Source organism: Carassius gibelio, chromosome B10 (assembly GCF_023724105.1).
Source record: "Carassius gibelio isolate Cgi1373 ecotype wild population from Czech Republic chromosome B10, carGib1.2-hapl.c, whole genome shotgun sequence".
Taxonomy (NCBI): domain Eukaryota; kingdom Metazoa; phylum Chordata; class Actinopteri; order Cypriniformes; family Cyprinidae; genus Carassius; species Carassius gibelio.
The window spans coordinates 2,748,841-2,820,929 of NC_068405.1; positions in this window are offsets into that span (position 1 = coordinate 2,748,841).

Sequence of the window (72,089 nt, forward strand, 5' to 3'; positions counted from 1 at the left end):
CACAAGCTCCAGTCTGGATCAAAAACACCTGAGAAGAGATGATGCTGACCATCAGAGGACCTCAGATGATGCTAACCCTGAATCAACAAACAGAACTAACAATTATTGCTACATGTGTGACTGCATCATATAATAATTATTAATTAATAATATTAATAATGTTCATCGTCTAGCTGACTACCTCTTGTATTAATTTTTCAAAAAATCCTGTCAAACGTGCACAAACTGACAGTCACCACCATAAGCTACTACTAGATATTGTAGAAACATAATTTTCTGTAAAGTTGCTTTGTAACGATTTGTATTGTAAAAAGCGCTATACAAATAAACTTGAATTGAATTGAATGTAGCAAGTACATAGGGTGTAATGGGAAGTGTTTCCGCTTCCGGTTTACCTAATTAATGCAGCCTAAAAATCCTTTAATGGATTTGGATATTAAAAGCATATTAGTATGTTATGTGTAAGCCAGGTTAAAGAGATGGGTCTTTAATCTAGATTTAAACTGCAAGAGTGTGTATGCCTCCCGAACAATGTTAGGTAGGCAGTGTTGGGAAGGTTACTTTGGAAATGTAATAGGTTACAGATTTACAAGCTAACCTGTTTAAAATGTAATAGTACTGTAATTTTTTCAATTACTTTATTAAAGTAATGTAACTAATTACTTTTGTGTACTTTTTGGTTACTTTTCTAAATTTGTGAAAATTAAAGAATAATAAATAAAAGCATATACATCAACTTAAATACGGTTATCTAATAAGCATGTGTCATTCTGTATAATAAACTCCTGAAACATTGGTGTTTTTTTTAACTGCTGTCTCTCTGTATATGATGATAGTTTTCTCAAAATAAGTAAAATGCACATGAAGTGACACAGAGCAGTTCTAGAAATTATGTTTATGTGCTCATGTACACCTATATTTAGGTGGCAGAGGTTGAAAACACTGCAAGCTTCAGTAGGCCTATGTGTAGTAAATGAAACCATGTCTTTGCCATTAATTTACAGGAGGGGCGGGCTGGGAAAAAAAATTCAGACTGGAAAATTCAAACTTATACAAACAAATTCATGGACAAAACTATTTTTTGTATGGACCTGACATAAAAAAGGTTTAAATCTTTACTTTGGGGACATGCAAAATAATTAAAAGTTCTCTCCTGAACTGCACCTTCACTTCTCTTCAGTCTCTTTATTTTGCCCTGTTATCCATCTCTCTCATGACTTTAATACTCAAGATTGAACAAAACTATACTTTACAATACAATACTCTACAATACTACAATATCTTCATAGAAAAATCCTAATACTGTACACGAGTCATGTTTTTCTCTTACAAAAAATTAACCATGCTTTTATTAGCCTATATAAAAGTAAATTAACCTTTTTTTTTTATTTTATTTATTAATTTTTTTTGGAAATGGATTTGTATTTATTTTTAAATAAATACATTTGTAAAATAATGGTTTTGGTTACCACAGTTAAACAAAAGTAACCATTTTCTCTCGATTTATAGTTAAATATTAATGTTAATTTTCATAAGGGTTGTGTTGTTGTCTGTCTAGCTCCCCCTAAACCTATATTAAAAAAAATCGGAATGTTTTTCAGCTAAATTACTACTGTAACATTACAACAGATAATAATGATGTCCTTTTATAGTATTTTGAGTGATGACTGATGAGCAACATGCTGCTGCTTGATTAAATAAAAAAACAGACAAAAAGGATCTTTACAGATGAAACTGACCTGAAACCCTAAACAGTAGTTCTGCTTCTCTGCTACAGCTTTGCGTTTCCACAGTCCACTCTATTCTCTCTCTCTCTCTCGCATTGATTACTCTGAGTCTGATTCCAAACCATTTGGTGGAGAGCGCGCGAGTCATGACTAACACTTCATGATTTATTAGAGATTTAATTATCAAGTGGCGGATTCGAAAATGATCGCTTTAGTACTTTCGGCAGGCAATTATACAATAATGATATTAAATAGTGGGGCAAAATTGGCTGCCAGGCCACCGGGAATTGTCCCGGTTCTCCCGGTGTCCAGTCCGCGCCTGATTTCCAACACGCAGAATGTGCAAGTCTTATTGCATTATTGGGGCTTAATATTCACTGACACTAGTCCATGTCATGTTTTGATTTAAGTGTACTGACCTACTTTTGATTTAATCATCCAAAATGTGGCATATTCCGTCCGCGTTAGGCATTCCGTTTTTATGACTGGATTCTAAGAACCAGACTGTATTTCCACATCCCGGAAATTATTAGGGCGTTATGTCTTAGAATAGTTTGGGAAAGAAATCAGTTAAATCTGTATGTGGATGTGTGTAAATATTCAAATGTAATCCCCTTTGTAATCATAAAAAAAAATTTACTAAAAAAAAAGTTACTGTAATTTAATTAATCATTTTTTCGTAGTAACTGTAACTAATTACAGTTACAATAATTTTGTAATTAAATTACATAACACCGTTACATGTAACTAGTTACTCCCCAACACTGTAGGTAGGTTATTCCGGAGTTTAGGCGCCAAATAGGAAAAGAATCTGCCGCCCGCAGTTGATTTTGATTTTCTAGGTATTATCAAATTGCCTGAGTTTTGAGAACGTAGCGTACGTAGAGGATTATAATGTAAAATGAGCTCATTCAAATACTGAGGTACAAAACCATGCAGGGCTTTATAAGTAATAAGCAATATTTTAAAATCTATACAATGTTTGATAGGGAGCCAGTGCCGTGTTGACAGGACCGTGCTAATATGGTCATACTTCCTGGTTCTAGTAAGAACTCCTGCTGCTGCATTTTGGACTAGCTGTAGTTTGTTTACTAAGCATGCAGAACAACCACCCAATAAAGCATTACAATAATCTAACCTTGAGGTCATAAATGCATGGATTAACATTTCTGCATTTGACATTGAGAGCATAGTCCGTAATTTAGATATATTTTTGAGATGGAAAAATGAAGTTTTACAAATGCTAGAAACGTGGCTTTCTAAGGCAAGATTGCAATCAAATAGCACACCTAGGTTCCTAACTGATGACGAAGAATTGACAGAGCAACCATCAAGTCTTAGACAGTGTTCTAGGTTATTACATGCAGAGTTTTTAGTTCCTATAATTAAAACCTCTGTTTTTTTTTTCAGAATTTAGCAGTAAGAAATTACTCGGCATCCAGTTTTTTATATCGACTATGCATTCCATTAGTTTTTCAAATTGGTGTGTTTCACCGGGCCGCAAAGAAATATAGAGCTGAGTATCATCAGCATAACAGTGAAAGCTAGCATCATGTTTCCTGATGATATCTCCCAAGGGTAACATATAAAGCGTGAAGAGTAGCGACCCTAGTACTGAGCCTTGAGGTACTCCATACTGCACTTGTGATCGATATGATACATCTTCATTCACTGCTACGAACTGATGGCGGTCATATAAGTACAATTTAAACCATGCTAGTGCACTTCCATTGATGCCAACAAAGTGTTCAAGTCTGTGCAAAAGAATTTCTTGGTCAATTGTGTCAAACGCAGCACTAATTCAAAAAAGTCTCTACATTTCTCACACACAACAATCTCCTTGACAGCAACCAATCTGGCTTCAGAAGTGGACATTCAACTGAGACGGCCTTGCTCTGTTGTTGAAGCTCTAAGAGTGGCAAGAGCAGAATCCAAATCTTCAGTGCTTATCCTGCTTGACCTGTCCGCTGCTTTTGACACGGTTAACCACCAGATACTCCTACTGTATCAACCCTACTAGTAAATGGCATCTCAGGAACCACACTTCAATGGTTTGAGTCTTACCTATCAGATAGGTCCTTCAAAGTATCTTGGAGAGGTGATGTGTCCAAGTCTCAACATCTATCTACTGGGGTGCCTCAGGGCTCAGTTCTTGGACCACTTCTTTTCTGTCTACATGGCATCATTAGGTTCTGTCATTCAGAAAAATGGCTTTTCATACCACTGCTATGCTGATGACACTCAACTCTACCTCTCATTCCATCCTGATGATCCGACGGTAGCTATTGGCATCTCAGCTTGTCTAACAGACATTTCTTCCTGGATGATGGACCATCACCTTCAGCTCAACCTTCCCAAGAGAGAACTGCTTGTGATTCCAGCAAACCCATCGTTTCATCACAATTTCACCATCAAGTTAGTCACTTTAACCATAACTCCTTCAAAAACAGCTTGAAGCCTTGGAGTTAGGATTGATGATCAACTGACTTTCTCAGACCACATTGCTAAAACTGTCCGATCCTGCAGATTTGCTTTATTCAACATCAAGAAGATTAAGCCCTTTCTTTCAGAACACGCTGCACAACTCCTTGTTCAAGCTCTTGTTCTGTCCAGGTTGGACTATTGCAATGCCCTCTTGGCAGGTCTTCCAGCCAATTCTATCAAACCTTTACAATTAATTCAGAATGCGGCAGCAAGATTAATTTTTAATGAGAAGGCCAAAAGAATACATGTCACACCTCTGTTTATCAATTTGCACTGGTTTACAATAGCTGCTCGCATAAAATTCAAGGCATTGATGTTTGCCTGCAAAACTACCACTAGCTCTGTACCCATTTACCTAAATTTGTTACTTCAGACTTATGTGCCCTCTAGAAGCTTGCGTTCTGCAACTGAATATCGCTTGATTGTGCCATCCCAAAGAAGCACAAAGTCACTTTTTACGGACTTTTAAATTAAATGTTCCCTCCTGGTGGAATGACCTCCCCAACTCAATCTGAGCAGCTGAGTCCTTACCCATCTTCAAGAATCGTCTTAAAACACATCTCTTCCATCTTTATTTGACCATCTAACTTTAACACTCACTATTCTAATTATATTCTTAAAAAAACTACCTTTCTAATCTTTTTGTATTCTATTTTCTTTTCATTTATTATACAACTGTATGTGTGTGTGTGTGTGTGTGTGTGTGTGTGTGTGTGTGTGTGTAAAGACCTCTGACTAGCTTGCTCTATTCTTTTTTTTTATTATATTATTTAAAATCCCATGCTACGTGTACCGTTAACCTAACTGAGACTTGTTATAGCACTTATATATCATTGCTCTTTTTGTTGTTTTTGCTTGCTTCCATTGTCTTCATCTGTAAGTCACATTGGATAAAAGCATCTGCTAAATGAATAAATGTAAATGTAGTGTAATGTAATGTATGTGGCCATCAGCACATCAGCACTTATTTGCATCGCAATTCATTGTAAATGCTGCATTTTTAGCAATATCATGATTTTTTGTAATTGGCAAACAAAGTTAAATCTTTTTTTATTTTTCTTATTATTCTTATTTTTCTTACTCAAATTATTCTTATTATATTTTTCTAGTGCTCAAATAAATAACTTATATGATGTCTAAGTTTGATGTCTAGTGTTTTATAATTGAAAAAAAAAACTATGCAATGGTATTTTTACTGACTAAATAGTTTGTAGAAGCCTTCAATACTATTGGGAAATATATTTTTGTGTATTTGGGGGGTGGGGGTCTAGACATACAGTACAGACCAAAAGTTTGGGCACACCTTCTCATTCAAAGAGTTTTCTTTATTTTCATGACTACGAAAATTGTAGATTCACACTGAAGGCATCAAAACAATGAATTAACACATGTGGAATTATATATGGAATTATATACATAACAAAAAAGTGTGAAACAACTGAAAATATGTCATATTCTAGGTTCTTCAAAGTAGCCACCTTTTGCTTTGATTACTGCTTTGCGCACTCTTTGTACTATCTTGATGAGCTTCAAGAGGTAGTCACCTGAAATGGTCTTCCAACAGTCTTGAAGGAGTTCCCCGAGAGATGCTTAGCACTTGTTGGCCCTTTTGCCTTCTGTCTGCGGTCCAGCTCACCCCTAAACCATCTCGACTGGGTTCAGGTCCGCTGACTGTGGAGGCCAGGTCATCTGGCGCAGCACCCCATCACTCTCCTTCTTGGTCAAATAGCCCTTGAATGCCTTCATTGTGACTCTACAATTTTCATAGTCATGAAAAAAAAGAAAACTCTTTTAATGAGAAGGTGTGTCCAGACTTTTGGTCTGTACTGTAGTCTCAAAAAAATATTAGCAGGAGTCTCATTTTTGATATCTTATTCAGATTTGAAATAGAAACTCATGAGACATGTGGCTTTCAACCCATTACTTTTCTCGATTGCTCCAGGATTCATTTAATGTATTTATATATCAAATAAATAAATAAAAATTTAAGTGTGGTAAATTCAGTGCACTTCAGTGTCTATAACTTTTAATATTTTTGAGAATTATCAAATCCGGTTGATAAAAAGTAAAGCCCAAAGGGTCTTCTTTCCAAAGACACCAGATATCTGTTTGTAACACACTGAAGTAGGAAACTGCTACAAATTATAAGTTAGGTAGAGCAATTTCAGCTGTGAGTCCCATTATGGGGTGTGCTGGCTAACAGGTTCCAAGTTAGTAGTATGTATGCAAAATGGTAATTTATCTGGTAACCTAGAACACTGTCTAAGACTTGATGGCTGCTCTGTAAATTCTTCGTCATCTGTTAGGAACCTAGGTGTGGTATTTGATTGCAATCTTTCCTTAGAAAGCCACGTTTCTAGCATTTGTAAAACTGAATTCTTCCATCTAAAAAATATATCTAAATTACGGCCAATGCTCTCAATGTCAAATGCAGGAATTTTAATAATCCATGCATTTATGACCTCAAGGTTATATTATTGTAATGCTTTATTGGGTGGTTGTTCTGCATGCTTAGTAAACAAACTACTGCTAGTCCAAACTGCAGCAGCAAGAGTTCTTACTAGAACCTGGAAGTATGACCACATTAGCCCGGTCCTGTCAACACTGCACTGGCTCCCTATCAAACATCATATACATTTTAAAATATTGCTTATTACTTATAAAGCCCTGAATGGTTTAGCACCTCAGTATTTGAATGAGCTCCTTTTACATTAAAATCCTCTACGTCCGCTACGTTCTCAAAACTCAAGCAATTTGATAATACCTAGAATATCAAAATCAACTGCGGGCGGCAGATCATTTTCCTATTTGGCGCATAAACTCTGGAATAACCTACCTTAATACTGTTCGGGAGGCAGACACACTCTTGCAGTTTAAATCTAGATTAAAGACCCATCTCACACATAACATACTAATATCCTTTTAATATCCAAATCCATTAAAGGATTTTTAGTCTGCATTAATTAGGTAAACCGGAACTAGGAACACTTCCCATAACACCCGATGTACCTGCTACATCATTAGAAGAATGGCATCTACGCTAATATTAGTCTGTTTCTCTCTTATTCCGAGGTCACCGTAGCAACCAGATCCAGTCTGTAGTTAGAACAGAGGGTCACTGCAGTCACCCGGATCCAGTACGTATCCAGACCTGATGGTGGATCAGCACCTAGAAAGGACCTCTACATCCCTGAAAGACAGAGGAGACCAGAACAACTAGAGCCCCAGATACAAATCCCCTGTAAAGACCTTGTCTCATACGACCACCAGGACAAGATCACAGGAAACAGATGATTCTGCTGCACAATCTGACTTTGCTGCAGCCTGGAATTGAACTGCTGGTTTCCTCTGGTCAGAGGAGAACTGGCGGTTTCCTCTGGTCAGAGGAGAACTGGCCCCCCAACTGAGCCTGGTTTCTCCCAAGGTTTTTTTCTCCATTCTATCACCAATGGAGTTTCGGTTCCCTGCCGCTGTCGCCTCTGGCTTGCTTAGTTGGGGTCACTTCATATACAGCGATATCATTGACTTGATCATTTGCAAAAGAATGCACAGACACTATTTAAACTGAACAGAGATGACATCACTGAATTCAATGATGAACTGCCTTTAACTGTCATTTTGCATTATTGACACTGTTTTCCTAATGAATGTTGTTCAGTTGCTTTGACGCAATGTATTTTGTTTAAAGCTCTATACAAATAAAGATGACTTGACTTGACTTTTATAGCTTCCTGGTCACCGCCCATGAGGTCACGCTCTTCTATAAAACAAATTAAAGTTAAAGTAAAAAAAAGTCATTACACATGATATTCAGAGTCGCTCATGCTAAACGCGTTCCCCCGTAGCGTTTTCGACGCAGCTTGAGTTCCTGAAGAGGAAACTAATACTGCAAAGAACAATAATTATGTGTTATATTTGCGGTTGAAGCAAGAAGGGATACAGCTACAGGAAACCAACAATAAATATATCTATTTTTTTCTACCTATTAGATTAAACATTCTCTACACTCATCTTGAGGGACTCCTACAATTTCAATCTTTGAGGAGACATCAAAACATTTGGAAAATATTAGTGGTTTTGTTACCTGTTAACTGTTAAATTTTCTAATTGCGTTATACACTGAAACCAGTAATTAGCCAATGCCTAATCACAATAATATATGAATTGTAATTACAACTGCCTATTCATGTATTTACTTGTGTACTTTATAGTTAGGGTAGACTGGGTACAGCTTTTCTGGGGTACAGCTTTTCTCTTTAACACACCAAAACCAGAGACAGAAAATAAGAGATTTTTAATATGACAGGTCCTTTACTTGTCTACTAAAATCTTAATAATTATTAACATCCACAAGTAGGTCATATTTGCCATAATTAACTCATAATTAGCATATTTTTTGTTCCATCTGTAGCCATGTAGGGTACTGTTGGAACAGGATCCAAGTACAGTAGAGACACTCATCTATAATGCTTGTAAAGCTGCCTAACCAAGTCATTGCAAATGTAAAATTTCTTTAAAAAATAGATTTAGTTTTTATTTATATTCCATATTCGGTAACACTTTAGAATACTGTTTCTTACTACATAACTAATAAGAAATTATTGAAGAACTAACAGGTAATTTTTCATTTACACTTTATTCAGTCCTGTTAACTACTAAGGAAGAAATGTTAATTAATCAGTATGTAATAGAATTTTATGATTTTGTTAAGTAACAGCTTATCAATAACTAATGAATTCTATCATAGCTACTGAAGAACTACGATTAATTATATACTAGTTAGGGTTCAAAAAAATAACTATGAAGTAACTACTAATGAACAGTTACAGTAGGTGGTCAGCCTAATTGGGCTTTACCACTGCGCGTACCGCCGCACTGTAATTCAGTCACGTGTTAAAATCAATTAAATTCAATTCAAGTTTATTTGTATAGCGCTTTTTACAAAACAAATCGTTACAAAGCAACTTTACAGAAAATTATGTTTCTACAATATTTAGTAGTAGCTAGTAGTTTGTGCACATTTGACAGGATTTTAGAAAAAAAAAATAATAATAATAATAATACAAGACGTAGTCAGCTAGACGATGAACTATCAATATTATTAATTAAGTTATTATATGATTCAGTCACACATTTAGCAATAATTGTTAGTTCTGTTTGTTGATTCAGGGTCAGCATCATCTGAGGTCCTCTGAGGGTCAGCATCTTTATGTAAATCCCGTGGCGAAATATAGAAACAAAATACAGACATCATTAGCATAGCTGCTGATCCAACAAAGTAAAATTAGTTTAACCCAAGCTAAAAAGCACCTTTGATCAGATGCAACTACACTCACAATTTAAAAGATACATTATTAGAATGCTTGGCGAAAGAGATGTGTTTTTAATCTAGATTTAAACAGAGAGAGTGTGTCTGAACCCTGAACATTATCAGGAAGGCTATTCCAGAGTTTGGGAGCCAAATGTGAGAAAGCTCTACCTCCTTTAGAGGACTTCGCTATCCTAGGAACTACCAAAAGTCCAGCGTTTTGTGACCTTAGCGTGCGTGATGGGTTGTAGCGTGGTAGAAGGCTAGTTAGGTACGCTGGAGCTAAACCATTTAGTGCCTTATAGGTAAGTAATGATAATTTGTAACTGATACGGAACTTAATAGGTAGCCAGTGCAGACACTGTAAAATTGGGGTAATATGATCATATTTTCTTGACCTGGTAAGGACTCTAGCTGCTGCATTTTGGACTACCTGTAGCTTGTTTATTGACGAAGCAGGACAACCACCTAGAAGTGCATTACAATAGTCCAGTCATTCGCGAAACTACCACCAGGTGGCGCAAAGGGATGGACTGCAAACTGAATGTAATTTTAAAATGAGATAAAAGTATTTAAAACAACAATAACATTATTATATAACATTGTGACATTTAAAAAAAATAAATAAACATAATTTTTTTTACAATTTGTTAATTTCAAAATGTAGGATTGTCTTAGGCTCAATAAAAATTTAAAGAAGACCTTTACACAAAAGATAATATGCACGCTATTTTTATTAAACAGTAAATAAATATAAGGCCTATATATATATATATGTTTTCATTTCATTTTCATTTTGGTTCATTCTTGGTTTTAAAAAAAATCTCCAGGTTCCATTTGCAGAGTGAAATGGAAACAGCATTTACCAATAATTAGTATTAACTCTGTTATTATTCTTGATTTTTCAAACTACCAACACTTTGAATTTTTTTATTTTTTATTTTTATTTTTATTTATTTTTTTCTATTGCATCTGAAAATCTGAAAATCACTTCATTCATCACATTCATTTCACGCGCTCTGGCGCAGATCAGCCTCCCGGGATGCTCAACTGTGGATGATTTAAAAATGTTTGATATAAAGGTTGCTGTCCCATTTTATACAGGAATTGTTCATTTAAAAAAATTGAATTATATTGTTAGTTCTAATTATATTGTTAACACAAGTTCATTTAGGCTATTTAACATGCACTGTGACATTTTACCATTTTTTACTTATAAACTCCTTGAGAATTTAAAGTTAGTTTAATAGTATTTAAATTCAAGTAAAAAAAAAAAAAAGGTTTTAATTGCTTAAATTATTTGTATTAATTAATAATATATAATCATGTTTATTCTTGTAGAAAATACGTGTTTATTCTTTAAGAAAATAAGGGACAAAAAAAGGGGGCGATCAGAATATTTGTTTTGCTTTACCTATTTATGTAGGCCACAATTATTAAAAAAAAAAAAACCATTGGCCTGAGTAATTTTGACCATTATAGAATTGTGACTTTAAAAGGTTAGTGATTTAAGAGGTGAAAATAATGACAAAAATGTACTGTTATTTTCATCACAAGCTAACTTTTCACAGCAGAAAGCAGCAATTAAAGATTAAATGCTTACAATGTTATTAGTTTGGCATGTGATATAGGGAAAAAAGTTTACACAAAATAGCTTAAGCCACTTTGAAACTCTCCTGTTATTTTTATTATTATTATTATTATTTTATATGCTACGTTATGAACATAACATTTCCAACATCCTGAAATACTTTATTCGCGCAGTGGAGCGGACCATGTTTCTGATATTCTGGAGCTTTACTTTTGTAGGTCGCATGGCAGTAAATAATTAGATAATATGACCATGCAGTCAATACAGATATTTAATAAAACATTAAAACAAGCAGGACTGTAAAATAAAACAATAAAAAATGCAACTGCTAATAATTACCTTCGTTTTTATATTTTATATACAGTATTGTATGTGTGCCTCATCAGCATATACCACATTACCATTAATTAAATTTCTGTATGTAAGGCAAAGCCTGAGGAAAAGTGAAAATACAGGAAAACCAATTAGTAATTAATAAAGAATTATCAAATAATTCTGCAGGATTTATTTTGAACCTGAAACATAAGGCCCATTCTAAAGTGAAAATATAGGGAACCCATTGGTAATTAATAAAGAATTATCAAGTAATTCTACAGGACTTATTTTGAACCTGAAACATTAGGCCCATTCTAAAGTGAAAATATAGGGAACCCATTGGTAATTAATAAATAATTATCAAATAATTCTGCAGGACTTATTTTGAACCTGAAACATTAGGCCTATTCTAAAGTGAAAATATTGGGAACCCATTAGTAATTAAAAAATAATTATTAGATAATTCCTGAAGAAATACTTAGAACCTGAAACATTATTCTAAAATGAAACATAGGGAACCCATTAGTAATTAATAAATATTTATCAAATAATTCTGCAGGACTTATTTTGAACCTGAAACAGCAGGCCGATGTAGCAAGTACATTGGGTGTTATTGGAAGTGTTCCCAGTTCCGGTTTACCTGATTAATGCAGCCTAAAAATCCTTTAACGGATTTGGATATTAAAAGCATATTAGTATGTTATGTGTAAGCCAGGTTAAAGAGATGGGTCTTTAATCTAAATTTAAACTGCAAGAGTGTGTCTGCCTCCCCAAACAATGTTTAGGTGCCAAATAGGAAAAGGATCTGCCACCCGCAGTTGATTTTGATATTCTAGATATTATCAAATTGCCTGAGTTTTGAGAACGTAGCGGACGTACAGGATTACAGTATAAAAGGAGCTCATTCAAATACTGAGGTGCTAAACCATTCAGGGCTTTATAAGTAATAAGCAATATTTTAAAATCTATACGATGTTTGATAGGGAGCCAGTGCAGTGTGGACAGGACCGGGCTAATATGGTCATACTTCCTGGTTCTAGTAAGAACTCTTGCTGCTGCATTTTGGACTAGCTGTAATTTGTTTACTAAGCGTGCAGAACAACCACCCAATAAGGCATTACATTAATCTAACCTTGAGGTCATAAATGAATGGATAAACATTTCTGCATTTGACATTGAGAGCATAGGCCGTAATTCAGATATATTTTTTAGATGGAAAAATGCAGTTTTACAAATGCAAATGCTGGAAAGATTGCGATCAAATAGCACACCTAGGTTCCTAACAGATGATGAAGAATTGACAGAGCAACCATCATGTCTTAGACAGTGTTCTAGGTTATTACATGCAGAGTTTTTAGGTCCTATAATTAACACCTCTGTTTTTTTCAGAATTTCTCTAATAGTATCGATTTTAGAAGTAGTTTATAAAGTATAAACTGAAATTTCGATTGGCCACCCCAGGTGCCCCCCCCCATAAGATGTCTTGTGATTGGTTCATTTTATGGCCAATCATTTTATAGACTCTACTGAAGTTCGTGATTCAAAGAAGTGCAGCGTCGTCAGAGAAACAATGCTCATCGCAGACTTAATGATGATATAAATTAAAAGCAAAGTAACACTACAGTTCTATAGTCTAATCTGAAGGGTGAACTCAAAATACATAAATAATACAACAAGGTAATTTTTGAATATTAGAATCCATTGAAAAAATTAAATAAAAATCAAAGTGATGTCGCCGTCATAGAGACGACTCGTTCTTCCCTATTCACTTCCATACTTGTAACAAGAAGTAGAATTTACAAATTTGGCTATATGAAGTTTGCACAAAACTAAATAATGATCTGAGATATCATCACTTGGCTGCATAATTTCAACACTATCAACATCAATTTGATTTGACAGTATTAAATCTAGAGTATGATTTCGACAATGAGTAGGTGCTGAAACGTGTTGTCTAACCCCAATAGAGTTCAGAATGTCTATAAATGCTGATCCCAATGCATCTTTTTCATTATCAACATGGATATTAAAATCACCAACTATTAAAACTTTATCTGCAGCCAGAACTAACTCGGATGTAAAATCACCAAACTCTTTAATAAAGTCTCTATGGTGCCCTGGTGGCCTGTATACAGTAGCCAGTACAAACATAACAGGGGATTTATCATTAACATTTGATTTTCTGGATAATGTTATATGAAGCACCATTACTTCAAACTAGTTTTTTCAAATAACGTTGTTATAAATTGAAGCAACACCTCCCCCTTTGCCTTTTAGACGCGGCTCATGTTTATAACAGTAATCTTGGAGGGTGGACTCATTTAAAATAATGTAATCATCAGGTTTTAGCCAGGTTTCTGTCAAACAGAGCACATCTAGATTACGGCAGCTAGCAGATGGGCGGTTTAGCCAGTCTGTCTGTTTCCTGACCTGGGCCCCAGTTAGTCAAGTATAAACTCTAAGACTATGTGCCGTATTTCTAGAGAGAAGAGTGGGGCCAACTCAGGACTCTGTGGGGCCAACTCTGCTATGCATCTCATCACCACAGTAAGCAGGGAGGGGACCAGAGCATATTACAATGTTCACTCACCTCTTTAATGTTATTTTTAGTGATCTCCGACTGGCGAACATCATTAACACCTTGTGGGATTACAAATTTAGAAAATGTTAAATCTAGGTTCCAATATAATAGTAGACTTTTTGGGGTAATAAAGTTGACATCCAAGAAGCTCAAATCAGGAAAATCAAGTGTCTGAGACATTAACCTTTTGTCTTTGTGTTCTTCCTTGAAGCTCAAGGCACAGCTGTGCCTTTTGTCTCTATGATAATGTGAAGGCATCCGTGATACTGTCAGGCACCTCTGTATTTAAATGACACTGTTATGCTGATAAGATCAAGGCTGGGAAGATGCCAGTGTCTGGTATCTTCCTGATTGCATTTGCATGCTTTGTTAAAATGGTCTCCACCTCTACTGTATGGATCCCTCCCACTTGAATGTATAAAAACTACAATGTCTTAAGAACAAGTTAGACTATTAATGACTGCAGCGCCACGCAGAGGGTTCTCAATAAAAGAATCCTGCTGAAGATTACCCAAGAGTCTCCTGGTCTTCGTTTCTGAGTTCCCAACAGTTTTTGGTGCCGTGACCCGGATAGAGCTTCTCACCTGAATCCAGATTGAAACTGCAACCTCAACAAAGATCAGACTTCATTCCAGACTGAATCTTTCTTTAGAACCAATGTTTGGTGAGTGTACCTCTATCCAAAATAACCTTTAAGACCAGAACAAATGTGTTAGCCTCTGCACCGTCAGAGAAGAGTTAACAGACAGCTGTAGGGTTTGGTTAACTAAGTTAACCACTAAAAATTATATTTTAGAGATGAAAATAATCCTCTGTTTAGCCAGGGAAGATTAGCATCACATGCTAATATTTTGCTACCCTCTGTGTCTCGGCAGGGAAGTTTAGCGTAAAGTGCTAAAAGTTTGTGTTAAGTGACCCTCTAAAAAGGATATTTTAGAGATGAAAATAATCCTCTGTTTAGCTAGGGAAGATTAGCATCACATGCTAATATTGTGCTACCCTCTGTGTCTGACAGGGAAGTTTAGCATTAAGTGCTAATAGTTGGTGTTAGAAGTGTCCTTTTGTGTCAGAAATACATTACAAAATGTTGAGAAGAAATCCTAATCTGATTCCAACAACTAAGAAAGGTGGACTAGCTACTCCTTCATGGACAGACAGTGAGTTCAAATCATTGTTAGGACAGCACATGGACTCAATAGTGACAGAGTCAGTCAGATTGGATTTGATAAAGAAATTTGGTATTGATCCAGAAAAAGTATGGTCAATTGAAGAATGTAAAAAGGTACTAGGATCATGTATTCGCAAAAACAATGCGAAAGGCATTATCTGCTGCCACAGAGAATTTGGTTTAGCACTAGCTACGCAACATTCTCAGCGTACCTCAGAACTAGAGGAACAGATCAAAGAGCTCAGAGCCAGACTATCCTCTTTGACTAAGAAACTGAATCGCAACAAAGCTGCAGTAAAAACTGATGTGGAAGAAGTTAGTCAGACTGATAACAATTATCCTGATTTACAAGCTTTCTTTGAAACAGATGTAGCCATCCAGTCAGTAACTGATGTAACTGTAGATTCAGTAAAGGTATGTGGAGCGAGGAGAAGATCTCAGAGAATTGAAGGAACTGAAAGTGTTCCTGCCAACTCTTCTGTTGTCCAAGTACAAACTGTTGCCAAAGGGCTAAGACCTAAAGATATAGAGAGACTATCCCAGAGCTTACCCTCTGTACGCACAAATTTTACTGAATTCAGAAGAGCATTGATCAGCAAAATGCGTCTCTATGACATGTCGTTAGCAGAAGTCACACAGCTGATGTCACAAATACTTACTGAATCTGAATTCAACAGTTTTGAGTCTGCTCTTACTTCTGAACTACAACATGCCAGTAAAGATGAATTGAGAGAGGGAGTTCTGAGAGAGTTAAAGAATATTGTTGGACCAAAAGTGGATTGGTCAAAGGTCACTAGTTGTGTACAGAAGGAGGCTGAAACTGTGAGTGAATACACTGAAAGATTTTGTCAGTCAGCCTTAACTTACAGTGGAATAATTGATGATAATGAGAGTGTGTTAGAGGTCAAGGGACCATTAGTTCGCATCTGGTCAGATGGCCTTGTAGCTGAGTACAGAAAAGCTTTGCCATTCTTAAATCTAACTTGGTCTAACAAAACTCTCCGAAGTAATCTAGACAGTTTAGCTACTTGGGAAAGAAACTCTGATGTCAAAGCCAGAGTAAAGATTGCAGCAGCATCTTTTCAGGTCAAAACAGAGAACCGACCGAAACGTAGAAGTCCTAAGAAGGAGGGCAGTTGTCATTTTTGTGGTAAACCTGGACACTGGATGAAAGAGTGTAGGAAAAGCAAGAAAACATTAAGAGAAATGAACAGCTTTACTCAGCGCCTACTCAGTCTACTTACCACACTGAATCTGCCCCTCCCCACGTCACCTAACTGTTGGAGCAGCTTGCTCAGGTGTTAACTGTAAGGGCTGTGAGTGCTTAACTTCCCCAGTAATGTACAACAAAGATGAAACATCCTTTGTAAATACGTTGACTGTCACTTCCTTTCATTGAGCGAACGTTAAGTACACTCACAGCCTTCAAAGCTATACTAAAGCACACTCCAGTCACTCCTATTCTTTTTTGGGTTAGGATGTCTTGTTATGACTGATGTTTCATTAGAGGATGGAGATGTCACCCAGTAAAGTTTTCACACCAGCTACAGGGACAGACTAGGACACACACAGACCAGTGAGGAGCCCAGGGATGAACCGAAGTGCAACAGGCCTCGGGGGCCAACCCTGTGGTGAAGACTTCCTCATAGGTTTGCCCTATCCATAGTTTTATCCCCACCTCACTGGTCCATAGGTGTCAAATTACTTAAAACTAGGTTGAGAAAAACCCTATACGATCACCAGACTTTAAACCACTATACGATCAACAGAAGTCTAAAATTGTCTATGCACGAATACTGCTGGTCTGCTGTTTCTTTGTTTTCTTGTGTTGCAGGTATGTGTGCATGAGAAGTCATTTCCATATGTGACACCCTGGTGTAAAGCATCACTTCCATGAACAAACTTCATGAGGACAAAGAGTCAACTGAGTGAATCAACATGGGAAATGGATTCACTCAAACAAAAACAGCCTTCACAGCTATTCGGACGCCATGGACTTCAAGACTTCCACTCCTATGCTACATGATTTTGTCTGTGTAATCATGTAGTTTTTACAACGTGTTACCATCCATGCCATATGTGTCAACCGTTATGGTTCTAAACATACACATAAGTAAATCTAGTATAAGACACAGAATAAGTTAAACGTGCCTGTAACCTTTTCAAGTTACATGACTGAAGATGGGGCTTATGTTAACAAACATAGGCCATAGAACGGACTTATGAAATTTAAATTTTTATTATGTGAGAGTTATTAGAACTCCCAACGGGAGGACTGTGGGATTACAAATTTATAAAATGGTAAATCTAGGTTCCAATATAATAGTAGACTTTTTGGGGTAATAAAGTTGACATCCAAGAAGCTCAAATCAGGAAAATCAAGTGTCTGAGACATTAACCTTTTGTCTTTGTGTTCTTCCTTGAAGCTCAAGGCACAGCTGTGCCTTTTGTCTCTATGATAATGTGAAGGTATCCGTGATACTGTCAGGCACCTCTGTATTTAAATGACACTGTTATGCTGATAAGATCAAGGCTGGGAAGATGCCAGTGTCTGGTATCTTCCTGATTGCATTTGCATGCTTTGTTAAAATGGTCTCCACCTCTACTGTATGGATCCCTCCCACTTGAATGTATCTAATCTACAATGTCTTAAGAACAATTTAGACTATTGATGACTACAGCGCCACGCAGAGCGTTCTCAATAAAAGAATCCTGCTGAAGATTACCCAAGAGTCTCCTGGTCTTCGTTTCTGAGTTCCCAACAACCTGCATGAATAACAATATAACTGTATATACGTTTAGCATTAGCCAGCCCTTTTAAATTTGCCAAGATGTCAGGCGCACTGGCTCCCGGTAAACATTTGACTATGGTGGCTGGTGTCTCTATATTCACGTTCCGTACAATAGAATCGCCAATAACTAGAGCACTTTCATCAGGTTTCTCAGTGGGTGCATCACTGAGTGGGGAGAACCTGTTTAATTTTGATTAGTTTTGATCAGAACAGAAGAGCAGTGTTTTGACCGATCAAAATTAATCTGATAAGATTGATCACTAATATCAGAAATGATGGGAATTGATGGTGGTAATTAAGTTATATTTTATCACTTTAAACAACAGAGAGTTATAGTAAGATAAAGATTATGTTACGATCATCAGCTGGAGTGGCCATGAACTCCAGTAGATGGTAATCCACTCAGGACTCTTGTATTTCCATTCCCAACTCCATTTCCCATAATCCTGTGCTTAGGGCTAATCACTACCAGGTGTTCCCTCATTTCCGAGCGTTTCCTTAGTGTTTTTTCTTTCCGTGTCTGATTTTGGATTGTGTTACCACCTTTGATTCTCTGCCACCTGCCCCGACCTCTGCCTGGTACTGTTACTGATTCTTGATATCCCTTACATACTTGACGCTGTTGTTGGATTAATGCCTGTTTGACCATTCTATAGTAAACTACTGCAAATGGATCCTGACTCCATGTTACAGTCTTAATCTTTAGGTCACATCCCAAAACCATTCAAGCTGGCTGTTATTAATCCTCTTATTAAGAAATCACAACTAGATCCTAGTGACCTGGCAAATTATAGGCCCATTTAAAATCTTCCATTTATGTCTAAAATTTTAGAAAAGGTTGAGTCTTATCAATTGCGCTCCTTCCTGGAAAAAAAAAATAATAATCTTTATGAAGATTTTCAGTCAGGTTTTAGGCCCCACCATAAGACAGAAAGTGCACTTGTTAAAATTACAAATAACTTGCTTCTTGTGTCAGATTCAATTCAATTCACGTTTATTTGTATAGCGCTTTTTACAATACAAATCATTACAAAGCAACTTTACAGAAAATTATGTGGTGACTGTCAGTTTGTGCACGTATGTGGCAGGATTTGTAGAAACATTTATACAAGTCGTAGTCAGCCAGATGATGAACATTATTAATATTATTAATAATTAATAATTGTTTTATGATTCAGTCACACTTGTAGCAATATTTGTTAGTTCTGTTGTTGATTCAGGGTTAGCATCATCTGGGATCCTCTGAGGGTCAGCAATCATCTCTACTCAGGTGTTCTGGATCCAGACTGGAGCTTGTGTAAATCCTAGTTATCATAAAAAACATAAAAAACAAATAGAGACATCATTAGCATAGCTGCTGTTCCAACAAAGTAAAATTAATTAGTTTAACCCAAGCTAAAGAATAAGAATGCACATTTGATCAGATACAACTATACTCACAATTTAAGATACATTAAAAACACATCTCTTTCGCCAAGCATTTGAATAATCTAGATTTAAACAGAGAGAGTGTGTTTGAACCCCGAAAATTATCAGGAAGGCTATTCCAGAGTTTTGGAGCCAAATGTGAAAAAGCTCTACATCCTCTAGTGGACTTTGCTGTCCTAGGAACTACCAAAAGTCCAGCGTTTTGTGACCTTAGGGAGCGTGATGGATTGTAGCATGGTAGAAGGCTAGTTAGGTACGCAGGAGCTAAACCATTTAAGGGCCTTATAGGTAAGTAATGATAATGATTTGTAACTGATACGGAACTTAATAGGTAGCCAGTACAGAGACTGTTAAATTGGGGTAATATGATCATATTTTCTTGACCTGGTAAGGACTCTAGCCGCTGCATTTTGGACTACCTGTAGCTTGTTTATTGAAGAAGGACAACCACCGAGAAGTGCATTACAATAGTCCAGTCTAGAGGTCATAAATGCATGAACTAGCTTTTCTGCATCAGAAACAGACAACATGTTTCGTAGCTTGGCAGTGTTTCTAAGATGGAAGAATGCTGTTTTTGTAACATGGGAAATATGGTTTTCAAAAGACAAGTTGCTGTCTAATATAACACCCAGATTTTTGACTGTAGAAGTAATAGTACATCCGTCTAGTTGCAGATTGTAATCTACAAGATTCTGTGTAGTGTTTTTTGGTCCAATGATTAATATCTCTGTCTTATCCTAATTTAACTGGAGAAAATTGTTGGTCATCTAATCTTTTACATTTTTAACACACTCTGTTAGCTTAGATAATTCAGAAGTTGAATCTGATCTCGTTGAGATATATAGCTAGTACCATCTGTGACCCCTGTCAGAGACCACGTCTGTCGGAAGGCCATGTATACGGAAGACGTGGTCAATGACAGCTACCGCTGTTTCCTTGGCTGATGGCAATTTGGGCAAGGGAATGAAATGAGTCGTCTTCGAGAACCGGTCCACTACGGTTAAAATCACCGTATTGCCCTTAGAGGGCGGGAGGGCGGTAATGAAATCTAGCGAGATGTGGGACCAGGGTCTCGAAGGGACAGACAGCGGTAAGAGTAACCCCTCTGGAGGTCGATTGGAAATCTTCCCAATAGCGCAAACCGAACAAGCCAAGACGAAGTCGTGGACGTCACGAGCCATACCAGGCCACCAAAATCGTTGCATGACTAGAAACCTAGTTCTACTAACCCCTGGGTGACAAGCAACACTGGAACAATGACCCCACTGGAGAACGTCTGACCGTAACCCCTCCGGCACAAACAATCGGTTCGGTGGGCAACGAGCCGGGGGCGTAACCCCTTCTAAGGCAGTCAAAACCTTCGATTCGACCTCCCATCTGAGCGCGGAGATAATGATGGTCCCCGGTAAAATGGGCTCGGGAGTAGCAGTACGATCGGAACGCTCAAAAAGACGGGATAAAGCATCGGGTTTGATGTTTTTGGAACCCGGCCGGTAAGAAAGTGTAAAATCGAAACGACCGAAAAATAATGCCCACCGAGCCTGCCTGGAGTTAAGTCTTTTGGCGGTTCTAATGTATTCGAGATTCTTATGGTCCGTCCATACAATGAAGGGTACACCCGACCCTTCAAACCAGTGACGCCATTCTTCCAGTGCAAGTTTGACTGCCAACAACTCTCGATTACCAATGTCATAATTAACCTCCGCAGGGGTGAGAATAATACGCGCAAGGATGAACCTTTTCGTCTGAGGATGCGCGCTGGGACAACACTGCTCCTACCCCCACCTCTGACGCGTCGACCTCCACTATGAATTGACGTGAGCGATCAGGGGTGACGAGAATGGGAGCCGAAACAAAGCAGCTCTTCAGTTTGGTAAACGCAGCCTCGGCTGCGTCTGACCACCTGAACGTCAATCTAGGGGAGGTCAAAGCGAATGAAACGCCGGTAAAAATTGGCGAACCCCAGAAATCTCTGCAGGGCCTTGCGAGACTCTGGGGATGGCCAATCTGCCACAGCCTTAACCTTATCAGGGTCCATGCGAACACCCTCAGTCGAAATGATGTGTCCTAGAAAAGAAACAGACTGTGCATGAAAAACGCATTTCTCCGCCTTGACAAACAACCCATTCTCTAGCAACCGCAGAAGCACTCGTCGTACGTGTTGCACGTGTTCCTGGAGAGACGAAGAAAAAATCAATATGTCATCCAGGTAAACATATATAAATAGATCGACCATGTCTCGTAACACGTCATTAACGAGTGCTTGAAAGACTGCCGGCGAGTTGGTTAGCCCGAAGGGCATGACGCAATACTCAAAATGGCCTCTAGGGGTGTTAAAAGCAGTCTTCCACTCATCCCCCTCCCTGATGCGGACCAAATGATAAGCATTACGTAAGTCCAATTTAGTGAAAACAGACGCTCCCTGCAACCTCTCAAAAGCTGAAGACATAAGCGGTAAAGGATAGGTATTCTTTACCGTTATGTTGTTCAACCCTCGGTAGTCAATGCAAGGTCGCAAGGATCCGTCCTTCTTTCCCACAAAAAAGAACCCCGCCCCCGCTGGAGAAGAGGAAGGGCGGATGAACCCCGTTGCTAGAGAACTGGATATATATTTCTCCATGGCCGCCGTCTCTGGAATAGACAAGGAATATAACTTGCCCTTAGGCGGAGAAGTACCTGGCAATAACTCTATCGCACAGTCATAGGGACGATGAGGAGGAAGAGAATCAGCCCGAGACTTACTGAACACCTCCCTCAGGTCGTGGTACTCCGCGGGCACGTTAGCCAAATCCACTGCCTCCCCCTGAAACACAGACTCAGAAACATTAACACCAGCAGACAAAAGACAAGACAAATGACATTCCTCGCTCGCCGAGCATTGCCGAGCTCGCCCCACCTGCATGGGTTCAGAATCTCCAGGTGGGCTGACCGCAACTTCTGAGCGCTGGCGCTGAGCCTCCGGTCTGGTCGCGAGAACAACTCTCCCCCTCCGTCTGTCGGCTTGGTCGAGTCGGTTGTCTATCCTGATGGTGAAGTCAATAAGACCATTGAGAGAAGTGGGGAGTTCAGCGGCGCGGATCTCCTGTTGGATGCGGTCAGCCAACCCATGCAGGAAGTGATCCCACTGCGCCTCTTCGTTCCACTTACACTCCGCCGCCAGGGTGCGGAACTCGATGGCATAGTCGGATACGGACCTCTCTTCCTGGCGTAGATCCGTGAGAAGTCTAGCCGCCTCCCTCCCGGCGACGGAGCGGTCGAAGACTCGTCTCATCTCCACCGAAAGGGTGTGGAACGATGCACAGCAGCTGTCCTGGTTCTCCCACACCGCCGTTCCCCAGAGGGCAGCCCTCCCCGTCAGTAGGGACAAGACGAAAGCCACCTTCATCTCCTCGGTGGTGAACGTGCGGGGCTGTAAGGCGAAGTGTAGAGAACAATGTGACAGAAATGATCGACAAAAGTTTGGCTCACCCGCATATTTCTCAGGAATGGGGAGGCGTGGTTCGGGCTGGGAAATCCCTCCGGAGACGATCAGCGGTGTGGGTGGCGTGGGAGGCACAGCGGGTGGCAGTTGTTGTTGCTGTTGAGCCTGTAGAGCGAGCTCGGACACCTTCGTCACCATTGCTTGGAAGGCTCGACCCATCTCATCTATCGCCTTGTCTTGGCGCTCCATACGATCAACGACTCTCTGCAGAATGTCCTCTAGATGAGATGGGGAGCGATTGCCTGCTGCTTCCATGATGGTCAGATCCTACTGTGACGGCTCGTAAGAGAGGAGGAAGCAATTGCAGGTAATTAGAATGGTTGTTTATTGATGGTAGAAAATACAGCGAAACTGAAGGATGAAGGCACAGTCCAGGATGTGGGCAATGGTGACGGAAGGTCTACAGTGGCGTGAGAAGTGCTGGATGGTGAAGTCGGTGGTGACGGTGTGGACGGTCAATGGATGAAACCAGGAAGTGACCGGAACACTCACACGAAGACGACAACACGAACACAATCCAGAACACTGACACGGGAGACGGTAATCCAACAGGGAGACTGCAACATGAGTGAGGATCTGACAACAGACAGAGAGCGAGGTGAGAATATGTAGCTGAGGGGTGATGAGGATCAGCTGGAGCGAGACAATCAACACCCAGGTGACCACAATCAACTAAACGAGCACATGGAGACAACGTAAGTACAAAAACAACCACAAAACATGACACGGAGGAAACACTGGATTTCCTACCGTGACACCATCAGCATAACAGTGGAAGCTAATTCCGTATTTTCTAATAATATTACCAAGGGGCAACATGTATATTGAAAATAGAAGGGGACCTAGGACGGATCCTTGTGGCACTCCATATTTTACTGATGATAACTGAGTTGACTCCCCATTTAAGTAAACAAAATGGTAGCGATCGGACAGGTCGGATCTAAACCACCTTAGAGCCTGCCCTTGAATACCTGTATAGTTTTGTAATCGATCTATGAGTCATGATCTTTGGTGTCGAACGCAGCACTAAGATCAAGTAAAACTAGAAATGAGATGCATCCTTGATCTGATGCAATAAGCAGGTAATTTGTAATTTTAACAAGTGCAGTTTCTGTGCTATGGTGGGGCCTGAAAACTGTATTTCGAATGAGTTAAACCTGTATCCCGTTTTCTGGGTAACATTGAGAATATCACTATATATTTTTGCAACACCTCCAGTGTGACGGAGCTCATGCTTATAACAGTAGTTTGGTGGAGTCGACTCATTTAGACCAAAATAATCATTTGGTTTTAGCCAGGTTTCAGTCAAGCAGAGAGTACATCAAAACTATTATCTGTGATCAATTCATTTACAATAACTGCTTTGGGTGTGAGTGATCTAATATTTATAAGCCCAAACTTTAAAGATTGTTTTTGTTCATTTACTTTACATTTCTGGTTTAATCACAATAAGTTTTTTTCTAGACCTCAATCAATCAATCACCTTTATTTATGTATTGCTTTAAACAAAATACATTGCGTCAAAGCACTGAACAACATTCATTTGGAAAACAGTGTCTCAATCATGCAAAATGATAGTTAAAGGCAGTTCATCATTGAATTCAGTTATGTCATCTCCGTTCAGTTTAAATAGTGTCTGTGCATTTATTTGCAATCAAGTCAATGATATCGCTGTAGATGAAGTGACCCCAACTAAGCAAGCCAGAGGCGACAGCGGCAAGGAACCGAAACTCCATCGGTGACAGAATGGAGAAAAAAACCTTGGGAGAAACCAGGCTCAGTTGGGGGGCCAGTTCTCCTCTGACCAGACGAAACCAGTAGTTCAATTCCAGGCTGCAACAAAGTCAGTTTGTGCAGAAGAATCATCTGTTTCCTGTGGTCTTGTCCTGGTGGTCCTCTGAAACAAGGTCTTTACAGGGGATCTGTATCTGGGGCTCTAGTTGTCCTGGTCTCCGCTGTCTTTCAGGGGCAGTAGAGGTCCTTTCTAGGTGCTGATCCACCATCTGGTCTGGATACGTACTGGATCTGGGTGACTGCAGTGACCCTCTGATCTGGATACAGACTGGATCTGGTGGCCACGGTGACCTCGGAACAAGAGAGAAACAGACAATATTAGCGTAGATGCCATTCTTCTAATGATGTAGAAAGTACGGTGTTATGTGAAGTGTTTCCGGTTCCGGTTTACCTAATTAATGCAGCCTAAAAATCCTTTAACGGATTTGGATATTAAAAGCATATTAGTATGTTATGTGTATGCCAGGTTAAAGAGATGGGTCTTTAATCTAGATTTAAACTGCAAGAGTGTTTCTGCCTCCCGAACAATGTTAGGTGGGCTATTCCAGAGTTTAGGCGCCAAATAGGAAAAGGATCTGCCACCCGCAGTTAATTTTGATATTCTAGGTATTATCAAATTGCCTGAGTTTTGAGAATGTAGCGGACGTAGAGGAGTATAATGTAAAAGGAGCTCATTCAAATACTGAGGTGCTAAACCATTCAGGGCTTTATAAGTAATAAGCAATATTTTAAAATCTATACGATGTTTGATAGGGAGCCAGTGCAGTGTGGACAGGACCGGGCTAATATGGTCATACTTCCTGGTTCTAGTGAGAACTCTTGCTGCTGCATTTTGGACTAGCTGTAGTTTGTTTACCAAGCGTGCAGAACAACCACCCCATAAAGCATTACAATAATCTAACCTTGAGGTCATAAATGCATGGATTAACATTTCTGCATTTGACATTGAGAGCATAGGCCGTAATTTAGATATATTTTTGAGATGGAAAAATGCAGTTTTACAAATGCTAGAAACGTGGCTTTCTAAGGAAAGATTGTGATCAAGTAGCACACCTAGCACACCTAACTGATGACGAAGAATTGACAGAGCAACCATCAAGTCTTAGACAGTGTTCTAGGTTATTACAAGCAGAGTTTTTAGGCCCTATGATTAACACCTCTGTTTTTTTCTGAATTTAGCAGTAAGAAATTACTCGTCATCCAATTTTTTATATCGACTATGCATTCCATTAGTTTTTCAAATTGGTGTCTTTCACCGGGCTGCGAGGAAATATAGAGCTGAGTATCATCAGCATAACAGTGAAAGCTAACACTATGTTTCCTGATGATATCTCCCAAGGGTAACATATAAAGCGTGAAGAGTAGCGGCCCTAGTACTGAGCCTTGAGGTACTCCATACTGCACTTGTGATCGATATGATACATCTTCATTCACTGCTATGAACTGATGGCGGTCACATAAGTATGATTTAAACCATGCTAATGCACTTCCACTGATGCCAACAAAGTGTTCAAGTCTATGCAAAAGAATGTTGTGGTCAATTGTGTCAAACGCAGCACTAAGATCCAATAAAACTAATAGAGAGATACACCCACGATCAGATGATAAGAGCAGATCATTTGTAACTCTAAGGAGAGCAGTCTCAGTACTATGATACGGTCTAAATCCTGACTGGAAATCCTAACATATACCATTTTTCTCTAAGAAGGAATATAATTGTGAGGATACCACCTTTTCTAGTATCTTGGACAGAAAAGGGAGATTCGAGATTGGTCTATAATTAACAAGTTCTCTGGGGTCAAGTTGTGGTTTTTTTATGAGAGGCTTAATAACAGCCAGTTTGAAGGTTTTGGGGACATATCCTAATGACAGTGAGGAATTAATAATAGTCAGAAGAGGACCTATGACTTCTGGAAGCACCTCTTTTAGGAGCTTAGATGGTATAGGGTCTAACATACATGTTGTTGGTTTAGATGATTTAACAAGTTTATACAATTCTTCCTCTCCTATAGTAGAGAATGAGTGGAACTGTTCCTCAGGGGGTCTATAGTGCACTGTCTGATATGAAACTGTAGCTGACGGCTGAATGGTTGCAATTTTATCTCTAATAGTATTGATTTTAGAAGTAAAGTAGTTCATAAAGTCATTACTGTTGTGGTGTTGGGAAATGTCAACACTTGTTGAGGCTTTATTTTTCGTTAATTTAGCCACTGTATTGAATAAATACCTGGGGTTATGTTTGTTTTCTTCTAAAAGAGAAGAAAAGTAATCAGATCTAGCAGTTTTTAATGCTTTTCTATAGGATATGCTACTTTCCCGCCAAGCAATACGAAATACCTCTAGTTTTGTTTTCCTCCAGCTGCGCTCCATTTTTCGGGCTGCTCTCTTTAGGTTGCGAGTATGCTCATTATACCATGGTGTCAAACTGTTTTCCTTAACCTTCCTTAAGCGTAAAGGAGCAACTGTATTTAAAGTGCTAGAAAAGAGAGAGTCCATAGTTTCTGTTACATCATCAAGTTGTTCTGAGGTTTTGGATATGCTAAGGAATTTGGATACATCAGGAAGATAACTTAAAAAGCAGTCTTTTGTGGTAGAAGTGATGGTTCTTCGATACTTGTAACAAGAAGTAGAATTTACAATTTTGGCTATATGAAGTTTACACAGAACTAAATAATGATCTGAGATATCATCACTTGGCTGAATAATTTCAACACTATCAACATCAATTCCATGATACAATATTAAATCTAGGGTATGATTTCGACAATGAGTAGGTCCTGAAACATGTTGTCTAACACCAATAGAGTTCAGAATGTCTATAAATGCTGATCCCAATGCACCTTTTTCATTATCGACATGGATATTAAAATCACCAACTATTAAAACTTTATCTGCAGCCAGAACTAACTCGGATGTAAAATCACCAAACTCTTTAATAAAGTCTGTATGGTGCCCTGGTGGCCTGTATACAGTAGCCAGTACAAACATAACAGGGGATTTATCATAAACATTGGTTTCTCTGGATAATGTTTTATGAAGCACCATTACTTCAAACGAGTTATACTTGAAGCCTGCCCTCTGAGAAATCCTGAAAACGTTGTTATAAATTGAAGCAACTCCTCCCCCTTTGCCTTTTAGACGCGGCTCATGTTTATAACAATAATCTTGGGGGGTGGACTCATTTAAAATAATGTAATCATCAGGTTTTAGCCAAGTTTCTGTCAAACAGAGCACATCTATATTATGATCAGTTATCGTATTATTTACAAAAAGTGTTTTCGTAGAAATGGATCTGATATTCAATAAGCCAATCTTTATCATTTGTTTATCCATATTGCATTTGATTTTTATTTGTTGAACCTCAATTAAATTGTTAACTTTAACTTGGTTTGGACGTTTTTTGTATTTTCTAGTTCGGGGAACAGACACAGTCTCTATAGTGTGATATCTAGGTGAAAGAGTCTCTATGTGCTGAGAATTAACTGACCTCTGTGACGGGAGGCAGCTAGCAGACGGTCGGTTTAGCCAGTCTGTCTGCTTCCTGACCTGGGCCCCAGTTAGTCAAGTATAAACACTAAGACTATGTGCCATATTTCTAGACAGAAGAGTGGCGCCACCCCAGGAGGGATGAAGACCATCTCTTTTAAACACGTCAGGTCTGCCCCAAAAGCTTGTCCAATTGTCTATGAAACCCATGTTATTCTGTGGGCACCACTTAGACATCCAGCCATTGAGTGATGACAATCTGCTATGCATCTCGTCACCACGGTAAGCAGGGAGGCGACCAGAGCATATTACAGTGTCTGACATCGTGCTTGCAAGTTCACACACCTCTTTAATGTTATTTTTAGTGATCTCCGACTGGCGAAGTCGAACATCATTAGCGCCGGCATGAATAACAATCTTACTGTATTTACGTTTAGCATTAGCCAGCACTTTTAAATTTGCCAAGATGTCAGGCGCTCTGGCTCCCGGTAAACATATGACTATGGTGGCTGGTGTCTCTATATTCACGTTCCGTACAATAGAATCACCAATAACTAGAGCACTTTCATCAGGTTTCTCAGTGGGTGCATCACTGATTGGGGAGAACCTGTTTAATGTTTTGATCGGAACAGAAGAGCGGTGTTTTGACCCCCGACTACGCTGCCTCACCGTCACCCAGTTGCCCTGCTGCAGGGGCTCTGCTGGAACCGGACAATGTACAGGAATCCCTGAGCTAGATGCATCCAAAGCCGTATCTAGAGCCCTAACATTCTTATTGTCCTCAATTAAAGTTTGGATGCGTGTCTCTAATTCTGAAATCTTCTCTGTCAGCCTAACTATTTCCCTGCATTTATCACATGTGAATCCCTCATCAGCGACAGAGATAGATAAACTGTACATGTGGAAAGAGGTGCAAATAACGATAGTAGGCGAAGCCATTACTCACCGTGTTGATGAAATATTCTTACTGCGGTTGTTTGATGAACTTGTGAAAAACTGCAGCGTGAGAGAGGAAAGGAGAGGAGAAAAGAAAACGCTAATGACAAGCTAACGAGTGCTAACGCTTTGCAGGTGTACTGCAGTCATGGAAGAGTGAATGATCAAAGTTAATCTGATCGATAATATCAGAAATATGGTGTGAGTTAAGTTATATTTTACAACTTAAAAAACAAACAAAAGCTCTGCTCCGCCTCTGCTGGGGTGCAAGCAATCAGCGCGAAACAGCCTAGGACGCTCCCAGGAAAGATTCCAGTTATTAACAAATAGCAGTTTCTGTTCTTTACACCATGACAACAACCTTTCATTTAAAGCAAAAAGTCTACTGAACTTTTTGTGTCCTCGTCGATACGTGGGCAGTGGTCCTGACACGATGTTCGTCGCCACGGGCATCGTGCTGCGAACTGTCTCAATCAGGCTGCTGAAGTCCCTCTTCAGCATCTTCGTCTGCCGTAGCATGGTGTCGTTAGCCCCTGCGTGAAGCACGACCGCTCCGGGGCTCCCATCGGCCTTCAGGATTGTGGGTATCTGTGCAGAAACATCGAGAAAATGAGCACCAGGGAAACAATGAGTGTGCACTTTACCTTCATCTAAAGTAGCACGGACACGTCGGACGATGGAGTCTCCGATGATCACAGCGTCGCGTCCTGTCTCGCGGAGGGGAGTGAAGCGGTTCCGTGTGGAGATCTCGAAGACCGGAGTGGGAGAAGTCATTGCCCGGGGCCTGGCTCGCGTCCTCCACTGTGGATGCTCCCAGGGTCTGTGGTGTCCCAGCGCCTTCTGGGACATCTGGGAAGATCGCTTCCTGGGTGCACCGGGCCTGTGCAGAGAAACACACGGAGTAGAAGTGGTGGGACTGTTAACAGCATGCTGCATACGTACCCTGGACTTGTGAGCGTCAGCCCGGGATGATTCCAGCGCGGCTCTCCGCTCTCTCAGCTGGACCTGATCTGATCAGAGGCAGCTGCAGCTCATTCCAACAGCCTACTTAATGCTCTGTCTTTCGTCTCTTGTTTGTCAGATCGTTGTTTGAGGTCCTTGTGGTTCATGTCTGTTCATCCTTCAGCGTTCCTGCTCTTGCTCTGTTTCCTGTTCGGCCGCTTCTGGATTATCACCACCATTCACGGAGTATCACCACCATTCACGGATCTATCACCACCATCATCCCTACCTTAGTGCGAACTACGGGGGAGCTAGGGGGAGCTCGGCTCCCCTAAATAAGACATGGGCTCCCCTGAAAACGAGAAATGTGAAATTTTGGGGGGTCTCAAAAATATTGACAATGTGAATATTTTGAAGTGCAATTTCAGTTGTGTAATGTTATCATGATGGATTATTAAGTGAAAAATAGCAAAAATATTATGCATTCATGCATGACGGCGATTAAAACCTAATTTACTTCAATAAAGATTACTATACATGCTATTCTTGTAATGAGCATCAAGGTGTGGGGGCGCTGCGCTGCAAATTCTACACATGTCTTATATCCACTTCACATATTCTTAGAAAAAAAAATAAACGTTGGAGGCCATTTATCACGCGCAAAGTCATCTGCAGTTATAGCATCATAGCCATGGCAAAAAGAAAACAAGGCAGTTTAATTAAATTTGGTTTTACTAAGAAATTGTGTAGTGATGACGTTCATAGCACGACTGATTCACCTGCTGCAAGCACTGTCCCGCCGCTCCCACTGTGATAACGCAAGAAGCTGAAGAAAAGTCTCTGGCTGAAGATGGTAACAGCTCGTCAGAGGCCTGTCCGGTAAAAGGCCAAGCCTGGTAGTACGTATGAGGCTACTATCGGGTGGGATCTCCGCCGAGAAGACCTCATCATCATCTATGCTCCTTCCGGTAAGACTAAGATGGTCAGCACAGACCCACGACTGTCAAGTACTACTGGACTCAGGGGGCAGAGGGTAATTTCATGGACAGCACACTGGCACACAGACTACACATTCCCCTCAGAGCCCTTTCGCACCACATCACGGTTCACGCCCTCAATGGACAGAAACTCCCGGTCATATCTCACATCACTGAAGACATCACCCTCATCACATCAGGCGATCACTCTGAAACCATTTCCTTCCACATACTTGACTCTCCTCTGGCACCCATAGTCCTCGGTCACCCTTGGCTCCTCCTCCATAACCCCAAAATAGACTGGTCCTCTAACTCAATTCTAACCTGGTGAAAAAGATGTCATGAGTCTTGTTTAGTGTCTGCCTGTCCATCTGTGTCTTTGTCTGTGTTACAGGAGGCGGCGGTGGATTTGTCTAACGTGCCCGCGGAGTACCTCCACCTGAATGAAGTGTTCAGTAAGTCTCGTGCTGCTTCTCTTCCTCCGCATCGTCCCTACGACTGTGCCATAGAATTACTGTCAGGTAAGTCTCCGCCTAAAGGCAAATTAAATTCACTTTCTGTTCTGGAAAGGGAGGCTATGGAGAAATATATTTCTGATTCTCTAGCTTCGAAGTTCATCCGCCCTTCCTCTTCTCCAGCGGGGGCGGGGTTCTTTTTTGTGGGGAAGAAGGACGGATCACTGCGACCTTGTATTGATTACCAGGGACCAGAGATGTATAGTAACGAAGTAGAACTTCTTCACTACTGTACTTAAGTACTAAAAGGCGGTATCTGTACTTTACTAGAGTATTATTTTTTCTCCTACTTCCACTTTTACTTCAGTACATATTTTCGATGAGTTTAATACTTTTACTCCGATATTTTTTTTATGTGCTGCATTGTAGGGGTGCTCCGATCACGATCAGCTGATCGTTAATGCGCATCTCGTCAGTAAAGCCGGTTCTCTAATCAGCGTTTAATTCCATCAGGTGTTTGATTTCACATAAAGCAACTGTTACTACACAGAGCCGTTATTAACTGAGACGATGCGCCAATAAATGCTGAAAATGAAGTGGATTTGCGCATCGTCTCAGTTAACAACGACTCTGACTCGGCCGATCGTGATCGGAGCACCCCTACTGCATTGTTACTCGTTACAATTATAAAAATGTTGCAAATCATTCCATTACAAACCCACATTTCCACTGCCAGAACTGTAGATGGCAGGTTTGATGAAGCTGGCACATCATTGAGCGAATCAAGCGATTAAGAAGACTGCGCATACTGACTGAACTGCTGTGAAGAGAGATGAACACCGAGCCAAGCCAGATAATGACTCGTTCATGAGTGAAGAACCGGTTGCATCGGTTTTTTTCGGATCACCAGTAGTTCTTTCTGACAGTTCGATTCAATAAACCGGTTGAAGAAAATGGTTCACCGGTTCTTTTGCGCTCGACGTAATGGCGTCATTGGCGATGACTGCAAGCCTTCGGTTTACCTGGGCTCATAACATTAGCACAGAATCAGTTCAGAATCAATCACCAAAAGAATCAGTTCGGTTCAGACGCTCTGTTTGTCGGTTTGCTTCACGCTGAATCACACATGCGCAGTATCATCAGCTCCTCGTTTCACGAATCAGACACGTCTGACAGAAACGGTTCTTGACTCGTGAACGAGTCAGTCTGTTGTTCGTTATCTGGCCCGGCTCGGTGTTCATCTTCAGTTCTCTCTTCACATCAGTTCAGTCAGTGTACTGTTTGAGTAAATGAATTACTCCAGGATACTGGTTTGTTTTAACTCAGAGGCTGTGTCAGCCACATTAAAAAAGTTAAGTTTAAGTCATTTGTGACTTAAAAAACACAAAAACATGGGTCCATGGAGGACATTAAGTGATGCCCACCCGGGCAGAACCGAGGACCACCACACCCATGTGGTCAAGGCAGAAGCCCCCCAATGGCGGACCGGAAGACCACCATGTCCTCGCGGTCAAGGCCGGAGTCCCCCAGGGCAGAGTGGAAGACCACCACGTCCTCGCGGTCGAGGCCGGAGTCCCCCAGGGCGGAGCAGAAGACCACCACGTCTTTGTGGTCGGCCCAATGGGAGGACGAAGATCACCAGTGACTTGACTCAGTCCTCGAAGATCACCGGTGACTAGCCTCGTCTCTGGGAAGTCCATGGTACTTAGTCCAGATTCTGGAAGGTCAACAGGAACTAGCCCTGATTCTGGAGGGTCAACGGTAACTAGCCCTGATTCTGGAAGGTCGATGGTGACTAACCCTGACTCTGGAGGGTCCACGAACACCTGACTCGACTCTGGAGGGTCAACCGGAACCTGACTAGACTCCGGAAGGTCGATAGAAATCTGACTTGATTCAGGAGGAACAACTGGAACATGACTCGACTCTGGATGGTCAACAGGAACTAGCCCTGACCCTGGAGGGTCAACGGTAACTAACCCTGATTCTGGAAGGTTGACGGTGACTAACCCTAACTCTGGAGGGTCCATGAACACCTGACTCGACTCCGAAGGGTCAACCGGAAACTGACTCAACTCAGGGAAGTCAACGGGCACCTGACTCGACTCGGGAAGGTCAAGGTCTCCATACAAACAACAGAGAAGGACAGCTATATATAACGAGACTAATGACAAAGGATTGTCAGCACCTGTGCGATTTAATTGGAGTGCAATTACTGTGAAGACAGGACCAGACTAGAGGAATTAAAGTGCCTATGGTGAAGTGCCTAAGGAGAAGTGAGCTCACTAGGGAACACCCAGGAAAACAGAGACTGACAGCGTGACACTTCTACTCAAGTCACTTTTTTGATAGAGCGCTTGTACTTTTACTCAAGTCTGGGTCTCTAGTACTTTATACATCTCTGCTGGGGACTGAACATATACTGATCATATATGATCAGTTCATATATGTCTACCTGGACGACATATAGATTTTTTCTTCTTCTCTCCAGGAACATGTGCAGCACGTCAGACGAGTGTTTCAGAGGTTGCTAGAAAATGGGCTTTTTGTCAAGGCAGAGAAATGCGAGTTTCATGCACAGTCGATTCCATTTCTGGGGTATATCGTGTCGACTGAGGGAATACGCATGGATCCTGAGAAGGTTAAGGCTGTGGTAGAGTGGCCAAGTCCAGATTCCCGTAAGGCCCTACAGAGGTTTCAGGGGTTCGCCATCTTCTACAGGCGTTTTATTCACAACTTCAGCCAACTAGCCGCACCTCTGACCGCCTTGACCTCCGCCAAGACTGCTTTCAGGTGGTCAGACATAGCTAAGGCTGTGTTTGCCAAACTGGAGAGCTGCTTTGTTTCAGCCCCTATCTTGATCACCCCTGAGTACGTCAGTTTGTGGTGGAGGTCGATGCGTCGGAGGTGAGGGTAGGAGCGGTGTTATCTCAACGTTCCCCCTAGATGACAAGGTCCACCCATGCGCGTATTTTTCTTATCGTTTATCTCCTGCTGAACGAAATTATGATATTGGTAACCGAGAATTGTTGGCAGTTAAGATGGCATTAGAGGAATGGCGCCACTGGTTAGAAGGATCAGGGGTTCCTTTTATTGTATGGACAGACCACAAGAATTTAGAATATATTAGCACTGCGAAAAGGTTAAACTCCAGGCAGGCTCGGTGGGCACTTTATTTCAGACGTTTTGATTCTAGTACCGCCCGGGTTCCAAAAATATTAAACCCGACTCTGTCACGTATTTTTGACCGTTCTGAACGCCCGTCCACTCCCAAGTGTATTTTTCCTGAGACATTAGTGGTCTCCACACTCACATGGGAGATCGAATCGAAGGTCAAGACGGCCTTATAAGGGGTAACGCCTCGGCCCGGGTGCCCACCGAATCGCTTATTTGTGCCGGAGGGATTACGGTCCAATGTTATCCAGTGGGGACATTGCTATAATGTGGCTTTCCATCCAGGGGTTAACCGTACTAATTTTTTGGTCAAGCAATGATTCTGGTTGCCACTTATGGCTCGCGACATTCACAGTTTTGCTTTGGCTTGCTCGGTTTGTGCAACTGGTAAGACTTCCAATCGCCCCCCTGATTGGGTTACTTCAACCGCCGGCCGGTCCCTTCGAGACCCTGCTCCCACATCGCTCTAGATTTTATTACCGCCCTCCCGCCCTCCCAGGTCAACATGGTAGTTTTGACCATGGTAAGGTAATTTATTTATAAAGCACAATTAAAAACAACAGGTAGTTGACCAATGTGCTGTACAATTTGAAAACATACAATACTATACAAATATCTAGCTACTCTCATAAAACAAACAATAAATTTACTCAGCTATTTGATTTAGACAGGGAAGCCAGAGAAAAAAGATGAGTTTTTAAGAAAGATTTAAAAGATACCACTGTGGAGGCAGTTCTAATATGCAAAGGCAGACTATTCCAGAGTTTCGGTGCCAACACAGAAAAAGAACGATCACCCCAAAGTTTGCGTCTAGACCTTGGGACAATTAACATTTTCTGGTCAGAGGACCTAAGTGATCTTGATGGAGAATATATCTGCAATAGATCTGAGAGATAGGATGGTGCCAGACCGTTTAGAGATTTTAAAACAAACAACAAAATCTTAAAATCAATTATATATAGGCAACCAAGGTAAAGAAAATAAAATCAGAGTAATATGGCTCCGCTTCCAAGATCCTGTCAGCAATCTAGCTGCGGCATTTTGAACAATTTGCAAACGTCTCAAAGTCGACTGATTAATTCCTGCATACAAAGCATTACAGTAGTCTAAACGTGATGTCACAAAAGCGTGCATTACTCTCTCTAGATCCTCAAATGACAAAAATGACTTGACTTTTGTCAGGGTTCTTAATTGAAAGAAGCTTGATCACACAACAGCATTTACTTGTTTGTCAAATTATAGGGAGTTATCAAAAATTACCCCCAAGTTTTTCACCGTGGATTTACAATAAATAGATAAAGAACCTAGATCAACCCAGGGTGGCTCAGATACATTAGAGGGTGCAAACACAACAATCTCAGTTTTACCTTCGTTTAGATGCAGAAAATTTGCAGCCAGCCAAGTTTTCAAATCATTCAGACATGTTAAAAGAGGCCCTAATGAATGATTATCTTCCTTTTTTACAGGCACATATATCTGTGTATCATCAGCATAGAAGTGAAATGATATTTTGTGTTTTTGAAAAATAGCACCAATTGGAAGCATATATAATGAAAACAAAATGGTTCCCAAAATAACCCCTTGAGGTATCCCACATTTAAGAGGGGCAGACGAGGATGTAAATTCCCCCATGGTAACTGAGAAACTTCTGTTTGTTAAATACAATTTAAACCAATTTAAAACAACGCCCCGCATCCCTACCAACCTCTCTAGCCATGAGAGAAGAATCTCATGGTATATTGTATCAAATGCCATGCTCAAATCAAGTAACACCAAAACTGCTGCCTTTCCAGAATCTACAGTCAATAAAACATCATTAAGAATTTTTAAAAGTGCAGATTCTATACTATGAAGTTTCCTAAAGCCAGACTGAAATTCTTCAAAAAGCTAATTTTCATTTAAAAAAGATTCCAATTGAATAAGAAATGCTTTCTCTAGTATCTTTGAGAGAAATGACAATTTTGAAATAGGTCTAAAATTATTTAACTCATTTGAGTTCAGACTAGTATTTTTAATTAAAGGCTGCACCTTAGCATGTTTAATAATATGAGGCACAGATCCAAACAGCTATTTATTATATTTAAAACACTAGGACCAACTGTATCAAAAGCCTGTTTGATTATCTTTGATGAGACTATATCAAGTGGGGAGTCTGATGGCTTTAACTGATCTACAATTTTTTTCAAACTAGGATGATCAAGAGCATCAAAGTGATCAAACACCACAGGAACAGGTGGTATAGCTGTGATATCATAAGTAGCCCAAGTAGCTCTCTAAGGCCAAAGCCGATCGCCACCGGTCTAGGTCTCTAAAAAGTTTGCTTTTCTACTAAGAATATTGGCTCCCAAATTTATTGGCCCATTTACTGTCACCAAGATCATTAGCCCGGTGGCAGTCCGCCTTAAACTCCCTCCTGCGTAGAGGAGAATTTATCCCGCCTTTCATGTGTCTAAAATAAAGCCTGTATTTCATTCTCCCATTAATCCACCTACCCCGGTTCCACATCAGGAGGCGTCCTTAGGAGGGGTACTTTATTTGTTTCATGTTGGTGTTACCTGCTGCAGCTCATTCCAACAGCCTACTTAATGCCCTGTCTTTCGTCTCTTGTTTTTCAGATCATTGTTTGAGATTCACGGATCTATCACCACCGTCATATCTACCAACGCACTCAAATCACCCACTCATCTGTCTGTGCTGCCGTCGAGGTCCCTGCGTCACTCTCCAGCATCCATTCATCACAACCTCCATTCAATAAACATCATTTACTTGCATTTGCCTCCTGTCCTCCAATATTAGCGACACAGTATGGGCACCAACAACAAACAATTATAGTGTCTGACACAAAGCAATGAGATGCAGATCAAGGCTGTATCTCATTGCTGGTTTTTCTTGATCTTAGTGCTGCGTTCGACACAATAGATCATGACATATAGATCGATTATGAAACTATACAGGTATTCAAAGGCAGGCTCTAAGATAGTTTAGATCTTACCAGTCCAATCGCTACCATTTTGTTTATTTAAATGGGGAGTCATCTCATTTATCACCAGTAAAATATGAAGTGCCACAAGGACCTGTTCTAGGTCCTCTTCTATTTTCAATATACATGTTGCCCCTTGGTAATATTATTAGAAAATACAGGATTAGTTTCCACTGTTATGCTGATGATTCTCAACTATAAATATCAATGAGACCAGATGAAACTTCTAAATTATCTAAGCTAACAGAGTGTGTTAAAAATGTCAAAGAGTGTATGACCAATAATTTTCTCCTATGTGTGTACTGTGTACTGACCAAAAAACAGTACACATAATCTAGTAGACTACAGTTTGCAACTAGACGGATGTTCTGTTACCTTTACAGTCAAAAATCTGTGTTATGTTAGACAGCAACTTTTGAAAACCATATTTCCCATGTAACAAAAACAGCATTCTTCCATCTTATAAACATTGCCAAGCTACTAAATATGTTAACTGTTTCTGATGCATAAAATCTAGTTTATCATGCATTTATGACCTCTAGACTGGACTATTGTAATACACTTCTTGGTGGTTGTCCAGCATCTTCAATAAACAAGCTACAGGTAATCCAAAATGCAGCAGCTATGGTCCTTACCAGGTCAAGCAAATATGATCATATTACCCTAATTTTACAGTCTCTGCACTGCTACCTATTGAGTTCCATATCAGTTACAAATTGTTATTACATACCTATAAGGCCCTTAAAGGGTTAGTTCACCCAATAATCAAAATTATGTAATTAATAACTCACCCTCATGTCGTTCCAAACCAGTGAGACCTCCGTTTATCTTCGGAACACAGTTTAAGATATTTTAGATTTAGTCCGAGTGCTCTCATTCCCTCCATTGAAACTGTGTGTACGGTCTACTGTTGTGGAACATTTTTATTAATAAGATTTTAATCAATCAAGAATAAGCAATGTGAATCTAGCCATTTTTTTTTGCTAGTTTTTCCCTTATAATCCTACGGGTAAAGTGAAAGTGACGTGACATTCAGCCAAGTATGGTGACCCATACTCAGAATTTGTGCTCTGCATTTAACCCATCCGAAGTGCACACACACAGAGCAGTGTACACACACACACACACACACACACACACCCGTGGCAGTGGGCAGCCATTTATGCTGCGGCACCCAGGGAGCAGTTGGGGGTTCGATGCCTTGCTCAAGGGCACCTAAGTCGTGGTATTGAAGGTGGAGAGAGAACTGTACATGCACTCCCCCCACCCACAATTCCTGCCGGCCCGGGACTCGAACTCACAACCTTTCGATTGGGAGTCCGATTCTCTAACCATTAGGCCACGGCTTCCCCTAAAGGATAGAAAGGAATATGCAGACGTGCTGGAATGTTCAGAACTGATGAGAAACATATGTTCAGACATACAGAAAGGGCCTTTCTTTATACCAAAACAAGTAGGGGTCTCTTCTCCCTAGGGAGGAATCAAAATTGCAAGCATAAGGAAAAGTCTGACTACTTGGAAACACCCTGTATAGGGTATATAATGAGATGCTACCTAGCATTCGGGCGATCTTCTCACAGAGAATATCTCGGCTTTGTTTCTCTCTGAAATAAAGTCTATCTTGTGGAAACAAAACCCAGAGACTGTGTTAGTCCTCAGATCCATGGCAGACAAAAATACAGTACATTTGGCGACCACGAAGGGATAGAAATAGAAGCAGAGAGGACGACTGCTTTTGAGCTGACTAATGAGCAACACACACACAGAGGTGGCCACCATAGAATAAGGTAAGCATTTTTGCTTATATAATTAGTGTGTTGTTGTTGACCGGTCAGTTCTGAGCGGTAAGGTCACTTAAAATCTGCTCTTCCAAATTTAGAACTAATTAAATAAATAAAAATGGGGGGTTTTGTTTCCAGAAGAAAAACTGCATACACATATTTGGTTTACTGAAACGTCTTTTGGAAAAGGCCTGATTTTAATCTAGATAGTGTAAGCAGAAATGGCGGAGGATCAGCTGGCGGCGTGCTCCGGGGTCGGCGAGCCCCTCCCTGCTGTCTCTCTCTCTCTCTCTGTTTCCCCCTCCCCCCCCACTCCGACATCTCTCCCTCTCCCTAGGTCCTGTTGGGTGGGGCCACCGAGGGCTGCGCCCCGCTGGAGGATGGCGATGGAGCCTGCGGCCGGGGCCCGAGGTCCCGCACGAGGGATGGCCGCTCCCCAGCGACGGGGGAGTGAAGACACTCTGGCTGCTTCCCCACGTCAATCCCCTGAGCCACTTCCCGCCACTAGGGCAGCGGGGAGACCCGGGCCAGCCTGCTGGGGTTGCGGGGATCCGGGCCACTTTGTGGACAGGTGCCCGATGATGGAGGTGGGGACACTGGTCCGGATCCCGGACGACCTGCAGGCTGCCCCCGATCAAGCCGGGCTGTACCAAATACCCGTGAGTATTAAGGGGGGTACCTATCAGGCTCTGGTGGATTCAGGTTGTAACCAGACCTCCATCCATCAAAGCCTGATACAATCCGGGGCATTGGATACGGGCCGCATGGTTAAGGTGAGGTGTGTGCACGGGGATATAAGGGAATATCCATTAAAAGCCATAGGTATTAAATTTCGGGGCCATAAGCATAGTGTGGAGGTGGCCGTTAGTCCGCGCCTCTGGCATCCGCTAATTTTGGGGACGAATTGGCCAGCATTTCAGCATTTACTAGGGTGTTTGACAGCGGGTGCCGTCGGGGGAAAGAACCAGCCGGGGGGCGGGGCGAGCACTCAGGTGGGAGAATCTGTCCCGGGGCCTAGCGGGGCGGTCTCAGGGGAACCGAGCGGCATGGCGAGGCTAAACCTTGCCGGCCGCGATGACTTTCCCCTGGAACAATCCCAGGACGAGACGCTGAAGCATGCCTTCGAGCAGGTCCGCTCGATCGATGGGCGGGTCCTCCACCCTGAGCGTCCGCTATCCCACCCGTATTTTGCCGTTATTAAAGACAGGTTGTATCGAGTGACCCACGACGCTCAGACAAATGAAGATACAACCCAGCTGTTAGTACCGCGGAGCCGTCGGGAAATGCTTTTCCGGACGGCGCATTGTAATCCTATGGCAGGGCACTTAGGAGTAGCAGCAACACTAAATCGTCTAACGACCCGATTCTTTTGGCCGGGCATTCACGAGAACGTGCGCAGGTGGTGTGGTGTGCGTCTTGTCGGGAATGTCAGCTGGTAAACCCACCGGCCGTTCCAAAAGCGCCTTTGCGCCCTATTCCTCTAGTGCAGGTCCCCTTCGAGCGAATTGGTATGGACCTGATCGGGCCGTTAGAAGGAATCCGCACGGGGACACCGTTTCGCGTTAGTCTTAGTGGATTACACGACACGGTATCCAGAAGCAGTGGTGCTCCGCAACATCTCAGCCAAAAGTGTGGCGGATGCCTTGTTTCGTTTAATCTCCCGCGTGGGAATCCCAAAAGAGATTCTCACGGACCAGGGCACCACGTTTATGTCGCGCACGTTAAACGAATTGTACGGATTATTGGGCATTAAAGCGGTGCGTACCAGCGTCTATCACCCACAAACGGACGGTCTGGTCGAACGGTTTAATCGCACATTAAAAACCATGATCCGGAAATTCGTACATGAAGACGCGAAAAATTGGGACCGTTGGCTAGAACCCCTCTTATTTGCTGTGCGCGAAGTCCCCCAAGCCTCCACGGGGTTTTCCCCCTTCGAGCTTCTCTATGGACGTCAGCCCAGGGGGGTGCTAGACGTCCTGAGAGAAACTTGGGAGGACGGACACTCGGATAGCAAAAATGAAATTCAATATGTCCTGGACCTGCGCGCAAAACTCCATACACTGGGGCGGCTCTCTATGGAGAATTTGCTTCAGGCCCAGGGCAGACAAAGCCAGCTATATAACCGGGGAACTAAGCTACGAGAATTTGCACCGGGAGATAAAGTGCTCGTTTTACTGCCAACCTCTAGCTCCAAATTGTTAGCCAAGTGGCAAGGACCATTTGAGGTCACACGGCGGATGGGAGATCTCAATTATGAGGTAATACGGACAGATAGAGGCAACTCACGGCAAATCTACCACCTCAACCTCCTTAAAAAATGGAGCGGGGAGGAGTCAGTGTTGCTAGCGACGGTAGTGAGTGGGGAGGAGGATCTCGGGCCAGAGGCGATTATTAAAGGAAAACCCCTCGCACTGGCTCTAGGAGGGGACCACCTCTCGCCCTCGCAGCTCACTGACATCACGCAGTTGCAGGTAGAATTTGCAGACGTGTTTTCGCCCCTACCCGGCCGTACGGACCTGATTCAGCACCACATTGAGACAGAGCCGGGAGTCGTAATTCGCAGCCGGCCATATAGATTGCCTGAACACAAAAAAAAGGTAGAATTCAGACCGAATTAGAGGCTATGCTGGGGATGGGAGTAATCGAGGAGTCACACAGCGATTGGGCGAGCCCGATAGTTTTGGTGCCCAAAACGGACGGCTCGGTACGGTTCTGTGTAGACTATCGCAGGGTGAATGCAATTTCCAAATTTGATGCTTATCCAATGCCGCGGATTGACGAGTTGCTCGATCGGTTAGGCACGGCTCGTTTTTATTCGACATTGGACTTAACCAAAGGTTATTGGCAGATCCCCTTATCTCCCATGTCCAAAGAAAAGACCGCCTTCACCACGCCGTTTGGATTACACCAATTTGTTACGCTTCCGTTCGGCTTGTTCGGGGCCCCGGCTACGTTTCAGCGCCTCATGGATCGGGTGCTGCGGCCCCATGCTGCATATGCCGCCGCCTACCTGGAAGATATTATCATCTATAGTGGGGACTGGCAGCGGCATATGGAGCATGTGAGGGGGGTCCTCAGGGCGCTGAGACGGGCGGGGCTAACGGCCAACCCGAAGAAGTGCGCAGTTGGGCGGGTGGAGGTAAAGTATCTGGGCTTCCACTTGGGCCACGGGCAGGTGCGTCCCCAAATTGATAAGACGGCAGCAATTGCAACCTGTCCCAGGCCCAAGACCAAAAAGGAGGTGAGGCAGTTCTTGGGGCTGGCGGGATATTACAGGAGGTTTATTCCTCATTATTTGGACCTCACCAGCCCGTTGACTGACCTCACTAAAAAGGAGGTACCAGATACGGTCCAGTGGACGGAGCCGTGCCAACGGGCCTTTACCCGAGTTAAAGCGGCCCTGTGTGGTGGGCCGCTCCTGCACTCTCCTAACTTTGCTCTCCCCATTTTTTTTGCAGACCGACGCGTCGGACAGGGGGCTGGGCGCGGTCCTGTCCCAGGAGGTGGGGGGGGAAGACCGCCCGGTGCTGTACATTAGTCGAAAGCTCTCCAAGAGAGAGACTAAGTACAGCACCATAGAGAAGGAGTGTTTGGCCATCAGGTGGGCGGTTCTCACCCTTCGTTACTACCTCCTGGGACGGGGGTTCACCCTCTGCTCGGACCACGCACCCCTCCAGTGGCTCCACCGCATGAAGGATACCAACGCGCGAATCACCCGTTGGTATCTAGCTTTACAGCCATTTAAGTTCAAGGTGATTCACAGGCCGGGGGCGCAGATGGCTGTGGCCGATTTCCTCTCCAGGAATGGGGGGGGGGGGCTGCAGGCCGGATGGCTCCCCGGCCTGAGTCGGGCGGTGGGGGTATGTGGCGGATGCGTGGTTTAGCGATGTCTGCAACGGGAGAGCGAGTGAAGAGACGAGCGGCGATAAGTGGTTCAGGTGAGAAACAAGTAACACCTGGATCTCGTTTCAGTGATTGGCGTGGGGAACCCGCATTTAAGGAGCGCGACAGCCGGGGGAAAGGAGAGAGAGACGGGGACTCGTGAGCGCAGGAAGCTGGAGAGTGATCGAGCAAACCAGACGCAGTATCCGTGGCCGAAGTGCTGTTAGAGAGTGCGCGCACCTGCCGCGCTTGTTTGTTTGTTTATTTGTTTTGTTTTGGTTTTGGAATAAAGCCTCTCACGAGCCCCGTACACCGACTCTGGTCTCCTTCCTCTACTCTGATTGAAATTTCATTACACATATATTATTATTATTATTATTTAATAACTTGTCTTAATAGATGAATTTAAAAGATGCACGTGCTTAAAACTTTATATCTAATATGTGAAGACATCTAAAATTTGTATCTTGTTATCCCTGGGACACAGTATGAAAGTTAATCCATTACAGAGTTTCAGAGATTGGGCTTGTGTAAATGTAAAAAATAAAATAAATAACTTGTGCAATGTAGAATGAGAGCAAGATTGGGTGACCAAGTTAATAGACATTTTGATACAAAAGCCATAGGCATTTTACAATAGGAAGGGAACTAGTTGGTTAAAGAATTAAATTTAATTTACAATAATAGGAATTACTTTATGTTGACCAGAGTCATGAATGCAAATATAGAAGAAAAATTATGATTGAAGTATTTATTTTACCATACACATGTCATGCTGTTATAAAAGGAAGGTTTTTTTTCTTTTATTGCAGTATACTTAGATAATAAAGGTAGCTGATTTCTGCATCTTGCAAAAAAGAAAAAAGAAATGCTTGCTATTTTCCTACAATGAAGAACTTGCTTAACTAACAAAGAATAAGATAACTGCTGTTTTCAGCCAGATGATTTCGTTTTTATTAAGGGACCACTGAAAGAGGAGGTTGAAAAGTGAAAATTAGAAAAATAGCTGACTGCTCAGAAACAATTTGGTCAGAAGTTACATAGGTACATTTGATTAATGCAGTCTCTGAGTGTGAAAATTTCAGATGACTTCTGGAACAATGCCTTGACAAAGGGAAGCAATGAACTGGAGTCTGTAAAGTGGCAAAGCAGCAAACACAGCTGCAGAGAGAAGAAAATAGGGAGGGGCTGATTGATGCTATACCCTCCTGAAAGAGAAGAACACACTTCAGTAAGGAGAAAGACTGAATTAAAGCAGGAAAAGGTGAATCTTTCACTTGAGACTTTTCCTGAGGTTGAAAAGAACATTATGAAATGCAAAACTCTGGCAGAAAGCAACCAAAAGCCAGACTGAGAAGAAGCAGAGAAACAACGGAGACAGTACACCACAATATCAGGTCTTTGAGTGCCATCACAGACTGATGACCCAGTGTAACAGCCCAGGTGGATGATCTAACCAGAAGGACTTCCATCCCTTCAGTGCACAGGTCCTGCAGATTCAATGAACACACAGAGACTGCTTCAAATTTAAATTATTTTATTTCATTATTTTATTAACTATATCTTGATTATTCACTGGTCTCACAGCACTTCTTTAAATTCTGTGTTTTAACTAACTCTCTCAATCTGCTTTTCAATAGGTACCAGTCCAGCCTTATGTCTTAAAGAAAAAATAATTTTGACAGACAGAAGTGAGTACTTGACTCACCAATCAGATAAACACAGAGCTGGATTTGGCATAGTAAGACTGTTTCATTAACCAACTGGGGGAAAAGCACAACTGAATACTTGACAACAATGCTGAACCCTTTCTTGGGGAAAAGGAAAAATAGAAAAAAAAAAGGATATCTAAATGAACAATAGAAAAAATATATATTGTTGAGAAAATAGAAATATTGTTCACTCCATTTTGTTTAAAGGTAATTTTCTAAGGTAAAACTGAATAAAATAATAATGAATAAAAAATTATTTCCAAAATCATGAAATCACATATACTGTCATCACTGGGGATAACAAGATGTTGATGGCCACAGATCCAAGATTATGCAGAGATCTCTAATCCTCTTCTCAGAGTTGCTCGTGAGCAATAACAAAAAAGTATTTGAATAAACTTTAAATTAGAATTTTTGAAATTTGAATAAACTCAAATGCCCAATGCCTAGGCCTAATATTCTAAACAAATTAATCTATGAGATTTTGAAGAAAGAAGGAAAGAAAGAAAAAGAGGTTTATACAGCTGTGTTTCACTAAACTTTATGGCCACTGATAATGCCATAAGTTGCATGACATCTAGAAACTATGTGGAATGATAGCAGGACTACGCTAAGTAGAGTCTAACATGAAAGGTTCATGTTATCCTACACAAAATGTGCCATTCCACAGCTAAAATAATTTAGTTCACAATCAGTTGACATTTTGAGGAAAAAAAAGGGGCCAAAAAGGGGAGTGAAAGTGTGTGGAAAAAGTATGAATGATGGTGTTGTATGGCATGAAAGAGAGTTTCTGACGAGACACTGAGGCAATTCAATCAATTTGCCAAAACAGCTGTATACAAATTTAGTTCACAATCAGTTGACATTTTGAGAAAAAAAAGGGGCCAAAAAGGGGAGTGAAAGTGTGTGGAAAAAGTATGAATGATGGTGTTGTATGGCATGAAAGAGAGTGTCTGACGAGACACTGAGGCAATTCAATCAATTTGCCAAAACAGCTGTATACAAATTTGAATGTGGGCCCAAAGGGCAAACGTATGCCCAGTAAAATAATGACCATGGATGAATTTGGTTAAGTTTCCTGGTCTGTACCTAGGTCTTTGTTGTGGCAGAAAGAAAAGCAGTGCCACAGATACGCAGCGTATAACATGGGAAGGCAGAGCAGAGCAAAGCAAGCTTGCTCTGTCCACCCACATCTAACTTTCTTTTCAGCATAACATTAGGGAGCTGATTTTGTGGATAGGATAAAATAAGGATAAAACATTGTCTTTCTAAATGTTAAAATAAAGTGGGTTGAGTGTTTTCCAGGTCAAAAGGCCTATACTATGGAGCAAGATAGGCTTAGATAAATTATCCATTAATCTAGTGGAACTCAGTTTACAAAACAAAGAGATAACTGAATAAGCAAATTGTTGAGAATAAAATTGAAATGAATTTAACAATAGTAAGTATGCCGATAACGGAGTTAAACCAAATTCTTTGTTATAATATAAACAAATGGGTATTCACCCTTTTCTCATTATAAGGACAGCACTGGAATTGTTAAAGCTCAAAAAGGGGCCAAGACAGCCCTCAACCCACATTACATTTCCACAGGTCACACCAAGAAGGACGACTGGAAAGATGAACAAATTAACATGCTTGATAACACTAACAAAAAAACTCTGAAGTTTTCCATTTACAGATGACAGCAGTTCCAGTAAGGCCAAAGAATGCTTCGCTCCATCAAAGAGAACCAGTGAGGGCGCAGTTATGATCTCAAGGGAGAGCCTTGCATTAATCAGCAAAACGGTTACAGAGTGACACCGGAGTTCACATCTCTAACCTTAAAATACGCCAACCAGATTCAACAACTCCACACAGCATGAATTGAGGGATGAAGGGTGTGCTAGTAACGACCCACCCTTGCCAACGAGGGGAAAGACCATTGCAACGACTCGCAAAGAGTCTCCCTGGTGAAGATGGAATGAGAGAGTGATGGGACTGCTACTGAGAGCAAAATACTTGGGAGCAGATATGAGCCAATAAATAGAAAAGAAAAAGTGGAAAGAGAATGTCAAGTAATGGCAGATGAAGAATTTGAAGGTTATGAGAAGGGAAATATGGATGTAGGAAGATTTGAAGAGAGAATAGAGCAATTGAATGCAACAAATAGAATGAAAGGAGCAAAATAGAAAAGCTTGAGATTTGTAAACTGAAGAAGGAAAAGTATTTATGTACCAAATAATACTACTCCAGAAGGAGCATTTAATGAAGTAATGATCAAATTGAAAAGGCTAAGAGTGGTAGATAAAGAAAATGTTGGAAAAGATAATAAAATGTAATCCTTATAACATTGTGTACTATTAGAGAAGGAATTAGGGAGACTAGATCTTTTACTCCCTCCTTGTCAAAGTAAGAGAGAGATGTTTGGTCCAGTAGTCCCTCAGAGTGGAATTTCATAATCTAGTCACTGGTGATAATACAATGTGACTTATTTAGTCACTAGGTAGTGTAACTAATATGACTGGATTATGGAGTAGCACTCTGGATAAGAATAATAAAATGTGAGACTTAAGTCTCAAAGGGGAGAATATGTGGAAAGTTTTTATTAATAAGATTTTAATCAATCAAGAATAATCAATGTGAATCTAGCCATTTTTTTTGCTAGTTGTTTTTCCATTATAATCCTATAGGTAAAGGATAGAAAGGAATATGCCTACGTGCTGGAATGTTCAGAACTGATGAGAAACATATGGTCAGACATAGAGAAAGGGCCTTTCTTTATACCAAAACAAGAAGGGGTCTCTTCTCCCTAGGGAGAAATCAAAATTGCAAGCATAAGGAAAAGTCTGACTATTTGGAAACGCCCTGTATAGGGTATATAATGAGATGCTACCTAGCATTCGGGAGATCTTCTCACAGAGAACATCTCGGCTTTGTTTCTCTCTGAAATAAAGTCTATCTTCTGGAAACAAAACCCAGAGACTGTGTGATTCCTCAGATCCATGGCAGACAAAAATACACTACACTGTCCATGTCCAGAAAGGTAAGAAAAACATCATCAAAGTAGTCCATGTAAGTTAGAATTTTTTGAAGCATCGAAAATACATTTTGGTCCAAAAATAGCAGAACAGGTCTGCTACAAAAAAAGTCTTTTGTTCGTTATCTGGCTTGGCTCAGTGTTCATATTCAGTTCTCTCTTCACAATAGTTCAGTCAGTGTACTGTTTGAGTAAATGAATTACTTGGGGATATTGGTTTGTTTTAACCCAGAGGGAGTGTCAGACAAATTAAAAAAGTTAACAGCTTAAGTCATTGGTGGATTAATGCGTATTAGAGACGTGAACCATTTAAAACGATTCAGTTTGATTTGGTGAATGGGTTCAAAAAGGTCTGGTTACATCGAATGATTTATTCGCGAACCGGATATCACAAACTGCTTTGTTTTGAACTCTCTCACAACAGACACAGAAGAGAAGACAATGCTGAATAAAGTCATAGTTTTTGCTATTTTTGGACCAAAATGTATTTTCAATGCTTCGAAAAATTCTAACAGACCCTTTGATGTCAGATGGATTACTTTGATTATGTTTTTCTTACCTTTCTGGACATGGACAGTAGACCGTACACACAGTTTCAATGGAGGGACTGAGAGCTCTCGGACTAAAATATCTTAAACTGTGTTCCGAAAGTCTCACTGGTTGGGAACGACATGAGGGTGACTTATTAATTACATAATTTTGATTATTGGGTGAACTAAAGCTTTAATGGTTTAGCTCCTGTGTACCTAACTAGCCTTATACCACGTTACAACCCATCACGCTCCCGAAGGTCACAAAATGCTGGACTTTTGGTAGTTCCTAGAATAGCAAAGTCTACTGAAGGAGGTAGAGCTTTTTCATAGTTGGCTCCCAAACTCTGGAATAGCCTTCCTGATAATGTTCGGGGTTCAGACACACTCTCTCTGTTTAAATCTAGATTAAAAACACATCTCTTTAACCAAGCATTTCGAATAATGCATCTCATAATTTGTGACTGCAGTTATATCTGATCAAATGTGCATTCTTATTCTTTAGCTTGGATTAAACTAATTAATTTTACTTTGTTTGAACAGCAGATACAGTAATGATGTCTCTATTTGTTTCTCTGTTTTGCCACGGGATTTATATCCTGTGGTAAAAAGGATTTACACACACTCCAGTCTGAGTAACAGAACACAGGAGAAGAGATGATGCCAACCCCTCAGAGGACCTCAGATGATGCTAACCCTGAAACAACATACAGAACTAACAAATATTGCTGAACTATGCACTGACATTATAATTGCTATTAATAGTGTTCATCGTCTGGTTGACTCTGTCTTGTATACATTTTTCTGAAAATTCCTGTCATGTGTGCACATAAATTGATGACCACTTATAACCTACTACTAAATATTGTAGAATTTTCTGTAAAGTTGCTTTGCAATGATTTGTATTGTAAAAAGCGCTATACAAATGAACTTGAATTGAACTGAATGTTGCAGCAATTGTAGGATTAAAACTGGTGGCCGTGTTAAAGTTGTGGGCTGAGGCCTTCTTATTGTAAGGTGTCTCACTCGCCAACCAGCTCTCACTCGCCATCCCATTTGCAGCCCACGGTGCTGGAAAAGACAATCCATAAAAACTGGCTAATTCAAAGGCCAATTTGCGTACCTGAAAAACAAGTTAATAATGCAGTTGCACTAGTATAATTGAAGTGGTTTCATTTTATGATTTAATAATTTAAGATTTGACCTAAAAGATTTTAACAATGCATTTAAAAGCACAGTATGCAGAATTCTCACCGCTGGATGTTGCCTATTCAAAACAAAGGTGTTTCTTATTTCTCTGGATTTAAATATAGGATAATGTATGTACACAATTAAACAAAATATATAGCAGTGTTCTAGTGGTTTTTGGATATTCTAATGAAAAAATTCTGCATATTTTTCCTTTAAAGAACACATAAATTCTGGCGGGCTTATATGAGCATTAAAATTGTGCTTAACCAGAACTTTTACTATTGAAGCTTCAACTTTTACTTTTCATTGTATTCCTAACTCTTTTGGAAGGGGGCCAAAGAATAAAGCTGCTGCTTTCTTCACATTTAAAACAAGTTAAATCTCTTGTTCAGGAGTAAAAACTGCACTGCAGCCCTTAAAGCCTACTAAGGGGACAAAACTTGAGACCTGCTCAATGAGGTCTTTTCTCTTATTCAGGGAAGTAACAGGAATGTTTAACTCCTGTGCTGCACTCCACCTATCTTCCTCAACACTTTTTGAAGCCATCTCTAAAAGATTTGCAGCAACTCCCTTATTTGTACTCCTAACTCTGAAGCAGGGCATCCTCTAACATAAAAAAAATGTCTACAGGATATAATTAGTTATAATTCGTTTTTTTAGTCTGCCTGTCCAAACAAATACATTTCAGTTGTATTCTCTTAAATTAACTCTTTACTGCAGATCTAACCACCTTGAAAGGGTGTATCAACTGTACCCATTTACCACCTTGCATATTTAACAACATGGCCTAATATCCTTATCTCCAACATGTTATATATATCAATATATATATCAATATTGATATATTAAATATATCAATAAGAAGTAGACTGTTTAAATAACACAAACATTAAATGTAGGATTCATTTGCTTTGTACACTGTCTGAATGTAACTATTAAATTTACTTAATCTTACGTTGTGCAACTAAACTTCATGAGCCACAATAGGATTCTAGTGTGTGTACATTTGATACATCATGTCTCAACTGTACCCCGCTGACCACTTCGAACATTTCTCTAGGTTTATGATGACATTGTATGACACAAAGTCATGCAATATGTCAGTTTTTAGAGCACAGATTAAAGTTACCTTTAACAGTCATGTTAGGACGGCAAGCTATTCAATGTGGAAGGGATGTGGTGAATAGAAAAACGTGAAAAATAAAACAACTTTCGCCGATATCTTCAGACTGGAGAAGCGCATGTACTTAAAAATTTCCCACGATCGAAGAGGCTGAAATACGCATGTGCGGAGCAAATATCAGAGATCAGACTTGTGGTGCACACAAGTTATTTAAGGTGTTTCAAATGTAACCCTGTACCAACTGTACAATGTCTACCCACAGTATTTATAATATTACATTAATTTAACAGTACTTGTGGCGAGTGGGGCAGGGCCAAGAGCTGTGGGAACATGGCGAGGCCGGTGGAGTGAATGGAAATGAGCTACACCTGCTCGACCCACCAGTCTCGAGTCCCACAGAGGAGATGGAAGGATATAAAACAGGAGCGATGACAGTGACGGACGAGAGAGGACCAGGCCTGGATTTTAGTTGTGTTTGGTTTTTGTTTTGTTTTTATTTTATTATTAAAGTAATTTGATTGTCTGCCGGTTCCCTCATCCTTCTTCCCATGGAAGAACCCTGTTACAGTATTCATTAACACCCAGCCAGCAATGACATGTGGAGAAGGACATCAGTAGAGAAGTTTTAAAATGAGATCATGCTTTTTTAAAGCTGTACATCTACAAACCAGCTAGAAGTCAAGCTGGTAGTTATTACACCTGTCAAAACTAGCCGTAAAAAACTAGGTGGTTTGCTCAGGAAAAACATTCACAGTACTCAACAGTTAACCTGACAGCTCATCATAGTTGTTGCTGCTTTACTGGGTGGAGTCAAAACTTAACAAGAAGCAATTCACAGTGCTCACACAGATATGTTACACACAATAAAATTAATTCAAGCTGGTGAAGATAAAAAAAAAAAAAATAATAAAAAAAATACTAGACTAGTTAGGTACGCAGGAGCTAAACCATTTAGGACCTTATAGGTAAGAAATAATATTTGTAACTGATACAGAACTTAATAGGTAGCCAGTGCAGAGACTGTAAAATTGGGGTAATGTGATCATATTTTCTTGACCTGGTAAGGACCCAAGCTGTTGCATTTTGGACTACCTGTAGCTTGTTTACTGAAGATGCAGGACAAACCCTCAGTGCATTACAGTAGTCCAGTCTAGATTTAATGAATGCATGAACTAGCTTTTCTGCATTAGAAACAAGTAACGTTTCGGTCCAATAAGTAATATCTCAAATATTTTCACATCTCTGAGTATCTCACATGGTCTGCTCACACAGAAGCAAGTAGCCACATCAGCACCTCTTTTTTCTCAGGCACCTAAGGATGAGCCCCATCATCCTCTGATCTCCCTCCACCTGCACTATAGAGAATGTCCTGGCTGCATCACATGCCTGGTTTGGAAAACATCACCGCTGGCAGCCATAGAGTACTGCAGCCTGCCACACTGTAGGAGGTGATCTACACCAGACGGTGTATGAGGAAGCCTGGAGGATCATCAGTGACTCCAGCACCCATGTCACAAACTGCTTTTTCTGATGCCTTCAGGCAGACAATTCCACAGCAAAAAATTCTGCATGAGCCTACTAAGGGAAGATTTTTTTCCTCAGGTTCTCAGGCTGCTGAACACCCAGAAATGATATCCACAATATCCTCTACACTAATACACAATACACTTAAAAAAGATATTTTAAACTAACTTAATTAAATTATAGACAGTGGTTCCACATAACAGACACATGCTATCTCTACTCAATTACATTATGCATGACGAACTGAACTGAATTGAGTAAACTTAAAATACCATGTCCAAATAACTTTAAACTACTTCCGAGATTGATACTAACAGAGGTAAAATTGTAACCATGCAGCTGTCAGCTATAGTTTTGCATCAGATTTTTTTTTTTGACATTCCCTGAGGAACAGTTCTACTCCTTCTCTACTATAGTAGAGGAAGAATTGTATAAACTTGTTGAATTATCTAATTGACAGTTAGATAAGTTACAGAAGTATCAATTTTATGAAAGTGAATGTTAATGAGTGAGTCATTGAGATTGCTCAGGTTTGTCAGTTTTCAGGTTTCTGAGACCACTAATGTTGAAATATTGCTTCTGTTAAAATGAAATGAAAACTAGCCCAAACCTGCTCAAAAGTTTCTCTTTCAATGAGAGAAAGCTGCTTCATTCAATATTCAGTGCAAATCTTGCCAAACTGAAAGATGCTTATGTCTTATGAAATACAATGTTTTTGCAATGCTGTAAGACTGTTTTTAATGTGTTAAAAGTTATATGCACAAAAACTTATGTTTGAGCTTCAATGCTCAAGCTTGTCATTTTACAGGTTTCTGAGACCAGTAATGTTGAAATAGTGCTTCTGTTCAAATGAAGTGAAATCTAGCCCAAATCTGCTCAAAAGCTTGTCTCTATCAGAGAAAGCTGTTTCATTCAATATTCAGTGCAAATCTTGCCAAACTGAAAGATGCTTATGCCTAATGAAATACAATGTTTTTGCAATGCTGTAAGGTTTTGCAATGCTGTAAGACTGTTTTTAATGTGTTAGAAGTGATATGCACAAAAACTTAAGTTTGAGCTTCAATGCTCAAGATTTTCAGTTTACAGGTTTCTGAGTCCAGTAATGTTGAAATAGTGCTTCTGTTCAAATGAAGTGAAATCAAGCCCAAATCTGCTCAAAAGCTTTTCTCTCTATTAGAGAAAGCTGTTTCATTCAGTATTCAGTGCAAATCTTGCCAAACTGAAAGATGCTTATGCCTTATGAAATACAATGTTTTCTGCAATGCTGTAAGACAGTTTTTAATGTGTTAGAAGTATTATGCACAAAAACTTATGTTAGGACGTCAATGATCAAGATTGTCAGTTTACAGCTTTCTGAGTCCAGTAATGTTGAAATAGTGCTTCTGTTCAAATGAAGTGAAATCAAGCCCAAATCTGCTCAAAAGCTTTTCTCTCTATTAGAGAAAGCTGTTTCATTCAGTATTCAGTGCAAATCTTGCCAAACTGAAAGATGCTTATGCCTTATGAAATACAATGTTTTCTGCAATGCTGTAAGACAGTTTTTAATGTGTTAGAAGTATTATGCACAAAAACTTATGTTAGGACGTCAATGATCAAGATTGTCAGTTTACAGCTTTCTGAGTCCAGTAATGTTGAAATAGTGCTTCTGTTCAAATGAAGTGAAATCAAGCCCAAATCTGCTCAAAAGCTTTTCTCTCTATTAGAGAAAGCTGTTTCATTCAGTATTCAGTGCAAATCTTGCCAAACTGAAAGATGCTTATGCCTTATGAAATACAATGTTTTCTGCAATGCTGTAAGACAGTTTTTAATGTGTTAGAAGTTATATGCACAAAAACTTATGTTAGGACTTCAATGATCAAGATTGTCAGTTTACAGCTTTCTGAGTCCAGTAATGTTGAAATAGTGCTTCTGTTCAAATGAAGTGAAATCTAGCCCAAATCTGCTCAAAAGCTTGTCTCTCTAACAGAGAAAGCTGTTTCATTCAGTATTCAGTGCAAATCTTGCCAAACTGAAAGATTCTTATGCCTTATTAAAAACTGTATTACCGCATTGCAGAAAACATTGTATTTCATGTGTTAGAAGTTATATGCACAAAAACTTATGCTAGGACTACAATGCTCAAGATTGTCAGTTTACAGCTTTCTGAGTCCAGTAATATTGAAATAGTGCTTCTGTTCAAATGAAGTGAAATCAAGCCCAAATCTGCTCAAAAGCTTTTCTCTCTATTAGAGAAAGCTGTTTCATTCAGTATTCAGTGCAAATCTTGCCAAACTGAAAGATGTTTATGCCTTATGAAATACAATGTTTTCTGCAATGCTGTAAGACAGTTTTTAATGTGTTAGAAGTTAAATGCACAAAAACTAATGTTAGGACTTCAATGATCAACATTGTCAGTTTACAGCTTTCTGAGTCCAGTAATGTTGAAATAGTGCTTCTGTTCAAATGAAGTGAAATCTAGCCCAAATCTGCTCAAAAGCTTGTCTCTCTAATAGAGAAAGCTGTTTCATTTAATATTCAGTACAAATCTTGCCAAACTGATAGATGCTTATGCCTTATGAAATAAAATGTTTTCTGCAATGCTGTAAGACAGTTTTTAATGTGTTAGAAGTTACATGCACAAAAACTAATGTTAGGACTTCAATGATCAAGATTGTCAGTTTACAGCTTTCTGAGTCCAGTAATGTTGAAATAGTGCTTCTGTTCAAATGAAGTGAAATCTAGCCCAAATCTGCTTTAAAAGCTTGTCTCTCTAATAGAGAAAGCTGTTTCATTCAGTATTCAGTGCAAATCTTGCCAAACTGATAGATGCTTATGCCATATGAAATACAATGTTTTCTGCAATGCTGTAAGACAGTTTTTAATGTGTTAGAAGTTATATGCACAAAAACTTATGTTAGGACTTCAATGATCAAGATTGTCAGTTTACAGCTTTCTGAGTCCAGTAATGTTGAAATAGTGTTTCTGTTCAAATGAAGTGAAATCAAGCCCAAATCTGCTCAAAAGCTTGTCTCTCCAATAGAGAAAGCTGTTTCATTCAGTATTCAGTGCAAATCTTGCCAAACTGATAGATGCTTATGCCTTATGAAGTACAATGTTTTCTGCAATGCTGTAAGACAGTTGTTAATGTGTTAGAAGTTATATTCACAAAAACTAATGTTAGGACTTCAATGATCAAGATTGTCAGTTTACAGCTATCTGAGTCCAGTAATGTTGAAATAGTGTTTCTGTTCAAATGAAGTGAAATCTAGCCCAAATCTGCTCAAAAGCTTGTCTCTCTAATAGAGAAAGCTGTTTCATTCAGTATTCAGTGCAAATCTTGCCAAACTGATAGATGCTTATGCCATATGAAATACAATGTTTTCTGCAATGCTGTAAGACAGTTTTTAATGTTAGAAGTTATATGCACAAAAACTAATGTTAGGACTTCAATGATCAAGATTGTCAGTTTACAGCTTTCTGAGTCCAGTAATGCTGAAATAGTACTTCTGTTCAAATGAAGTGAAATCTAGCCCAAATCTGCTCAAAAGCTTGTCTCTCTAGAAGAGAAAGCTGTTTCATTCAGTATTCAGTGCAAATCTTGCCAAACTGATAGATGCTTATGCCTTATGAAGTACAATGTTTTCTGCAATGCTGTAAGACAGTTTTTAATGTGTTAGAAGTTATATTCACAAAAACTAATGTTAGGACTTCAATGATCAAGATTGTCAGTTTACAGCTTTCTGAGTCCAGTAATGTTGAAATAGTGTTTCTGTTCAAATGAAGTGAAATCTAGCCCAAATCTGCTCAAAAGCTTGTCTCTCTATTAGAGAAAGCTTTTTCATTCATTATTCAGTGCAAATCTTGCCAAACTGATAGATGCTTATGCCTTATGAAGTACAATGTTTTCTGCAATGCTGTAAGACAGTTTTTAATGTGTTAGAAGTTATATACACAAAAACTAATGTTAGGACTTCAATGATCAAGATTGTCAGTTTACAGCTTTCTGAGTCCAGTAATGTTGAAATAGTGTTTCTGTTCAAATGAAGTGAAATCAAGCCCAAATCTGCTCAAAAGCTTGTCTCTCCAATAGAGAAAGCTGTTTCATTCAGTATTCAGTGCAAATCTTGCCAAACTGATAGATGCTTATGCCTTATGAAGTACAATGTTTTCTGCAATGCTGTAAGACAGTTTTTAATGTGTTAGAAGTTATATTCACAAAAACTAATGTTAGGACTTCAATGATCAAGATTGTCAGTTTACAGCTTTCTGAGTCCAGTAATGTTGAAATAGTGTTTCTGTTCAAATGAAGTGAAATCAAGCCCAAATCTGCTCAAAAGCTTGTCTCTCTAATAGAGAAAGCTGTTTCATTCAGTATTCAGTGCAAATCTTGCCAAACTGATAGATGCTTATGCCATATGAAATACAATGTTTTCTGCAATGCTGTAAGACAGTTTTTAATGTGTTAGAAGTTATATGCACAAAAACTTATGTTAGGACTTCAATGATCAAGATTGTCAGTTTACAGCTTTCTGAGTCCAGTAATGCTGAAATAGTACTTCTGTTCAAATGAAGTGAAATCTAGCCCAAATCTGCTCAAAAGCTTGTCTCTCTATTAGAGAAAGCTGTTTCATTCAGTATTCAGTGCAAATCTTGCCAAACTGATAGATGCTTATGCCTTATGAAGTACAATGTTTTCTGCAATGCTGTAAAACAGTTTTTAATGTGTTATAAGTTATATACACAAAAACTAATGTTAGGACTTCAATGATCAAGATTGTCAGTTTACAGCTTTCTGAGTCCAGTAATGTTGAAATAGTGTTTCTGTTCGAATGAAGTGAAATCAAGCCCAAATCTGCTCAAAAGCTTGTCTCTCCAATAGAGAAAGCTGTTTCATTCAGTATTCAGTGCAAATCTTGCCAAACTCACAGATGCTTATGCCTTATGAAGTACAATGTTTTCTGCAATGCTGTAAGACAGTTTTTAATGTGTTAGAAGTTATATGCACAAAAACTTATGTTAGGACTTCAATGATCAAGATTGTCAGTTTACAGCTTTCTGAGTCCAGTAATGCTGAAATAGTACTTCTGTTCAAATGAAGTGAAATCTAGCCCAAATCTGCTCAAAAGCTTGTCTCTCTATTAGAGAAAGCTGTTTCATTCAGTATTCAGTGCAAATCTTGCCAAACTGATAGATGCTTATGCCTTATGAAGTACAATGTTTTCTGCAATGCTGTAAGACAGTTTTTAATGTGTTAGAAGTTATATTCACAAAAACTAATGTTAGGACTTCAATGATCAAGATTGTCAGTTTACAGCTTTCTGAGTCCAGTAATGTTGAAATAGTGTTTCTGTTCAAATGAAGTGAAATCAAGCCCAAATCTGCTCAAAAGCTTGTCTCTCTAATAGAGAAAGCTGTTTCATTCAGTATTCAGTGCAAATCTTGCCAAACTGATAGATGCTTATGCCTTATGAAGTACAATGTTTTCTGCAATGCTGTAAGACAGTTTTTAATGTGTTAGAAGTTATATACACAAAAACTAATGTTAGGACTTCAATGATCAAGATTGTCAGTTTACAGCTTTCTGAGTCCAGTAATGCTGAAATAGTGCTTCTGTTCAAATGAAGTGAAATCTAGCCCAAATCTGCTCAAAAGCTTGTCTCTCTAATAGAGAAAGCTGTTTCATTCAGTATTCAGTGCAAATCTTGCCAAACTGATAGATGCTTATGCCATATGAAATACAATGTTTTCTGCAATGCTGTAAGACAGTTTTTAATGTGTTAGAAGTTATATGCACAAAAACTTATGTTAGGACTTCAATGATCAAGATTGTCAGTTTACAGCTTTCTGAGTCCAGTAATGCTGAAATAGTACTTCTGTTCAAATGAAGTGAAATCTAGCCCAAATCTGCTCAAAAGCTTGTCTCTCTATTAGAGAAAGCTGTTTCATTCAGTATTCAGTGCAAATCTTGCCAAACTGATAGATGCTTATGCCTTATGAAGTACAATGTTTTCTGCAATGTTGTAAAACAGTTTTTAATGTGTTAGAAGTTATATACACAAAAACTAATGTTAGGACTTCAATGATCAAGATTGTCAGTTTACAGCTTTCTGAGTCCAGTAATGCTGAAACAGTACTTCTGTTCAAATGAAGTGAAATCTAGCCCAAATCTGCTCAAAAGCTTGTCTCTCTATTAGAGAAAGCTGTTTCATTCAGTGCAAATCTTGCCAAACTGATAGATGCTTATGCCATATGAAATACAATGTTTTCTGCAATGCTGTAAGACAGTTTTTAATGTGTTAGAAGTTATATACACAAAAACTAATGTTAGGACTTCAATGATCAAGATTGTCAGTTTACAGCTTTCTGAGTCCAGTAATGCTGAAATAGTACTTCTGTTCAAATGAAGTGAAATCTAGCCCAAATCTGCTCAAAAGCTTGTCTCTCTAATAGAGAAAGCTGTTTCATTCAGTATTCAGTGCAAATCTTGCCAAACTGATAGATGCTTATGCCATATGAAATACAATGTTTTCTGCAATGCTGTAAGACAGTTTTTAATGTGTTAGAAGTTATATGCACAAAAACTTATGTTAGGACTTCAATGATCAAGATTGTCAGTTTACAGCTTTCTGAGTCCAGTAATGCTGAAATAGTACTTCTGTTCAAATGAAGTGAAATCTAGCCCAAATCTGCTCAAAAGCTTGTCTCTCTATTAGAGAAAGCTGTTTCATTCAGTGCAAATCTTGCCAAACTGATAGATGCTTATGCCATATGAAATACAATGTTTTCTGCAATGCTGTAAGACAGTTTTTAATGTGTTAGAAGTTATATACACAAAAACTAATGTTAGGACTTCAATGATCAAGATTGTCAGTTTACAGCTTTCTGAGTCCAGAAATGTTGAAATAGTGTTTCTGTTCAAATGAAGTGAAATCAAGCCCAAATCTGCTCAAAAGCTTGTCTCTCTAATAGAGAAAGCTGTTTCATTCAGTATTCAGTGCAAATCTTGCCAAACTGATAGATGCTTATGCCATATGAAATACAATGTTTTCTGCAATGCTGTAAGACAGTTTTTAATGTGTTAGAAGTTATATGCACAAAAACTTATGTTAGGACTTCAATGATCAAGATTGTCAGTTTACAGCTTTCTGAGTCCAGTAAGGCTGAAATAGTACTTCTGTTCAAATGAAGTGAAATCTAGCCCAAATCTGCTCAAAAGCGTGTCTCTCTATTAGAGAAAGCTGTTTCATTCAGTATTCAGTGCAAATCTTGCCAAACTGAAAGATGCTTATGCCTTATGAAATACAATGTTTTCTGCAATGCTGTAAGACAGTTTTTAATGTGTTAGAAGTATTATGCACAAAAACTTATGTTAGGACGTCAATGATCAAGATTGTCAGTTTACAGCTTTCTGAGTCCAGTAATGTTGAAATAGTGCTTCTGTTCAAATGAAGTGAAATCAAGCCCAAATCTGCTCAAAAGCTTTTCTCTCTATTAGAGAAAGCTGTTTCATTCAGTATTCAGTGCAAATCTTGCCAAACTGAAAGATGCTTATGCCTTATGAAATACAATGTTTTCTGCAATGCTGTAAGACAGTTTTTAATGTGTTAGAAGTTATATGCACAAAAACTTATGTTAGGACTTCAATGATCAAGATTGTCAGTTTACAGCTTTCTGAGTCCAGTAATGTTGAAATAGTGCTTCTGTTCAAATGAAGTGAAATCTAGCCCAAATCTGCTCAAAAGCTTGTCTCTCTAACAGAGAAAGCTGTTTCATTCAGTATTCAGTGCAAATCTTGCCAAACTGAAAGATTCTTATGCCTTATTAAAAACTGTATTACCGCATTGCAGAAAACATTGTATTTCATGTGTTAGAAGTTATATGCACAAAAACTTATGCTAGGACTACAATGCTCAAGATTGTCAGTTTACAGCTTTCTGAGTCCAGTAATATTGAAATAGTGCTTCTGTTCAAATGAAGTGAAATCAAGCCCAAATCTGCTCAAAAGCTTTTCTCTCTATTAGAGAAAGCTGTTTCATTCAGTATTCAGTGCAAATCTTGCCAAACTGAAAGATGTTTATGCCTTATGAAATACAATGTTTTCTGCAATGCTGTAAGACAGTTTTTAATGTGTTAGAAGTTAAATGCACAAAAACTAATGTTAGGACTTCAATGATCAACATTGTCAGTTTACAGCTTTCTGAGTCCAGTAATGTTGAAATAGTGCTTCTGTTCAAATGAAGTGAAATCTAGCCCAAATCTGCTCAAAAGCTTGTCTCTCTAATAGAGAAAGCTGTTTCATTTAATATTCAGTACAAATCTTGCCAAACTGATAGATGCTTATGCCTTATGAAATAAAATGTTTTCTGCAATGCTGTAAGACAGTTTTTAATGTGTTAGAAGTTACATGCACAAAAACTAATGTTAGGACTTCAATGATCAAGATTGTCAGTTTACAGCTTTCTGAGTCCAGTAATGTTGAAATAGTGCTTCTGTTCAAATGAAGTGAAATCTAGCCCAAATCTGCTTTAAAAGCTTGTCTCTCTAATAGAGAAAGCTGTTTCATTCAGTATTCAGTGCAAATCTTGCCAAACTGATAGATGCTTATGCCATATGAAATACAATGTTTTCTGCAATGCTGTAAGACAGTTTTTAATGTGTTAGAAGTTATATGCACAAAAACTTATGTTAGGACTTCAATGATCAAGATTGTCAGTTTACAGCTTTCTGAGTCCAGTAATGTTGAAATAGTGTTTCTGTTCAAATGAAGTGAAATCAAGCCCAAATCTGCTCAAAAGCTTGTCTCTCCAATAGAGAAAGCTGTTTCATTCAGTATTCAGTGCAAATCTTGCCAAACTGATAGATGCTTATGCCTTATGAAGTACAATGTTTTCTGCAATGCTGTAAGACAGTTGTTAATGTGTTAGAAGTTATATTCACAAAAACTAATGTTAGGACTTCAATGATCAAGATTGTCAGTTTACAGCTATCTGAGTCCAGTAATGTTGAAATAGTGTTTCTGTTCAAATGAAGTGAAATCTAGCCCAAATCTGCTCAAAAGCTTGTCTCTCTAATAGAGAAAGCTGTTTCATTCAGTATTCAGTGCAAATCTTGCCAAACTGATAGATGCTTATGCCATATGAAATACAATGTTTTCTGCAATGCTGTAAGACAGTTTTTAATGTTAGAAGTTATATGCACAAAAACTAATGTTAGGACTTCAATGATCAAGATTGTCAGTTTACAGCTTTCTGAGTCCAGTAATGCTGAAATAGTACTTCTGTTCAAATGAAGTGAAATCTAGCCCAAATCTGCTCAAAAGCTTGTCTCTCTAGAAGAGAAAGCTGTTTCATTCAGTATTCAGTGCAAATCTTGCCAAACTGATAGATGCTTATGCCTTATGAAGTACAATGTTTTCTGCAATGCTGTAAGACAGTTTTTAATGTGTTAGAAGTTATATTCACAAAAACTAATGTTAGGACTTCAATGATCAAGATTGTCAGTTTACAGCTTTCTGAGTCCAGTAATGTTGAAATAGTGTTTCTGTTCAAATGAAGTGAAATCTAGCCCAAATCTGCTCAAAAGCTTGTCTCTCTATTAGAGAAAGCTTTTTCATTCATTATTCAGTGCAAATCTTGCCAAACTGATAGATGCTTATGCCTTATGAAGTACAATGTTTTCTGCAATGCTGTAAGACAGTTTTTAATGTGTTAGAAGTTATATACACAAAAACTAATGTTAGGACTTCAATGATCAAGATTGTCAGTTTACAGCTTTCTGAGTCCAGTAATGTTGAAATAGTGTTTCTGTTCAAATGAAGTGAAATCAAGCCCAAATCTGCTCAAAAGCTTGTCTCTCCAATAGAGAAAGCTGTTTCATTCAGTATTCAGTGCAAATCTTGCCAAACTGATAGATGCTTATGCCTTATGAAGTACAATGTTTTCTGCAATGCTGTAAGACAGTTTTTAATGTGTTAGAAGTTATATTCACAAAAACTAATGTTAGGACTTCAATGATCAAGATTGTCAGTTTACAGCTTTCTGAGTCCAGTAATGTTGAAATAGTGTTTCTGTTCAAATGAAGTGAAATCAAGCCCAAATCTGCTCAAAAGCTTGTCTCTCTAATAGAGAAAGCTGTTTCATTCAGTATTCAGTGCAAATCTTGCCAAACTGATAGATGCTTATGCCATATGAAATACAATGTTTTCTGCAATGCTGTAAGACAGTTTTTAATGTGTTAGAAGTTATATGCACAAAAACTTATGTTAGGACTTCAATGATCAAGATTGTCAGTTTACAGCTTTCTGAGTCCAGTAATGCTGAAATAGTACTTCTGTTCAAATGAAGTGAAATCTAGCCCAAATCTGCTCAAAAGCTTGTCTCTCTATTAGAGAAAGCTGTTTCATTCAGTATTCAGTGCAAATCTTGCCAAACTGATAGATGCTTATGCCTTATGAAGTACAATGTTTTCTGCAATGCTGTAAAACAGTTTTTAATGTGTTATAAGTTATATACACAAAAACTAATGTTAGGACTTCAATGATCAAGATTGTCAGTTTACAGCTTTCTGAGTCCAGTAATGTTGAAATAGTGTTTCTGTTCGAATGAAGTGAAATCAAGCCCAAATCTGCTCAAAAGCTTGTCTCTCCAATAGAGAAAGCTGTTTCATTCAGTATTCAGTGCAAATCTTGCCAAACTCACAGATGCTTATGCCTTATGAAGTACAATGTTTTCTGCAATGCTGTAAGACAGTTTTTAATGTGTTAGAAGTTATATGCACAAAAACTTATGTTAGGACTTCAATGATCAAGATTGTCAGTTTACAGCTTTCTGAGTCCAGTAATGCTGAAATAGTACTTCTGTTCAAATGAAGTGAAATCTAGCCCAAATCTGCTCAAAAGCTTGTCTCTCTATTAGAGAAAGCTGTTTCATTCAGTATTCAGTGCAAATCTTGCCAAACTGATAGATGCTTATGCCTTATGAAGTACAATGTTTTCTGCAATGCTGTAAGACAGTTTTTAATGTGTTAGAAGTTATATTCACAAAAACTAATGTTAGGACTTCAATGATCAAGATTGTCAGTTTACAGCTTTCTGAGTCCAGTAATGTTGAAATAGTGTTTCTGTTCAAATGAAGTGAAATCAAGCCCAAATCTGCTCAAAAGCTTGTCTCTCTAATAGAGAAAGCTGTTTCATTCAGTATTCAGTGCAAATCTTGCCAAACTGATAGATGCTTATGCCTTATGAAGTACAATGTTTTCTGCAATGCTGTAAGACAGTTTTTAATGTGTTAGAAGTTATATACACAAAAACTAATGTTAGGACTTCAATGATCAAGATTGTCAGTTTACAGCTTTCTGAGTCCAGTAATGCTGAAATAGTGCTTCTGTTCAAATGAAGTGAAATCTAGCCCAAATCTGCTCAAAAGCTTGTCTCTCTAATAGAGAAAGCTGTTTCATTCAGTATTCAGTGCAAATCTTGCCAAACTGATAGATGCTTATGCCATATGAAATACAATGTTTTCTGCAATGCTGTAAGACAGTTTTTAATGTGTTAGAAGTTATATGCACAAAAACTTATGTTAGGACTTCAATGATCAAGATTGTCAGTTTACAGCTTTCTGAGTCCAGTAATGCTGAAATAGTACTTCTGTTCAAATGAAGTGAAATCTAGCCCAAATCTGCTCAAAAGCTTGTCTCTCTATTAGAGAAAGCTGTTTCATTCAGTATTCAGTGCAAATCTTGCCAAACTGATAGATGCTTATGCCTTATGAAGTACAATGTTTTCTGCAATGTTGTAAAACAGTTTTTAATGTGTTAGAAGTTATATACACAAAAACTAATGTTAGGACTTCAATGATCAAGATTGTCAGTTTACAGCTTTCTGAGTCCAGTAATGCTGAAACAGTACTTCTGTTCAAATGAAGTGAAATCTAGCCCAAATCTGCTCAAAAGCTTGTCTCTCTATTAGAGAAAGCTGTTTCATTCAGTGCAAATCTTGCCAAACTGATAGATGCTTATGCCATATGAAATACAATGTTTTCTGCAATGCTGTAAGACAGTTTTTAATGTGTTAGAAGTTATATACACAAAAACTAATGTTAGGACTTCAATGATCAAGATTGTCAGTTTACAGCTTTCTGAGTCCAGTAATGCTGAAATAGTACTTCTGTTCAAATGAAGTGAAATCTAGCCCAAATCTGCTCAAAAGCTTGTCTCTCTAATAGAGAAAGCTGTTTCATTCAGTATTCAGTGCAAATCTTGCCAAACTGATAGATGCTTATGCCATATGAAATACAATGTTTTCTGCAATGCTGTAAGACAGTTTTTAATGTGTTAGAAGTTATATGCACAAAAACTTATGTTAGGACTTCAATGATCAAGATTGTCAGTTTACAGCTTTCTGAGTCCAGTAATGCTGAAATAGTACTTCTGTTCAAATGAAGTGAAATCTAGCCCAAATCTGCTCAAAAGCTTGTCTCTCTATTAGAGAAAGCTGTTTCATTCAGTGCAAATCTTGCCAAACTGATAGATGCTTATGCCATATGAAATACAATGTTTTCTGCAATGCTGTAAGACAGTTTTTAATGTGTTAGAAGTTATATACACAAAAACTAATGTTAGGACTTCAATGATCAAGATTGTCAGTTTACAGCTTTCTGAGTCCAGAAATGTTGAAATAGTGTTTCTGTTCAAATGAAGTGAAATCAAGCCCAAATCTGCTCAAAAGCTTGTCTCTCTAATAGAGAAAGCTGTTTCATTCAGTATTCAGTGCAAATCTTGCCAAACTGATAGATGCTTATGCCATATGAAATACAATGTTTTCTGCAATGCTGTAAGACAGTTTTTAATGTGTTAGAAGTTATATGCACAAAAACTTATGTTAGGACTTCAATGATCAAGATTGTCAGTTTACAGCTTTCTGAGTCCAGTAAGGCTGAAATAGTACTTCTGTTCAAATGAAGTGAAATCTAGCCCAAATCTGCTCAAAAGCGTGTCTCTCTATTAGAGAAAGCTGTTTCATTCAGTATTCAGTGCAAATCTTGCCAAACTGATAGATGCTTATGCCTTATGAAGTACAATGTTTTCTGCAATGCTGTAAGACAGTTTTTAATGTGTTAGAAGTTATATGCACAAAAACTAATGTTAGGACTTCAATGATCAAGATTGTCAGTTTACAGCTTTCTGAGTCCAGTAATGCTGAAATAGTACTTCTGTTCAAATAAAGTGAAATCTAGCCCAAATCTGCTCAAAAGCTTGTCTCTCTATTAGAGAAAGCTGTTTCATTCAGTATTCAGTGCAAATCTTGCCAAACTGATAGATGTTTATGCCTTATGAAGTACAATGTTTTCTGCAATGCTGTAAAACAGTTTTTAATGTGTTAGAAGTTATATACACAAAAACTAATGTTAGGACTTCAATGATCAAGATTGTCAGTTTACAGCTTTCTGAGTCCAGTAATGTTGAAATAGTGTTTCTGTTCAAATGAAGTGAAATCAAGCCCAAATCTGCTCAAAAGCTTGTCTCTCCAATAGAGAAAGCTGTTTCATTCAGTATTCAGTGCAAATCTTGCCAAACTGATAGATGCTTATGCCATATGAAATACAATGTTTTCTGCAATGCTGTAAGACAGTTTTTAATGTGTTAGAAGTTATATGCACAAAAACTTATGTTAGGACTTCAATGATCAAGATTGTCAGTTTACAGCTTTCTGAGTCCAGTAATGCTGAAATAGTACTTCTGTTCAAATGAAGTGAAATCTAGCCCAAATCTGCTCAAAAGCTTGTCTCTCTAATAGAGAAAGCTGTTTCATTCAGTATTCAGTGCAAATCTTGCCAAACTGATAGATGCTTATGCCATATGAAATACAATGTTTTCTGCAATGCTGTAAGACAGTTTTTAATGTGTTAGAAGTTATATGCACAAAAACTTATGTTAGGACTTCAATGATCAAGATTGTCAGTTTACAGCTTTCTGAGTCCAGTAATGCTGAAATAGTACTTCTGTTCAAATGAAGTGAAATCTAGCCCAAATCTGCTCAAAAGCTTGTCTATCTATTAGAGAAAGCTGTTTCATTCAGTATTCAGTGCAAATCTTGCCAAACTGATAGATGCTTATGCCTTATGAAGTACAATGTTTTCTGCAATGCTGTAAGACAGTTTTTAATGTGTTAGAAGTTATATACACAAAAACGTCCCAAGGTTACGCATGTAACCCTAGTTCCTTGAGGGAACGAGACGCTGCGTCGATATCGCTTTGGGGAACGTCCCTGACGAGACCGGCTCTGAACATCGTGTGCAAACTATCCAATGGACGGGCGTGACGTCACGGAGCGGGGTGACGTAGCGACCAGGAAGCTATATAAGCACGTGCCGTGCAGCTGGCTTCAGCTTCGAGTAGGGAAGCAAGCGCCGGCAGGGGTGCCGGGAGTATGGCTCTGCGACGCAGCGTCTCGTTCCCTCAAGGAACTAGGGTTACATGCGTAACCTTGGGACGTTCCTTTTCGGGAACTCGAGCTGCGTCGATATCGCTTTGGGGAACGAGGTGCCCACGCTGCCAGACTACCAAATCCCTGCCTAGTGTGTATCCGGAGAGCACAGCTTAGGATGAGAGAACAGAAGAGCCCGGAGTGGCTCGCATATCAAGATCGTAGAATCTGACAAATGTAGAGGGCGTGGACCACCCCGCAGCGTTGCAGATGTCCAAGAGGGACACACCTGCTGAGAAGGCCTTGGAGGCCGCCATACCCCGAGTAGAGTGAGCCTTGGCCCCCAAAGGAGGGGGAAGACCAGAGGACTCATAGGACTCGTTGATAGCCTCGACTATCCAACGACTAAGGGTCTGCTTGGTGGCAGGAGAACCCCTATTAGTAGGACCGTAGCATACAAGCAATTGGTCGGACTTTCTCCACAGGGCAGCTCTGTGGACGTATGCGTCGAGTGCTCGCACTGGACACATACAGTTTAGCTTCTCTTGGTCTGGCTCCCGAAAGGGAGGAGTACAGAAGGCCTGCAGTACGATAGGCTGTGGTGTAACAGAGGGAACCTTTGGAACATAACCCGCTCGAGGGTATAAGAATGCTTTGGCCATACCAGGGGCAAAGTCTAAATAAGTAGGGGCCACCGAAAGGGCCTGGAGATCTCCAACTCGTTTCAGCGAGGTGATTGCCAGTAGCAGGGCAGTTTTCAGTGTCAGATGTCTATCTGAGATATCTTGAATTGGCTCGAATGGAGCTTTACAAAGAGCCTCTAGAACCACAACCAAATCCCATGGGGGAATACGGGACCGTACTGGAGGTCTCAGCCTCAATGCACCTCGGAGGAAACGTGTAACTAGGGGTTTGTCTACCCACTGACTGATCATTGAAAGGGACATGGAAAGCAGCTATGGCCGCCACGTACACCTTTAAGGTGGAGTGGGATAACCCCGCAGAGAGCCTAGCTTGTAAAAACTCCAGAACTGTACCAACTGGGCAGTTAACAGGGTCAAGATGGCGATCTCTGCACCATGAAGTAAAGAATGACCACTTCAGGGCGTACAGTTTCCTCGTAGAGGGAGCTCTGGACTGGAGGAGGGTCTCAACAACCTCGGTTGAGAGACCAGCTGCTAACAGTTGTGCCCCCTCAGGGGCCACACCCACAGCTTGAACACCTCCGGGCGAGGGTGGATTATCGTGCCCTGCGCTTGTGAGAGTAGGTCTTTCCTGATCGGTATCTCCCACGGAGAGCCGTCGAGGAGCGAGACTAGATCTGAGAACCATATTCGGCCCGGCCAGAACGGGGCTACTAACAACAGACGGACCCCGTCCTGGCGTACTCTCGCCAGAACTCCCGGGAGCAGAGCGGTAGGGGGAAAAGCGTACAGACGAAGCCTCGGCCAGGTCTGTACCATAGCGTCCAGTCCCAGAGGAGCTGGATGAACTAGAGAGAACCAGAGGGGACATTGCGATGTCTCTTGAGTCGCAAAGAGGTCCACCTGAGCTTTGCCAAACACTCTCCATATCTGCTTCACCACCTCGGGGTGAAGCATCCATTCCCCGGGCCTCGGCCCCTGCCTCGACAGTATGTCTGCTCCCACATTCAATCTCCCAGGAATATACACTGCTCTGATCGAGAGGAGTTTGCCCTGGGACCAGAGAAGGATCTGGTATGCCAGCTTGTACAAGGGGCGTGAGCGCAGACCCCCCTGGTGATTGATATAAGAGACCACTGATGTGTTGTCGGTGCGCACCAACACATGGTGACCTCTCAGGTCTGGGAGGAAATATTTTAATGCTCGATAGACTGCTAACATCTCTAGGCAATTGATGTGCCACGTCAGGTGGCGACCACTCCACAGACCGCGGGCAGGGTGGCCACTCATGACCGCACCCCAAACGGTGAGGGACGCGTCTGTCGCTAGCGTTACACGGCGACGAAGAGCTCCCAGCACCGGGCCCTGATTCAAGAACCAAGGTTTCTTCCACATGTCTAAGGCACGAAGGCATCGCCGCGTGACCTTGATAACTCGAAGTGGATTTCCCCTCGGGGAAAAGCCCTTGGACTTGAGCCACCACTGTAGGGGTCTCATGTGCAGCAGGCCAAAAGGTATCACGTTGGACGCAGCTGCCATGAGCCCTAACAATCTCTGGAATTGTTTGACAGTGAGTGACTGGCCTTCTTTGACTCTCTCGACTGAAGTGAGGATCGACTCGATCCGAGCAGGAGACATACGTGCCTGCATCGTGGTCGAATCCCACACTACGCCTAGATAGGTGGTTCTCTGAACTGGAGAAAGTACACTCTTCTTGGCATTTAGTCTCAAACCCAGCTCCCCCATGTGTGCGAGAACGACATCTCGATGTCGAACCGCCATCTGCTCTGATCGAGCTAAGATCAACCAATCGTCGATATAATTCAGAATGCGGATGCCCTGCATACGGAGGGATACCAGAGCCGCATCTACACATTTCGTGCACGTGCGGGGTGAGAGTGCAAGGCCGAAGGGAAGTACTCAATATTGATAAGCTTTGCCCCCGAAAGCGAACCTCAGATACTTCCTGTGTTGTGGAAGGATGGATATGTGGAAGTACGCGTCTTTGAGATCTATGGTGACAAACCAGTCCTCGGATCTGATTTGAGCTACAACCTGCTTGACAGTGAGCATTTTGAACTTCAGTGACATAACTGAGCGGTTCAGGTGACGTAAGTCTATGATCGGACGCAACCCCCCATCCTTCTTTGGAACTATGAAATACCGGCTGTAAAATCCGGATTTCCTGTCTAGAGGAGGGACCACCTCGATGGCCTCCTTCCTTAATAGGGTATTCACTTCTTGTTCCATAACCAGAGCCTGCTGGGGGCCGACCACAGTCGGTGTAACCCCGTTGAACTTCGGTGGTGGATGACCGAACTGAATGCAATAGCCTTTTTCTATTGTACGCAGGACCCAACGAGATACATTTGGCAGTAGTTTCCACGCTGCTAAATAATCTACTAAGGGAATCAGTCTCTCGAGACTGACCTCTGGTGTAAGAGGCCCCCGAAGGGGCGGCGAGCCTCCTAGCTCCGCTGCGCTCACGGGCGGAAATAACTGGGAGTAGTGCTCGCGGGAGGCCGCTGCGCCCTGAAGCTCTGGCAGGGTTAGCAGACCGACCTCCTGAGGGCACTGAGGTGAGGCGGGCACCGTATACTGAGGTGGACCGCGCTCTACCCCAGTAGGGGCTACCCTCTGGACCCTGATGTCAGGATCGTTTCGTCGAGGACTTCCGGGCCTCGATAACTGTTCTTAAATCGGGCTTTTTAGCTCTGGAAGTCCCCGACTCAGGCCGTCGCTGAGGCCCTCGGTCCCGACGTGGGGGAACACGAGCGGCGACACTCTGTTTCTGCGCTTCCCGGTATGAGGAGCCGGTATGTGGCGTGGTGATCTCCCGCCCAGATGCACCACGAGAGCGACGAGGGAGGAAATTCTGGAACGCCGCCGCCTGTTTGCGTGCCTCCTGGAACCTGTCGACGACAGTGTTGACTGTGTCGCCAAACAGGCCCGAGGCTTGAAGCGGGGCGTCCAGGAGGCAGACCCTGTCTCTTTCTTTTATCTCTGACAGGGTCAGCCACAAATGCCTCTCCGCGGCCACTAAGGCTGCCATAGACCGCCCAATTGCGCGAGCAGTCTCTTTAGTGGCGCGGAGGGAGAGATCAGCGGTCTTTCTAAGCTCTTCAATATCATCAGACTTAATCCCCTCTCCCTCATCGATATCTCCCAGCAGGTCGGCCTGATAAGCTTGAAGGACTGCCATGGTGTGAAGGCAAGCCCCAGCCTGACCTGCTGCCACATAACCTTTGCCCACAAGCGATGATGTAACTCGCAGCGGCTTAGTGGGCAATGCCGGAGCCTTTAGGGACGATGCCGAGCCGGGTGACAGATAGCCCGCGAGCGTCTGTTCAACCCGTGGCAATGTCCTATAACCCCGCTCTCCCAGCCCCGTTGCCATAATATAGTGAATCGGGGCCAAAGAGGCGGGTCGAATATGGGTGTTTCCACGATCTCGATAACTCATCATGGAGATCGGGAAAAAACGGTAGACTCCGGCGTGGAGGTGGTTGCCTCGGCCGCAGAAAGCGTTCATCTAGCTTGCTTTTCTGCGGCTCAGTGTGTTTTTCTGCAGGCCATTCGATTTTTAATCTATCAACTGCGCGTGTAACCACCTCCAAAAGCTCCTCATACTGGGGCGATAGGGGTGGCGAATCCCCAGCAACAGTCTCCACGTCAACCTCCTCGGAGGAAGAGAGGCGGAGAGCTGATCCCTCACCCTGGGGGGAAGAAACCGACGAGCGTGCTTCCGAACCCAGGGTTTGGGCGCCTGATCTGGCAGATGAGGAAGGAGATAAGGACTGGCCCGTCTCCATTCCCTCTGACAGATCCACCTGCGAACCCCACGAACCCCACGAACCCCATCGAAGCGCCCGCATTGGCAATCGCTCGCAATGCGGACAGTCGGCCCCCTCGAGAGCCGACTCAGCGTGCTTCGATCCCAGGCAAGCCACGCACAGATTGTGTGTATCCCCGCTCGTGATGTAGCGAGGGCAGGGAGGAACACACAATCTGTAACGCGGCTTGGAATCGCCCTTTAAATACTTGGTCTTTTGCTTTGCTTTTGGCATTATTGAGCTGTATTAGCGATCTTTTAATGGCTAAGGAGACAGACAACAATAAATAGGACCAACGGGACAGACTTTTTAACATGCACACACAGAGCGCTTGCTGACAGAGCGAAGCTGAAGCCAGCTGCACGGCACGTGCTTATATAGCTTCCTGGTCGCTACGTCACCCCGCTCCGTGACGTCACGCCCGTCCATTGGACAGTTTGCACACGATGTTCAGAGCCGGTCTCGTCAGGGACGTTCCCCAAAGCGATATCGACGCAGCTCGAGTTCCCGAAAAGGAACTAATGTTAGGACTTCAATGATCAAGATTGTCAGTTTACAGCTTTCTGAGTCCAGTAATGCTGAAACAGTACTTCTGTTCAAATGAAGTGAAATCTAGCCCAAATCTGCTCAAAAGCTTGTCTCTCTATTAGAGGAAGCTGTTTCATTCAGTATTCAGTGCAAATCTTGCCAAACTGATAGATGCTTATGCCTTATGAAGTACAATGTTTTCTGCAATGCTGTAAAACAGTTTTTAATGTGTTAGAAGTTATATACACAAAAACTAATGTTAGGACTTCAATGATCAAGATTGTCAGTTTACAGCTTTC